The sequence below is a fragment of the Phocoena sinus genome, chromosome 10 (assembly GCF_008692025.1).
Source record: "Phocoena sinus isolate mPhoSin1 chromosome 10, mPhoSin1.pri, whole genome shotgun sequence".
NCBI lineage: Eukaryota > Metazoa > Chordata > Mammalia > Artiodactyla > Phocoenidae > Phocoena > Phocoena sinus.
In genome coordinates this window covers 60,259,698-60,320,645 of record NC_045772.1, presented here as the reverse complement: position 1 = coordinate 60,320,645, position 60,948 = coordinate 60,259,698, and the positions used below count along the sequence as shown (strand labels likewise).

The 60,948-nt window shown below is 55.9% G+C and overlaps 3 protein-coding genes across 13 annotated transcripts; all 3 read right to left on the bottom strand.

The window, feature by feature from the left end:
* Window positions 1–1,099: 1,099 nt before the first annotated feature.
* On the bottom strand, window positions 1,100–4,219 carry GPR84 (G protein-coupled receptor 84). 2 transcript variants are annotated; one of them, XM_032647222.1, is made up of 2 exons: window positions 3,814–3,868; window positions 1,100–3,167 (listed from the first exon to the last, which is right to left on the bottom strand). In XM_032647222.1, the coding sequence occupies exon 2, from the start codon at window positions 3,157–3,159 to the stop codon at window positions 1,969–1,971; it is 1,191 nt and encodes a 396-aa protein (XP_032503113.1). In that variant the 5' UTR covers window positions 3,160–3,167; window positions 3,814–3,868; the 3' UTR covers window positions 1,100–1,968. The 2 variants fall into 2 exon arrangements, with proteins under 2 accessions (XP_032503113.1, XP_032503112.1); XM_032647221.1 differs by lacking the exon at window positions 3,814–3,868 and adding an exon at window positions 4,072–4,219 and having other exon boundaries at window positions 1,763–3,167.
* A 3,432-nt stretch (window positions 4,220–7,651) lies between these two features.
* ZNF385A (zinc finger protein 385A) lies at window positions 7,652–31,104 on the bottom strand. Of its 6 annotated transcripts, XM_032644258.1 has the most exons (9): window positions 27,817–31,104; window positions 26,046–26,239; window positions 21,304–21,440; window positions 13,901–14,011; window positions 12,112–12,274; window positions 9,975–10,223; window positions 9,438–9,607; window positions 9,134–9,253; window positions 7,652–8,991 (listed from the first exon to the last, which is right to left on the bottom strand). In XM_032644258.1, the coding sequence occupies exons 3-9, from the start codon at window positions 21,388–21,390 to the stop codon at window positions 8,761–8,763; spliced, it is 1,131 nt and encodes a 376-aa protein (XP_032500149.1). In that variant the 5' UTR covers window positions 21,391–21,440; window positions 26,046–26,239; window positions 27,817–31,104; the 3' UTR covers window positions 7,652–8,760. The 6 variants fall into 6 exon arrangements, with proteins under 6 accessions (XP_032500149.1, XP_032500147.1, XP_032500146.1 ...); XM_032644256.1 differs by lacking the exon at window positions 26,046–26,239; XM_032644255.1 differs by lacking the exons at window positions 26,046–26,239; window positions 27,817–31,104 and adding an exon at window positions 21,837–22,455.
* Window positions 31,105–31,521: 417 nt separating this feature from the next.
* Window positions 31,522–52,557, bottom strand: ITGA5 (integrin subunit alpha 5). 5 transcript variants are annotated; one of them, XM_032644252.1, is made up of 30 exons: window positions 52,077–52,553; window positions 45,512–45,642; window positions 44,056–44,171; window positions 43,800–43,920; window positions 43,531–43,592; window positions 43,396–43,441; window positions 43,008–43,133; window positions 42,724–42,768; window positions 42,538–42,581; window positions 40,769–40,825; window positions 40,540–40,592; window positions 40,054–40,262; window positions 39,581–39,772; window positions 39,314–39,359; window positions 39,041–39,142; window positions 38,789–38,844; window positions 38,499–38,653; window positions 38,059–38,196; window positions 37,860–37,927; window positions 37,361–37,511; window positions 37,186–37,278; window positions 36,961–37,040; window positions 36,742–36,822; window positions 36,525–36,630; window positions 35,836–35,988; window positions 34,841–34,927; window positions 34,617–34,730; window positions 33,919–34,020; window positions 33,243–33,365; window positions 31,522–32,615 (listed from the first exon to the last, which is right to left on the bottom strand). In XM_032644252.1, the coding sequence occupies exons 1-30, from the start codon at window positions 52,442–52,444 to the stop codon at window positions 32,532–32,534; spliced, it is 3,309 nt and encodes a 1,102-aa protein (XP_032500143.1). In that variant the 5' UTR covers window positions 52,445–52,553; the 3' UTR covers window positions 31,522–32,531. The 5 variants fall into 5 exon arrangements, with proteins under 5 accessions (XP_032500143.1, XP_032500141.1, XP_032500142.1 ...); XM_032644250.1 differs by having other exon boundaries at window positions 31,527–32,012; window positions 33,203–33,365; window positions 52,077–52,557; XM_032644251.1 differs by having other exon boundaries at window positions 31,527–32,615; window positions 34,617–34,748; window positions 52,077–52,556.
* Between the last annotated feature and the right edge of the window lie 8,391 nt (window positions 52,558–60,948).

Genomic DNA, 60,948 nt, shown 5'->3' with positions numbered 1-60,948 from the left:
AATATATTTATAGGATTTAGGACAGCACAAAGCACATGATAAGGGTGCACCCCACCCCCATCTTTGTACAGATTATAAAACCTGAGGTCCAGAATGATCCAGGGTCCTGCTCAGGTTCACAGAACTAATTATCAGAGAGCCTTGTTTGGAGCCCTGGTCCCTACACTCCCAGGCTGATGTTCTTTATCGGTTCTGCTGTTCACCCCACCTGTCTGGACCCCTGCCTTAGTCACCTGAATTTGACTCAGTATAGGCTGCTGTGATTTTTGCGGGAGGAGGACACTCCGAAGCACACGTTCCTCATTAGGAGGCAGGATTCCTGGGCCCTGGAAGTGTGTTGAATGTGAGGGTATCAATCTGTCCATCCTGACTATGGTTCTTTCTGCCCTTGTCTTAATCTCTCTGGACTTTGTTCGCTCAAACCATGGACCTGGGGGCAGGGAAGGGACGGCACGCAGCAGTGTCAACCGGCAACATGACCCTCACATTCTATCCCCAGTGCCCACCCTGCTCCCCCCAGCCCAACCAGGTAGACAATAAATATCTCATGAAAAATAAGTGTCTAATTCTTCACTTTTCTTCCTAAGCTTTGGGGAAAAGGGAGGGGTGCGGATTCCTGGGTCTCCACCCCTGCTGGCCATGAGGGTGGTGATATCTCTGGACTCCCAGTCTTGCTGACACCTTCTGTCCTCAACAGGGAAGCCAGAAAGGAAACACAGAGAACCAGCGTCACCTGGTGGCCACAGGTGCTTTAAATTCGTGCGTGTGCATTCGCGAGCACATGGGTGACAGGATGTCAGTTACACTGGAGGAAGGGAATGGAGGAAGCTTGGCTCCTGAGCTTTCTTTTTTTTTAAAAAAATTATTTATTATTTATTTTTGGCTGCATTGGGTCTTCGTTGCTGCACGCAGCTTTCTCTAGTTGCAGTGAGCGGGGGCTATTCTTTGTTGCGGTGAACGGGCTTCTTATTGAGGTGGCTTCTCTTGCTGTGGAGCATGAGCTCTAGACGTACGAGCTTCAGTAGTTGTGGCACACGGGCTCAGTAGTTGTGGCTCGCGGGCTCTAGAGCGCAGGCTCAGTAGTTGTGGCACACGGGCTTAGTTGCTCCGCAGCATGTGGGATCTTCCCGGACCAGGGCTCAAACCCATGTCCCCTGCACTGGAAGGTGGATTCTTAACCACTGCACCATCAGGGAAGCCCCCTGAGCCCTCTTAACTAGAGTCTCTGTTCGGCTTTCGTAATCCAGGATGACAAGAGCAAGTCTGGGGGAAGGGAGGGGCCAGGACCCAGGTGAATTAGCTCCAACAAGCGTGACCTTGCTAGGGCAGCTAGAACACCCTTCTGCCATTGCCTCAGCTAAGCTCAGCTCCATTTCCACAGAGCGAGTAGTTCTTCCCCGTGATCATTCTCTTTGGATAGGGCAAGGGCCAGGAGGCTGGACTCACTGGAGGGGCTATCAAAGCTGGATTTCAAAACATTTTTGAGCTGAAAAAACCTGTTTGCAGTGATGGGGGATCCTGGCAGCAGCAGTTAGAGGCGGGGGCCATTTCTGGGAAGTTAAGCGAAAGGCAGGTTAATCCTCTTAAACCAACTCACATGTTTTATACCTGCAAACCCCTCAGCTGAAGGCTGTGTCCCAGGTCTTCTGCTTCCTGCCCCTCCCTGCTCTGACCTAGGTCCCCCCAAACCCTTAACTATTAAGTTCCAGCTGCAAACCAACCCTGGCCTATTTCCTTCTTCCCCAAAGATCACACCTGAATGTGAAAAGGACAGATTTTGTTTATTAATAATGCACCTTGAGCAGCCTAGGGCTGAAATGTTGAGCGAGGGATGGAGAGGCCTGGTTTGGGGCTTGGGGAGAGGTTGTCTGTGGAAATTCCCAAAGGCCTTTCATCTCCTCTCATACCAGCTGACCACCTTAGTTCTGGAGGAGACATCTCCAGATTCTGGTGACCGGGGACATAGTTCTAATGGAACCTACGAAAATTCTGGGGCCCTCGTTTTAGGAGGGAGCCATAGGCTTGGCGGAATTGGCGGTTCATGGCTGCATAGAGCACAGGGTTGATACAACCATTGAGCCAGGTGAGGTTGGCAGCAAGCATGTGGACAACCCGGGGAGCCCGGACCTTGGCATCCAGGATGTTGAGCAGCAGGAAAGGGATGTAGCTCAGGGAGAAGCAGAGGAACACAGCAAAACACATCCGAGTCACCTTCCCAAACTCTGATGGAGAGTCCTGAGCTCTCTGGGCTCTTTTAGTTGTCCTGGCTTTGGCAGGCTCTCCTGGAGGACTTTTCTCTGCCATTTGCTTAGCTGCCTTGCTGTTGCTCTTGTCCCCCACTGTTGATGAGTCCCCTTCCAGGGTCTGGGTGGTGGCAGCACTGACTGGCTCAGATGAAATCCCCTCGCTGTGCCCTCCTGATGCCAGCCCACTGTCCAGCTCCTGGAAACGACCAGGCATGGCCTCATCTGTCCCAGCCACGTTGTTGGAGTGGGTGCTCGCCTGGCGCAGCTTGTACTGATCCAGCGCCTGTGCTGCTCGCTTCACCTGGCGGTGGATGAGGCAATAGAAGACGCCGACACTGCTGAGCCCAACCACAAAGTAGATGCCCATGAGGATGGTGGTATAGGGCCGGCCTCGAATGCGATCAAAGCTGCAGGTGCAGACTACGGGCACCAAGACATAGATTGGCCAGAGGGGAGCAAAGCTGGCCACACCCACCACCCAGGTGCTCACCAGGGCTAGCACGATGCCCTTGGCACTGAAAATATGGGGAAAGAGCTTCGGGTGGGCAATGAGGAGGTAGCGTCCCAGGGCGATGAGGCAGAGGGTGAGGATGGAGACAGAGTTGGACGCAAAAAGGAGGAGCCCAAAGACCCTGCAGAAGGTGGCACCAGTGCGCCAGTGCAGGTGGAGGTAGGTGTCCACAGAGAAGGGCTGGAGAAGGGTGCAGTAGAGCAGATCGGCTGCTGTGAGGTTGGCGATGAGCAGGTTGAAGCGGGTACGGAGCCTGGGCTGGATGGCCAAGGCCAGCAGGGTGAGCACGTTGCCCACAGTGCCTGTCACGGCCACCACCACGCCCCAGCTAACTGCCACATAACGATAGCCCAGCACCGACTCATGGTAGCAGGAGAAGTTGGCATCAGAGGTGTTCCACATGATGGAGGCTGAAAGGGGTGGGGTGGGGGGAAGAGGACGAGGGAGTCAGAACCTGACCTTGAACTTAGATCTTTCTCTTTTTGGAAAGAAAATTTATTTATTTATTTATTTGGCTGCTCTGGGTCTTAGTTGCAGCACGCAGGAAACCTTGTTGTGGCGTGTGGGATCTTTAGTTGCGGCATGCGAAATCTTAAGTCTCAGCATGTGGGATCTAGTTCCTTGACCAGGGATCGAACCCGGGCCCGCTGCATTGGGAGCGTTGAGTCTTAGCCACTGGACCACCAGGGAAGTCCCTAGATCTCTTGAATAACTCTGGGCTCCTGAACATCTGAACCACTCCAGGATCTCACCAGCCTCCTGAGCCATTCACAGGCCTCTTCATCCCAAGATCCCCAACCCCTTCCTTTCCCATTTTCAAAGATTTTCCCAAAGTTTTATCTAACTTTAATTCCTGTCCACTCCGAACTCCCAGCCTTTTCAATATCCATCCAGATACTCCCAGTAACCCCAGCACCCTCTGACCGTTCTAACTCTTTCCCTGTCCCTTAAGACCACCCAGGAGTCCCCTCTCCTCTGTATCCAGGAGAATAGTCCCCTCTGTCTGTAGTCCCAGGCCTCAGGTTTTTTTTTTTTTGCAGTACGCGGGGCTCTCACCGTTGCGGCCTCTCCCACCGCGGAGCACAGGATCCGGACGCGCAGGCCCAGCGGCCACCGCTCACGGGCCCAGCCGCTCCGCGGCATGCGGGATTCCTCTGGACCGGGGCACGAACCCGCGTCCCCCGCATCAGCAGGCGGACTCCCAACCACTGCGCCACCGGGGAAGCCCCCAGGCCTCAGTTTTTTTCTGTTTTTACCACCTGGGAGATGAGGAGACAGAGAACGTAAAAGTACACCCACCACCAAAGTACTCACCTGAGTCTCCCAGCCTTCAAACCTCTCTCCGGTGGAAGATGTCCAACTCATTCAAAGAGCAGTCCTTTCTGGTGGGCAGTCAGGCTTCAGACAGGAGGTGCTCTGCTCTCCTGTCTCCTATTATACTAGACGGAAAGAACAAGTAACTCCCCAGTTACACAACCTCAGCCACTTCCTCCCTTGCTTCCTTCCTTGCCTCTCTGGTCCTACTCACTTTGTTAGCTAGTGAAATCTGGGCTTCTCTGTTGAAATTTCCCTGTTACTCACCCCAAAGCCTTATCACTCCTTCAGTTCTCCTTCCTGAAACCCAAGCTCTGTTTCCTTCCTCTCTTTGCACGGCAGGACACCTATAAGATCATTGCTGAGAATTGCTGGGACAGGGAGACAGAGCATCAGAGTATCTGGGCCACTTCTCAAGGGGCCAAAGGACAAGACCAAGTTCTAGGAGCAACTCTAGGCACCCCAGAAGCCTTGAGTTTGTTTTGGGAGAACACTGCCTTCCCTCTCTCCAGAACTTGGAGATGGTTCACATCTGAAAAAGGATTCAGACGAAGAAAGGTGGGAAATGAAGCATCTAGGATTATGGCTTCCCGCCCCACAGGGCCTCAGGCTCCCAAACATTAGTTCATTCATCCATTCACTCACCAAAAACGTATTGAGCGTCTACTATGCATTGGACTCTGAGCTGGACCCTGGGGATGGTGCATGGCCTTGTGAGTAGTCTAGGGGAGGAGACAGATATGTAAATATATAAAGGCCTAACTGGTCCTCTGAAGCAGCTGTCAGCAAAGTTTGGCCTTTGGGCTAAATCTGGCCCACTATCTATTTTCATATGGGCCATGGGCCAAGAATGTTTTCTTTCATTTTAAAATGGTTACCCGGGGCTTCCCTGGTGGCGCAGTGGTTGGGAGTCCGCCTGCCGATGCAGGGGACAAGGGTTCGTGCCCTGGACCGGGAAGATCCCACATGCCGCCGAGCAGCTGGGCCCGTGAGCCATGGCCGCTGAGCCTGCGCGTCTGGAGCCTGTGCTCCGCAACGGGAGAGGCCACAACAGTGAGAGGCCTGCGTACTGCAAAAAAAAAAAAGGTTACCTATGTAGGTACCTACATAATACCCTCAATTTTACCTCTTGGCCAATACAACCTGAAATATTTGCTATCTGGCCCTTTAAGAAAAAGTTTGCCGACCCTCTGTGAAGTACATCAGAGACTTGGAGAAAAGGAGCAAATTGCCAAGGAGGGGATCAGGAAAGGGTTCACAGAGAGACACCTGAACTGGATTGTGAGTGATGAACAGGAGTTTTTTGGGCGGATAAGTAGAAGGACATTCTAGATAAAGGGAACAGGATGCACAGAGTCACGGAGGTTTAGGTAGAGGCGAACAAAGGATGTGAAGGAGGGGCCAAGAGGGAAGATCCTGGAGAGGTGAGTGGGGTCAGAATCAAGGAAGGCCTTGTGCGCCATGCTGAGGAGCTGGGGTTATATCCTGGAGGAGATTTACACTTGGAGAGCCGTGAGTAAGGAGTGAAAGCCTGCAGGCCAAAGGGAGAGAGACCAGTAAAGAGGCGCCCGTTCAGACAAGGGGTGGGCAGGCCTGAGTTAGGGCCAGGGCTGGTTTGGTGGGCATGCTACCTGCGCGTGTAATCGCACAGGGCCTTGTGCTGAGAAGGGTCCAGTGCTTGAGTTAATGCTCTGCAGTCAGCCTTGAGATCCTTTTTGAACATTTTGCTTTTTCATTTTACACTGGCCCCCACAAACGATGTAGCCGGTCCTGGTTAGAGCGGCGGTTGTGGGAATAGAGAACAATGATCGGGATCCATAGGTCCTTAAGAGGTCAAATAGGATTTATTATTTTTATTTATTTTTTTTGCGGTACGTGGGCCTCTCACTGTCGTGGCCTCTCCCGTTACGGAGCACAGGCTCCAGACGCGCAGGCTCAGCGGCCATGGCTCACGGGCCCAGCCGCTCCGCGGCATGTGGGATCCTCCCGAACCGGGGCACGAACCCGTGTCCCCTGCATCGGCAGGCGGACTCTCAACCACTGCGCCACCAGGGAAGCCCAAATAGGATTTATTTAATGACTCATTAGATAAAGGGTTAGGAAGAGGGAAGGCTAGGAAGACTCCCAGTTTTCCAGGTGGATGGTGGTTCTCTTAATCAATGAGATATGGAATGTGGGAAGCATAGCAGGCTTGGGGAAGGAGGTAAATTATGAATTCAGTTTTATACCAGATTTGAAGTACCTGTGAGACATGCTAATATCTCAGCCCCTCTAACCCCGATTTCTTCCAGCCCCCCCCACCTCGCCACATGTGATCGAGCCCCGGCTTTTCTCATTCCACTCTCCTATTCAGCCACTCCTGCCCCTCAGACTTCTAGATCTCCAGTCTCTTTTTTTGAGCTAGATCAACCTGAAACAAAACAAAACAAAACACACACACACAAAAACCCCCCAAACTCCTTGTTGGGTTCCATTTCTGAGCCTACAGCAAACTTCCCCCAACAACTTCATAATTGACTAGCTCAGGAGGCCCCTCTTCCCCCTCTCCTTCCTCTTTGACAGTCGTCATGTCATCCCATCTTCCCTCCCCCTTTCTTCAGCAAGACTGGGAAGTGGGTAGAGAGGTGGAAGTGAGCAAAGAGAATGCAACTCAGGATGGGCCCATGTAGAGACTGGGTTCTGGTCTGGCCTTTCTTGTTGACCTTCTGCTGCCCAGCTGGACTAGAGCAAGGGGGGGGTGTCACAGAATCACTGGCTGCTCTTGTGAGTGTGTGGTCGAGTCGAATTCTGAAGACAGAGAAGAGACCCCTTCCCCCAGCATCACGTGGGAGGCAGTGAGCGATGTGTGCTCTCTTGTCCCATAGACCATTTAGGGAACCAGTTGAGAAGGCACTCCAGCATATCTGTAAATGGCACGGTCCCAACACTTTAGTCATGGATCCATGAAGTCTCAATGAACTTTTAAGAGACCCAAACCTGCTTATTTTGCAGATGGGGAAGTTGAGGTCTCGAGAGGGTAAGGACTAACCCTAAGGTCACTGTTTACATTGGGGCCGAGTAGAGCCTACAGCTCAGATTCCCAAGTCCCTGCCCCTACTTATTCCCATGCCTTGAGTGTTGCTGGCGTGCGTTTCCCACCAGAGGTACAAAAACCTGGATTCTTCCTTTGTCTGAGACCGGGTCTAGACCTGTCTGCCTAGAATCTAGAGACACGCACTGGAGCCTAGCGGTCTCCTTTTCCATGTCGTTGGCGCCGCCTGGTGGAGTTGCGGCGAATTCTCAACAGCCGTGGCTGCAATCCGAGACCTGGACTCGAAATGATTCCCCAGGGCCAAGTTGACACTTGAGCTGGGCCGGAGTAGGCGTGAGTGGGATGGGGAGCTCTGCTCACTTTGCGCAAGCCTCGGATCTTGCCTCCTCCCAGCCCCGTTTTCCCGTCCCCCTCCTTCTTCTGGCCCTCTTTCCTGTGTGCCGCCCCGCCCCCCCCCCCCCCCCCCCCCCCCCGTCACCATACACATACACTTCCTGATGGAATTGCTCCCAAGTCAGCGGGCAAAGATAGAGAGTCTGAGTCTGGGGACGGAGGGCAACGAATCCAGATTTTATTGTCAGGGAGGGGGAAAAGGGAAAGACGTGGGCTGGGGGCCGGGGTTGCTACATCGTCAAGCAGAAAGAGTTGATGGGGAGGGGAAGGCCAGTGGGGGCCTGTCCCCCTCCCGGGTCTGTGCTGGAAGGACTGACGATACGGAAACCACAAGGTGGGGTGGGGAGGTCACGACCCCGCCCGAGTTGTGCAGTGGAGGTGTCTGGTGGGAGGGGACAGCCATGAGGTCTAGGAGCTGGGATGGGGTAGGCTACAGACTGCAAATCCTGCGGAAAGGGGCGGGGCGGGGCGGGGGCGAGGCTTCTATTGCTTTTTGCTCACAGTTTTGCGGAAGGCGAGGCGGGGGTGGGCTTGGACTGGACACCCCTTGCCCCCCTTGGTACCCCTTGGGCGATGGGTGCTGGTGAAAAGAATGGAATCCGGACTGGGAAGGAAGAAGGTGAGGGAAGGGTCTATAGGGGCATCTACTTGGTCCCACCCAAGTGCCAGAGATGCCACCAAGTGCTGCCCATGGGCCCGGCTAGACCTGGGCTGGGGCGTGATGCGGGGCGGGCACAGTGAGGTTGCAGGCGGTAAAACCAAAGTGCTTATGAGGGACCCAGGATCCCGCCTGCTCCCCTCCCCCTGCGGAGGACGGGGGTGTTCACGGAAGCGCTTCAGTTTGGGGGTAGGGGGCCGGAGTCCCAGAGTCCGCTTATTGCCAAGAAAATCCATTTCTGCCCCCTGGACCCCGATCATGGCTTGTGAACCCCGTTTTGTGCTAGGTTTGGGGGGGAAGGGCTGGATGCACATGGCTTTTGGGAGGGGGTGTCTCCAAGGGGGCCCGGGGGTAAGACAGCCCCCCCTTTTCTAGGGGAGAGGGAAGGGCAGGGGGCGGGGTTCCCTGAGATCTGGGGTGTTCCCCCCCTTCTGAAGCCCCCCTCCCCCGCTACCCCTCCCCTTTCCTGGAACCCCGTACCTCGGGGTGGGGGGGAAGGAGAGAGATCATTCAGGGAGTGCCGGGAGGAGGGACGGACTGGGAGCCCGGAGGCCTGGGTCCCGGCTGGAGGTGGGGGGTTTGAATAGGAGGGGGTTCAGGGTTCAGGTCAGTAGGGGGAGAAGAGGATGGGTCCGTGCGCAGTTCGGATGGGCCCGGGGGCCGGGTGGAGCAGGGGGTGGGTGATCGGCGGTCCCTGGAGAAGAGGTGCGGCGGGAGCCGGGCGCAGAGACAGCGGGGAGCCTGCTGCCGCTGCCATCACCGCAGCCACCGCGAGGGGGCTGGGGAGCAGGCCTCCGGCCAAGGACTTGGGCAGCTCCTTGGAGAAAGTCAGAGTGCCCTGCAGGGGGGAGAGGGGCGGGGAGAGGGAAGTCATTCTGTGGCCCCGCAAACTCCACCTCTCCCAGGGCCGGCCGGCATCCCCTCTCCTCCCCGCTCCGGTCCCCGCCCCTAGGACGAATTCTCCATCGCCCGGGCCTCACCGCCAGCTCCCCGGCGCCCCTGGGCTTCTTGTGACGGCTCAGTAGGGGGTTGGGCTTCCCGGCCACGCCATCTCGGTGCCGCCGGCTGGAAATGTGCTGCAGGGACCAGTGGGTGGGGGGCTGTGAACCACGGGGAAAGGAGCAACCGCCAGGGAGCGGAGTGATCGCACCTCAGCACCTGGCCCCGCCCCTTCTGTGGCACCAAAGGACGAGCCTGAAGAGTCGTCTCACCCAAGCTCCCTGTCCCCCCTCCTCCCTCAGCAGGTGCGCTCTCCAGAGTCCTCGGAAAGGGCCTTGGACCCACCTGTTTCAGTTGGACCTCCGAGTTGACCTTGACATTGCAGATCTCACAGTGGAAGGTTCGGTCCTGGGCAGGGGCCTCTGGTTCCCCGGGAGTGGGAGGCCCCAGCCGAGGGTAAGCTTTGATGGGGCCCAGTCCACTTCGGGCCTCCAGAATCGTCTTGTGCTTAGTACCTGGAGCCCCCAGAGGGCGGGAGGTAAGAGGTGGAAAAAAATTCTCCAGGCTTACTACGCCTCAAATACCCACATTTCCAATTACTATATTGGGGGGGGGGCATCAAGTGTGGGGGCTTTCCAAGGCCCTTGGGACCCTTCCAGACACAAGGTGGGTCAGAGGAGAGTCACAGTTACCAGAAATAGGGCGGGGGCGGGGAGGGAACTGAGAAGGTCAGGGGCTAAGGAATGAGGGAGATGATTAGGGAGGGAGATAGGCTGGTGAGTCTTCGAGGGTCCAGGGATGCTGGAAGCCAGGAGGGTTAGGACATAGCGAGCAGGAGGGGATGGGGACAGGGGAGTGGGCGTGGTGGAGGGGAGCCCATACCTTTGTTATGTGCCTCAAGCTGGGACAGGGAGTTCACTGCCACCTTGCACAGAGCACAGTAGAGCAGCCGCTTGGCCTTCTCCTCCTCTTCCTTGCTTCCCCCAGGCAGGGAAGCTGGGGCTGGAGTCCCCCCTTCACCCTTGGTCACACCCTGACCAGTCTCCGGAACACTGGGAGGGGATGGGGAGCCAGGCTGTTTCTCTGGGGATCCTGGGGCTGGACCCAGTCCATTTTCCATGGAAACTGTCACTGGGGGAGAAACATAGGGATCATCCCAGATGGCTTTCGGAGAAGATTCTTTATGTGGAGGAGACCTAGCCCTGTTTCCCGGAGGGCAAGGGCCCAGGAGTCCCCACCCTGTGACAACATGCATGCTCTCATGCCCTGGACCAGAGCCAGATGTGGTCCAGCTGCCGCAGGCTGGGTGTGAGACTCCAGTGCCTGGCTCATTCTCCATAAGCTGGGAATGGCTGAGGGGTCCAGCCCCACCAGCCTCCCCTTCAGCCAGGGTGAAGCTGGCAGCCAGCCTGGTGAGGGGGAGAGGGGCATGGAACAAGGAACCTCCCCTCCGAGGCCTGCCAGCCAGCCTGGGCTTCCCGCCCGGCCAGCCCCTTCTCAAGAGGCCTGCCCTGTCCCCAGGGAGGCATGCCAAAGAACTCTAGGAAGGGGCAGAAGCGAGGTGAGGAGAGGTTGGGAGAGACAGGCACAGACATGGCAAAAGGGAAACAGAAACAACAGAACCAGAGAGGGAAGAAACAGGGATGTGGGCTGCTCTATAATTCATGGCTTGATTAAAGATGCACAGGCCCCAGGCCTCAGCGCTGGGTTCTGGCCTCTGCACAGGGGAAACTCTAGCGCTCCCATTCTTGCTCCAGCAGCTGATCCAGTTTCCGGGTCAGGGGGAGGCCGGGGGTGGGGCTGGGGAGCTGGTGGGAGGGGACCTCCTGAGCCCTGCCAGTGTCCATTTTGCTGGTCCATCCTGTGATCTTTCCTTTTCTTTTCTCTTCCTCATTCCTGACATCATTTATCTCCATCCCAATCCAGACAGCACACTCACATCTCTATCTGGACAGAAGCTCCTGGCTTTCAAAAGCAGGGCAGGTCTCCTTACCTCCTTAGGGAGATACCCTAGGAACTAAGTGAGGTAATATGCAGCGAGCACCTAGAACAGGGCTAGACAGAAAACGCTAGCTACACCGCCACCATCATCATCCCCCTTCGACAGAGACATTACCAAGTCAACCTGAGATGTTCAGGCTAAGAAGCGGCCAGAACACAGTTAGAACGCAGCTCACCCACTCACCCTATCTGTGCATCCCTGAGGGACGGTGTGTGTTTGTGTGTGTATGTGTGGTGAGAGTGGGGCCTGCTTCCCAAGCTGGTGGTGCAGCTCCTTGGTTTTCATTCTCCTTAGGGTAGGGCAGGAAGGACAGGCAAGGACAAGGAGGACATGGGGATGTCAGGTCTCTCTGGAGTTGCCATGACTGACATCTGATGTAATCCCAGGATGGGGGTGGGAGTTAAGGTTGTTTGGCTGGGTTTCTTGGCTGTGAGTTAAGGTTGAGGATGGCCACCAGCCACGAGGGAGAAAGAATCTCAGAGTTGCTTTTTGTAAACCCGGAAAAGACCTCACGGATCTTCAAGTCTCACTCCCTCATTTCCGCGGGACAAAAAACTCTGGCCCAGAGAGGTCGAAAGATCTACCCAAGATCACCCAGGGAGTTGCCGGGGTTTCCTGGGCTCAGTCCTCCCTGGGGGGAGCCCCCATGGGCAGACCCTCAGATATCCTGATTCTCTCCCCTGCCCCTCTCCCCAAGATGAAATGGTCTCTCCCTGGATTTGGTGGTTCCCTTTTTCTTGAGGAAGTTTGCCAGGTAGCCTCACCCTAGCCCCTGTCTGAGTCACTGGGAGGTGGGGAGGACAGACAGCGGGGACTCTGCTGAGAGGAGCTGGGGCAGCAGTGGGGGTGACAGGATGGAAATTTCGCGTCACTGGGTTTGGCTGGGACTCACCTTGGGTGGGGCTGGGGTGGGAGCTGAGGAAGAGAGAGATGAAAGCAGAGGGGAGTTCTGGGAACTGGGGACAGAATGGAGGAGACAAGTTCAGTTGAAGGATGCTGGGGGGGAGTCAGACATACCTGGACGGGGGGCTACACCCTCTCCATTTGGGGGCGTGCCGCCTGGGGGAGCTGGATCTCCTGTTTCCCGGACGCTGGGCTCCCTGCCTCGAGTCTTGGCAGCCTCGATGCCTTTGACTCTTCGGGCATGGCGATTACCCTTGTAGTGTGCCTCAGCCTGGCTCTATAGGGATGGAGGAAGAAAAGGGAATCTGAGATCGTCTTTCATCTGAACATTCTCCCCATGGAGCTCCTTCAGGTGCTGGGGCGGCCTCAGCAGCCTGCACTTAACCTCTCCCTACACCAGGGAGAGGCAAAGCCCCATGTCGAGGACCCTGGTTACTCAGTCGCTGGGAACCTGGGTCCCCACCTAGCCCAGGCTCTACCCCACCACCACACCCAGGGCCTGCCTGCTGACTCAGGCTTCCCACCTTGTCCAGGGGTGAGGGAAGGGGACCCCACAACTACAGGAGAACCCTAAATGGGAGGGGCCGAGCAATCTAGCCAGTCCGCATCCTCTTCGACCCCCGGCCTTCTCTGCCTGTGTCCCCTGGCCCCAGGATCCAGCCTTTGCTGCTCCTGGGATTCCCACCCTCACGCTGGGAGTCCCAGGAGCTCTGCAGCCTGGGCTGTACCCTGACTACTCCCCTCTGGGTCTCATTTTCCCTGAAGCCTCTGCGGACACCCTGGAGGACCCTGGCCCCAAGCCCAGCTCTGGAGACGGAGAGAGCAGCAGAGACAGCTGTCAAAACAGAGGCGCTTGGTGGGGGAGGGGAGGGGAGGGCAAAAAGAGGAGAGGGCTGTTTACTATTGGCCCCTGGCCCCTCCAGTCTCCCACCCTCCAGCAGTGAGCAGAGCCAGGGTTGGGAAAGGGGATGCCTGGGGTCGAGGTCAAGGGGAGGTCTAAATCTGGGTTGGTCCTGGAGCCACCCCACACTGTGTGCACCCCCTGCTAAGAACACACAATCCTGGAACCACAAGGTCACCCAGACAGGCGTAAAGTAGAAATAAAAGGTGTGGAGTGGGCCAGGGGTGTGCAGAGCCTGGAGGCATGGTGTGGCACGCGCGCGCACGTGTGTGTGTGTGTGTGTGTGTGTGTGTACTGGGTAGAGAAACAGAACATGCTTTCTTTTTCCTACTCAGCAGAATGAGGCTCTGCTGTTTTTCTCCAAAACTTCTCAGAACCTGCACGCCACAAAGGCCCCTCTAGACCCACACAAAAGTCCCAAGGGAGCCTCCGAGGGAGAAAATCTGGGAGGCCAGACACCAAGGTTCTGAGTTTGGGGTGGCTTCTCCCATGCGAGAGGCTTTCCGTTGGGAGAGCAGTGGAGGGCCAGGCCTTGTGTGTAATTTGGAGGGAGGATGGTGGAGAGAGGAGGAAGCCAGGAGGTTAGAGGGAAATGGGTGAGCCGGGGAGGAGTTTAGCAGAGGCCAAGGAGGGCACAGGCTCTGCGGGGAGCCAATGACGTAACTCAGCCCTGCACCCAAGACCAGAGGGCCAGAGGCCACACTCCCACCCAGACACAGATGGCCACCTGTGTTCCAAGAAGTTCTGAGCCAGGGATGCCTTAGTCCCCAAGGGAGGGAGGGGTCAGCCTTAGAGGACTGGGCTATATACTTCAGGTCAAAATATACAGCCATCTCTTGTCCCTCCTGAGTGCTTTCCATCAGCCCTGCCTCTCCTGCAGTATCCCCTCATATCCCCCTAATCCCTGCCCCTTACCCAGAGCTCCCAGACCCTGCCCTCCCCTAAGATCCCCTGGTCATCCCTGCCCCAGCCAGTGGATGGGTGAGCAGCTGGGTTTCTTACCTGAGAATTGAAGCGGATCTGACAGACATTACAGGAAATGATGGGCCGCTTGGTCTTGAGTAAGGGTCCCCCAAAAGTGTGGGACAGTACAGCCTTCTGCACAGGGTCCATCTGTGGAGGCAGGCTGGGGTGAGCCAGGAACCCCAGCACAAGCTCATGTCCATCACAACCCCACTGGCAGCAGCTGGGTTGAACCAAAGTCCCCAGAGCCTCCTCCCAATCCCCCAGCATGCCAGAGGGCTCTGAGCCTCAGCTCCCTGACTCCCTCCCAGCCCAATCTTCATAGCACTGGAAGGGACCTGAGAGATCCCCCGGCCCAGTGCTGCCATTTGACAGAAAGTAGAAGTGGTTTGCCCAAGGTCAGAGCATGACTTAATAGCAGAGCTGGGACTTGAACCTGGACTCGTCTCCATCCGTTATACCATGAAGATCAAGCTCTGTCACCTTGACCTTCCTCCTGGGCTGATCCACCAGAGGCCCACTCAGGAAGTCTCAAAGCATCCCAGACCCTAGGGCTCTCAGCTGCAGCCTTTTTCGGCCTCCTCTCTGGGGCAAGACCATCAACCAAGCCAAGCTTCTGGTCCCAGGAGACAGATGTTCCTAGCTTCCCATCTCTGCGCCCCAGGTTGCCCTAACACACTCATTCCCTGGACCTCATAAAGCAGTAGCTTCTAGAGGGAGCAAAAGAACTCAGGAGAGAGTAGGTGGCTCCAGCGGGAATAAGCCGGAGAACGTAAGAAGCTGGGCTGGCCTGAGGCAGCCTGGGGATCTTCTGAACTCCCTCCCCTTGGTCACAGGGCTATGGGGCTGGGCTATGGGGTTGGGAGGGATCAGGAACGGCCTCTGCCCCCACCCTGGGTCAGCAGATGTCTTTGCAGTCTCCTGCCAAGAGTTCACATGAGGCGGGAAGAGGATGGGAGTTTCTGTCTGAGGCTTTCTGCTATGAGGATAAAGCCAGGGGCCTAGAGGCATGAAAACTGCCTCCCTGCCCTGTCCTCCTCCCTTCTGGCCCCCAGGCGGCCAGGGAGAGGCAAGCCTGGAATGCAGCTGAGGCTGAGTAGAACTGGGTGGTGGCTGGGATCTCTCATAAGCATGGAACCAGATTAGAGCTGAAACCTTATCTTCTAGGTGGAAGGATCAAGTGAAAAAAAAGTTGCTGGGGGTACCCAGCTCCTCAGCTGAGGCCCTCCCTGCACCCAGGTCTTCATGATTCCCCATGAGACACTGGTGAGAGACAGGAACACGGAGCAGGGGGAAGAAGGTGGTCTGGAAAGGGGCTTTAGCATCCCTGTGAAATGCGCCATCCCATTTGGCAGTGGCAGAGGCAGGAGCCAGGTTCAGATAACCAGTCTGACAGACCAGTGTCAATTTCCTGGCCTGCCGTTGGCTGGAAGCAGCCCCTCTCAGTGGCTTACTCTTCACCTCCTGGAAGCCCAGGTCCTTTTCAGGGAAAAGCCAAACAGGGGAAGACTGGGTATGTCTGTGTGTGTCTAGGCAGTCTATGATCAATCTGTGCAGGGGTGGAGTGCGAAGGCGTGTCACGTGCTGTGTGTACATCATTTCTGTATCAACAGTTCTGTGTCAGGGGCTCTGCCGAAGCCATGAATGGTCAGGTTGTGCAATCTTCAGCTGTGTGTTTATCGGTGTGAATGTATGATGTGTCTGGCAGGAAGACAGACCGAGTTGGAGACAGGCTTTAATCAGAAAGGGGAGACAGATGTTGCACTCAGCTCCCAGCCTCCGGGCGACAGTCCTCCCTAACCAGGGACCCCCCCAACTCTGCCCCAGGGTTCTCCATAGCCCCTGGATGTCCTCACATGCTGGGTGGGGAATGGAATTCAGCCCAAACAGAAACCCAATCTGGGCCAGGAAACCTAAGTCGATGAAAATGGTAGGGAGAGAGGAGTGGGATGGAGAGGGGAAGGCAGAGGTCCCTGGCTCTGTCTGTGCCCCACCCCAGGACCCCAGCCTGCTCCCCAGAGTGGCTGAGGACCCAGTGCCCTGAGGATGACCTGTGAGCTGACTGTCCCAACATCCATTCCCTGCAAATTGGTCCCTGTCCCACTTGGGTCCTTCCTCCAGGTGAGAGCCTTTTCCTTTGCACAGCCCTCTCCTCAGGCTTAAGTCCATAAACACCAACTAGGAGTGGGAGGTGGGCAGAGAGGAGGGCCGCAACCCAGTCAGGTAGGTCCTTCCCACCCTCTCCTCCGGGAACCGAGGAGACACCAGGCTGAAGGTGAGGGTTCCTGGGCCCAATCCCTGCGCAGGTGGAATATGAGCCACTGAAGTGCAGCTCCAGGCCAAGGTCAAGAGGCCCTGGTGACCTAGATGAGGGCTCTCTGGGGAGGGGTGAAGGCCAGCATCTCCCAGAGCCCTCTCACTCCAGAGCCCCTTCCCTAGGATTTTGGCCTAGACACTGTCTGGAAAGGTCCACAAAACAGTCTCCTCCCACCTGCCCTCCAATAGCAGACATGAAAGGGAATCGCTCTCCTAAGCTGGGGCAAAATGAATCAGGAAGGGCAAGGGGGAGGGAAGGGGGAAACCAGATCAGGAACACCAGGAGGGGCTATGATTATATTTCCTTCCATTGCCCTTTATCTGATGGCACCGCTGCCCCTGTCTGACCACCACACCACCTCCCCGCCCCAAATAAAGGCAAAAAGGGAAGGGGGATGGAATCTCAGGGATGGGAAGACCTGAGGGACAGGAAGGATTGAAACAGGAAAGAGAGGGAGCTAGAGGGTGTCTAAAGAGCAGGTGGAAGCTGGTGGGGGAGGGATGCTAGGAAGGGGACTAAGGCTGAGATGGGGTCAGGGCTGCATAAGGGATCTGACCGGCGGCGTGGCAATTTGAGGGTAGGTGCAGGACCTGATGGGAAGTCTGAAAATTTGGGGGACTTCAAGGATCTGAGAAACAGAGGCCGGGGTATCCAGTATGGTGGCAGCAGTCTGGGGGGCGCCAGATGGGATCCGGAGATTGGTTGGGGCCGCGCCGGTCGTGGGGGATGGGCCGGATAACCCGAGGACCAGGCGAAGGGAGAGGTAGGGAGCCGGGCAGGGGCGGGCGGGGATGGGGTGGGGGGGGCGCTGCGGCAGCGGCGGGAGCCAGGGAGAGAGGAGGGGCCGGGTGGCTTACCCTGCGGGACCCCGGGGGACGCGGCTCCATGGCCCGGGGTGGCGGACCCGGGAGGGGAGGCCGAGCCTGGCCGGGCCGGGCAGGCCGGGGACGCGGCGTTCGTTGCCCGGGTGGCTCGGGGCTGTGCGGCCGGGCCGGCCCGGAGAAGGGGAGGCGGCGCCGGCCCGGCCCGGAGCCCGCCCCAGAGGCGGGGCCGAGGACGGGGGCGGGGATAGGGAGCTCGGGAGGCTTGAAGGGGCGCTAGGGCGAAAAGAAGAGAGGACGGGGCGTTCATGTACAGACACTCGTTCCAGAAAGACCTGGTCCTGGCGAAGGGCCCCTCGGCCTGGCGACGGGGCATTGACCAGATGCTCCACTGGGCTTCCTCCAATGGGGACCCTTGCTGGGTCCAGTATCCCTACCAATGGCCGACCCTGTTTCTCTAGCTTGGACCTTTCTCCTTTCTTTCACCCCTTCCACCCTCGCTCTTCTGCTGACAGCTTCTCTTTCGAGTCCGCAGACGACCCTTTCCCTGCTCCCTCTGCACACGACCCCTGTGCCCCTTACACATGTCACTTCCCCTACTAGGAATGCAAGACCGAGCCCAGGTACCCAGGTGTCAGGCACTGCTCTCTTAGTGACTCCTCTGAACGGTGGAGCTGGGGTCGCCCAGGGCAGAAGCGACCTCAAACTGGGGACATCATCCCTAACCTCTTCCCACCTCCTCCTCTCGCCCGCCACCTGCTGGAGAACCAGGTTCCCGAAGGGCTTATGCTTCGTGCACTTGCTGCCCTCTGGCGGTAGAGTGGGGGCAGCACTGGGGGACGAGGGACAGGAGGGCAGAACAGCCCACTGCCCCAGACACTTCCTTATCCTCTCTGGATAGGTCCTGGGATTCCGGCTCTCTCATCTCCGGATCTCATCCCCTCCGTTCCACCTAGGGCCGAGAGATGAGCGAAGCAGGGGCCTGGATGTAGAGAGAGGCTGTCTTTGGGAGACAGTGAGGGATGTCCAAGGGCAGAGGGACGCATAGTTCAAGGAGGGGTCTAAGGGGTAGGAATTACCCGAGTAGGAGACATCTGGAAGTATTAGTGCAGGGAAGGAGAGACTCTTCCGTGAATAATAATACCATCATCACCACCTAATGTTGACTGAGCCCTTGGGATGTGCCAGCGTCTGGACTGAGCTCTTTGCGTGGATTATCTAATTTAATCTTTACAACCACTATTATAATAGTAAATACTATTATTATCTTCATTTTATAGATGAGGGAACTGAGGTTTAGAGAAGCTAAATAATTTGTCCAAGGTCATAAGCTAGTAAGTGGCTGAACTGGGATCTGAATTTAAACCCGGGCGTTCTGACTCCAAAGCCCTGTACTTAACTGCTGCATAGTACTGCCAAGGCATGTCTGCAGCTTTTCTGCAGTCCTCATTCCCCTGCAGAATTTGGCACTATTGATGCAGCCTGCTACACTCTCTCCCTTGGCTTCTCCAACTCTATAGGCACCTGGTTCTGTCCCCACCCCCTCCTGTGGCTCCTTCATTTCCTTTGCAGGGGCCTGCCTCCTCCTGTTCCTACTGCCTAATCCTGCTTATTCCCCAAGGCTTGGGCCTTGGAAACTACCTTTCTCTCTCTGATCCTCTATTAAATAAAAACAATGAAATAACGTAATAATCACAGCAGCTTACACTGATTGAAAACTTACTTTGTGCTAGGTGCTAGGCATTATGATTATGTAATACGATTCTCACAACAACCTTGCGAGTTGGTACTATTACTGTCTTCTTTTACAGCTGATAAAATTGAGGTTCAGAGTGGTTAAGTAATTTGCCTAAAGTCACACAGTCAGTACTTTTGGAAAATCAATTCAAATCCTGCCAGTCTGATGCCAAAGCTGGTATCACTCAACACCTGGCCACACTCTCTCCAAGCTTATCCACTCTCATGGCTTTAAATAGCTCCTCCCCACTAGAGGCCGTGGAGCCACGAACCTGGGGAGTCAGAAACTTGGGATTATCCACGTGAATCAACTAAGTAGCTTTGTGATCTTGGGAAAGTCACTTAACCTCTCTGGGTCAGTGTTTCCTCATCTATAAAATGGGGACAAAGATAGGAGACCCAAGGTTAAGTGTAAATCAGGTATGTAGACTGGGGGGAAACTATTCCCAGCACCTTCTGCTCCAGTCACACCCAGTCAACTGCAGTTTCTCAAGTGCTCTTTTTTAGCCCTTGTTTCAGTCTGGAGTGTTCTCTGAAATCCCTTTTAAAATCCTACTAATAGTTCTTCAAAGCCCAAATCATAATGTCATCTGCTCCAGCTTCAATCCCTTTTTCCTCTGCTGTTTCTTTTTTTTTTTCCTGCTCAGCTCTGGTTGGTCCCTCACCACATCCAACAAGTCTTTCCTGACACCCCCTTGGGCTCCCCTACAAGCTACCTGCCTCCAGCACAGCTCTTCTCACACTATAGGGTAAATGTTAACTTGCTGTCTTTCCTACTACACCGTGAGCTCTCCAAGCACAGACTGAGTCCTGTGTCCCTGATACCAGTGCCTTGCACATAGTAGGTGCTCAAAATTATTTTTTGTTCAATTGAATTTTTGTTAGTGTCTCTGTCACAAAATTTATAACCCTCCCTCTGTTTTGCATTGTAGATCACTGCATACACATCTATACTTCTTTCCTGAATATAGCGCCTTTAGCATGGGAGCATGTCATATTTACCCTCATGTCTCCATTTTATCTAGGACAGCGCCTTCCTGATCGTCATTACTCAATTTTCTCGTCTGTAAAATGAGGATAAAACGACAGCTACCCCATAGAGTTGCTATAAAAACTGACATATGAAAAATGCTTTGTAAACCTCAAAGCGCATTGCAAATGTTGGTTTGGATTCTCTGGGAGGAGTTTGGAGGAAGCAGCAGGTATAAAGAACTGTATTTGGAGTCAGATGCTCTGGGTTCAAATCACACCTTAGGCACGTACTGCGTCAACTTAGATAAATTCCTAAACCCTTCTGGGCTTTAGTTTCTGTCTTCCAGTACGTCAAACTGGAATAATAATGTCTACTTTGTTGGGTTGTGGTGAGGATTAAATGAGATCAAGTATAGAAACATCTACTGCAGGGAATTCCCTGGCAGTCCAGTGATTGGGACTCCACATTTTCACTGCTGAGGGCCTAGGTTCAATTTCCTGGTTGGGGAACTAAGATCCCACAAGTCGCACAGTGTAGGCAAACAAACAAAAACCACACGCACACACAAAAACACATCTACTGCAGTGCCTGGTGCATAGTTGATGCTCAGTACGTGTTTGTAACTGAGTATGGTTTGATGGTGGGTTACTTGAATTGAATAAAGCTGACTTCCCCCAAGCCTTTAGCTCCAGCCCACTCTCCGGGACCCAGATTCCGACTGTCTGCTGGACATTTTTGGCTCAACGTCCCGCTGGTCCACCAACTCGCCATGTCCTAAAGTGCGTTCAGCAGCCTCACCCCAGGCCAGCCTCCTCCTCTAACTCCCTGCCCCTGGCAAGGTGATTTCTTTCTCCCGGTCACAGAGGCCTGAACCCTGGAGTCATCCTTGACTCATCTTCTCTCCCCCACCCCCAAACCCTGGTTGGTCACCGTGGCCTGTCAAGATTTCCTTGGAAAAACCTCACCCACCCCCCTTCCTTCACGCACTCTGCCGATGCCACGGGCCCAGTCTGGCTCTCCAGGTTCCCCTGCAGGCCCTTATTGCTGGGACAGCCTCCTAACTGGCCACCATCCTCCAGTCTCTGCTCCCTTCCATCCAGCTGCCCCACTCACCTGCCTCAAACACTGCCCCTTCCCACTCACTCTCCTGCTCAAGAATGGATAATGCCTCCCTATTTCATAGTGATTAAATCGAGACGACTTTGCCAGCCCTCCAAGCCCTACCCCACTGACCCTACCCTACCCACCCAACGGTGGGCTCCAGAGAGCTGGAGCTTACAAACAGGCTGCTTGTGCCCTTGAAGAGTCTCTCTTTCCACCTCCCTGTACTCACTACCCCCAGTCTAGGTCTTGTGACTTCTCTCGATGGTGGACACTAGCACAGTGTCTGGCCCGTAGCCGGATTTCAGCGAACATTAGTTGTTATTGTTGTCACTAGTATACCAGAGAGCCAATGACACTTGTAACTGACTAGAAGTAAAGGAGATGGGGCCCTAAGAAGACATAAGGAATTGGATACAAGAGGAGAAGAGGGCAGGGAGGGAAGCAGCTGGGGTGGCAGAAGGGTGGGGAAGGCAGGCAGGCTGCTACTCACAGTGCTGTAGTTGCTAAAGAGGCCCAGGGTGGGTGCCGGCTCCAGTGGGAAGGGCAGGATCTGCTTGAGGTCCAGTGGGGGCTGCATGATGGGGGGCTGCCGTAGCAGAGGGAGGGGCCCTGCCCGGCTCAAGCTGCCTAAAGACCAGAGAAAACATTATGTGGGGCAGGAAGGCTGAAGCTCGGGAGCCCAACCCAAGCCTGGCAGTCCCACTTCCCAGCTGGGGGCCCACACTCAGAAGTGTGACCCCCATCACACACACTTCCCCTGCCGGTTGGCTCCGGAGCAATGGAGCACGGTGCCCTGTGGGCCTGGGGGAGGGCGCAGACCTGTTGTTCTTCCCTTCTGGGTGATTTTCACTTCCCCCTTCTCCAGCCTCCCTCCCCCAAGACCTTTAGGCATTTTACAGACCCAGGAAAATCACAGGCCTTCTCTGCAGGCCGCCTGCTGGACCACAAGGAGTCCCATGCCCCTGGCTATTCCCTTCTTCTGGTTTTGCTTTCCCCCAGGGAATCCCAACGGCTAAGTCTTACCCCAGGGAGAACTGTCAGGTGAGTGATTCATCCCACTGCTTAGAGAGGAATATTGAGGCCTGTATTTGGAGGAGGGCTGCTGGATCTTTCAGGGTCCCCAAAGTTATGATTTTGTCCCAGTCGTAATTCTTAATTAACTGTCGATGTCTCGGGGTAGGAAAGTGGCATTCGATCTGGGAGGTGGACTGCCTGTGGTCATTCTCAGAGCCCCTTCTCCCCACCTTCCTGTCCTCCCCAGGTTCCTCTGTCAGCCGCGGGAATGTTCAGCTCAGGCTCTGCGGGAGGAACTGCGACCAGTCCCTGGGAGGGGAATGCCTGGGTCTGACCCCAAGGGGAACTGAAACTCCACTACCGTCCCGGAAAGCTTCTCCTCCTGCCCCAGAGCCATGGGAGGAGCCCTGCCAGGCTCCACAAGGCTGGCCCCTCTGGGCTTCTGCTGGCCCAGCTCCCTTCTGCGACTTCTCTGTCAACCAGTCAGGGAACTCTGGCTGCCCTTCATGGCTCTGGCAACCCCCGGCCAGCAACAGGGGTCCCCAGGAACAAAGGCAAACCCAGGAGGCTGCAAGCTTAGCCCCGTCCTCCCATGACCTTACTGGGGCAGAGGGTCCCCCTGGGATCCTTTCCTACTCCCTCCAGAGACGGCCCCTTTTCATACCTTCAGTGTCTGGTGCCTGCTGCCCCCAGGCAGTGGCCTGGCCCTGGCCCCCCAGGGGCCTGGGCCTGACAGCGTCCCCTTCCCTTGGTTCTGCCCCCTGCCCCCTCCCTTGCCAGCCTCCCCCCCAGTCCAGTCAGTAGAATCAGCCAATCAGAGTCCTGGAAAAGTGGGGCAGAGGGGAGGGCGGGGGAGCAGGGATTAGGGGAATCGGATGCGAGAGGGTGGGGGTGGGGAGGGCTCAGGCACAGCTGGGGGCAGGGAGCTGGTCCAGGAAGGTCTGGAGGGGTCTGTCTTTTCCACCCACTGCTCCGACTGGGCAGCTAGGGTGCCTGAGGCAGAGAGGGGTCAAGGCTGCTGGGAGCTTGGGCTGCAGACATCTAAGGGTTGAAGGAGAAGGGCAGGATGCTTGGCTTTGGCCCTTGGACAGCTGGGGGTCTGTATGTCATGTCCGTTCCCTCCTCTGCCACCTCGGGGTTGAGATGGGGTGGGGGAGAGGAGAGAGAGAGACAGACAGACAAAAGTGAGTGAGATAGAATGGGAAAGACTGACAGAAGCAGCAATAGGCGACTGAGAAAAGGGACATAGACACTGAGAGAGAAGAGGACAGGGGACAGTGGAGAGATGAAGAGAGTGAAATGAGAGAGAAACAGGGACACCGCTGAGAAGCTGGGCACAGAGCTAGAGACGAGGGCAGAAAGACCAGAGGACAGAGAACAGAGAGAACGAGAGAGGGAGAGAGGAGACAGAGGGACCGACAGACTGACGGGGCAGGGCGACCATCTCCCCTTCCCCTCTGTCCGCCCATGGCTTCTCCCCTCTGTGCCCGCCTCCTCCTGTCTGGCACACAAGGCCAGGGCAGCCTTAACGAGCCCCAGGCGGCATCAGGAATGGTGAGAGAAACCTGAGCACTCCCAGAGTCCCAGGCACCCAGCACCCACCCCAGGCAGCTGGTCCGGGGCTGGTACTTGCTCCGGCCCCAGAGAGGGAGGCAGCTCAGCTCCTTGACCCTTTCCTGGCTCTGAACTCTCCAGTCCCCCGCCCCTCAAACAACCACCTCAGAGGAGAGAGGTGAGTTCCACAAAAGGCAACAGAAGAAAAGAATGTTTTCAGGTAAAGCACTCTGAGTAGTAGCACATTTAATCTCTGAGGTGACTGTTCTATGGCGTAGCTGATACTAGTTTTTAACCATCTGACACTTGAAGAAACTGAGGCTCAGAGAATTGATAAAGGCTCGGCTGACGTTACACAGCCTGTAAGTATCAGAGCCGGGATTTCCGTCGAGATCTGCCACCCTCTTTCTCTGCTACGCAACCCCAAAGGGCTCCCATTTAACCCTGAATTCAGCAGAGATCTGAGAAAGGCTTCCATCTTGTCCAAGGAGAGGAAGGGGAGAACAAGTTCCATGTACTTCCTGGGGTTGGAGGAAAACAGGTAGCAGCCAGTCAGTTCCCTCTAGCCAGCAACTCATCTTTTCCACTGACAGGAGCCCTGGGGTCCGGGGAGGGAAGGGGAAGTGGGAGGAAGGAAGGAAGGATGCAGTGAGGCAGGGAAGCAAAGTGGGCAACTGGAGATTCATGTGTCTCTTTCCCAGATTCCTGGGTCCACTCCACTGAGATCAGAGGTGGGAGGGGGCAGATGGCAACTTACAGACCACGTGGGGAGAAACTGGGCCCTTGGTGTCAGGTAGCCCACGCCTCAGTCCCCTCTCGGCCATCCTGAGAATAATATGTATGCCTGGCGCTTTACATATATGCCCCCCTGCGGATGGCTCTACTGCTCACTAGCTGGGTGACTAGCTCGTTTCCGAAGCCTCTCTGTCTCATTTCTCCTTTGTCAAATGAGAGCAACGGTACCTGCGTTGTGGAGTTGTTGAAAGGATTGAACAAATCCATGTAAAGTGCTGGCCTGCCACAAAGAAAGCTCAATAAATGTTTGCTAAATGAACAAATCCTCATCTTATAGATGACTGTCAGCTCAGAGAGGGGGAGTTAATTGAGCAAAGTCACACAGCTAGTGAGGGATTTGAACCTGTCTGGCTGGCTCCAGACAGGGCTTTCAGGCACCGCACTTTCCTAGGGATGGAGGGGGGAAAAGGCAGGAATATAATAAGGGCTGTGAAGGAGGAAATCCAGGGCTTCATATAGCTGGTTAGGTGAGGGCTTCAGGTGGGTTTGGAGGAGGAGGTGGAGAGCAAACCGGAGTGTGTGTGTGTGTGCGCGCGCACGTGTGTGGGTCTGCACACCATGTCAGGCATGGCAGGGAGGAGCTGAGGCCTGGCTGGGACAGGCCACTCCAGAGGGAAGCTCATTAGCTCCAGCAGATAGAGCCCCACCCAGCTCCATGGGGAGCTGCCAAATGCTTTATTAAAGACAGTTCCCAACCACTTTGGGGGGTGGGGGTGAAGTCTCAGTCCCTTGGATGGATGGCCATCTGTCCATTTCTGCACCCCACCTGGACCTAGGCACTTTGATCCTGCTCCAGTATCCCCCCAGCACCAGGCCACAACCAAGCCAGGTCTGACTCCTTACTCCTTCCATCCCACTCAGAGCTGGTCTTTTCCTTCCTCTCTTCCCCAGAAATTCTGGCCAGGTGGGAGTCCCAGTGCCTTGGCTGTCTCTGGTCGGGCCTAGGGCCTGAAGCCCCTGTGGCAAAGAATGGGAGTGTCTGCCAGTGAGCTGGCTCTGGGAGCGGCAGCGTGCGGGTAGGAACAGGAGCCAGGAAGGATGTGAGGGTAAGGCTGCAGGTTAGCGTTTGTCTGGAGATTGGGCCACAATGAGATTCAGATCTCAGAGAGGTATTGGGGATAAGGTTGCACGTAGCGTTAGGGCCCAAGGTGGTGAAAAACATGGGGTCAGCACTGGGTTAAAACGGGCATTACGCTCTGGGGCCAAAGGAGAAATGAGATTTGCGTCTGGACTGGAATCTCATCTCTAATCGATCCCCTTTTCACTTTAGGCCTTTTGGCCTCTTCTAACCCCAGAAATGCCTAAAACTGGGGGATTAAGGGGAGAGCCTGGAACCCCTAGATCTTGCCTTCTCGACCAAGTCTCAGGTATTTGAGGTATTTGTCCCCTTCTGCTGCAATTTCCCCTTCTTGGCAGGAGGCCGGCTGAGTGCTGGAAAGGCTTTGAAGTCAAAGATGAAAGCAACAAGGGGATGATTATGAACAACCGCTCAAAACATCATCCCTAATAACCCCGGGGGAGACGTGGGCGGGGGCAGGGCCTAAAGGGGGGAGGTGGCCAGGAAAGGCAGAAGGAAGACCCCTGGGGAATTTTCCTCGGCCTGATGGGAAAAGCCTCCCTCAATGCCCCCGTCCCACACACCATACCAAGGGCCCAGTTGGAGAGGAGGGTAAGCAGAGTTCAGAATGGTGAACCTGAGCCCAGAGCCACCAGCTTAAACCTGGGCCCACAGTCTAGCTCTTGAGCAGGCAGGCTGGGCCTCACCTGCCGGGCAGAGCACCTGCACACAGATTCAGTGGACCTCAGCGTTCAGAACCTGAAAACCTTAGAATGGGCCTCAGGCCTGGCCGGCAGCTGCCTCCCTCTCACCTTCCTTCGTCAAAGAGGGTTAAGGTATGTGGCCCGCCAGGCTTCCCACCCCTCTGTGGGCTGGGCACAAGGAAGGAGTTAATCGCAGTATCCTCAGGGAGGTGTGGTGGGCGTCCAGTTGGTGGCCCCTGGCATTCCTCCTGTGGTGGGATCTTGGGCTGGTTCGAGCGGGTTCCCGAGGTCTTCTCCAAGGCCTACTGACCAGGAGAAGCACGGCTCAGACTGGCCTGTCCTGGACAAGCGTGATGTTGCCTCTGGGGCCCGTGCCCAGGCTGGGGCCAGGGTGCAGGGACTGCACAGGTTGGAGGAATGGGGAGCCTGTGCTCTGGGAACCTGAGTCCAAGTGTGCTGGTGGGGGTCACGCCAGGGTCGGGACAGTCTTCATAGATGGGCCTGGAGTCTCTTTCCAGCTAGAGACACTCTTGGGAAGAAGGCAGGCAACCAGTCATTCGTGCCTCTGTTGGCTCATTCATTTAATGGATTTGATGGGGTGCCAGGTGGAGAGGGGCAGATGTAGAGTGGTGAGAGCAAGGAGCTACAGGAGTGGGGGGGCGAGAAAGAGGTGGAGGAAGGAGGGCAGAAGGGAAGAGAGCCACCTAGTGGGAGGCAATAGGGGTCAAAGGAAAGAAGAAAAGCAAGAGTCAAGGGGGCCCCGGCAGAGGGCTGATGTGGGAGCCAGGCGAGCCCTGGGGTGCCAGCATGCAGCCAGGTGTCCCCGGTGGGGGGGGCAGGGAGACCACAGGTGTCTGGGCCCGGTGGGGGGGTCTCCCACCACAAACAAGGCCCAGGAACTGGCCTAGCCAGGACAGAGGGCAGAGGTCAGAGGGCAGAGGACAGAGCAGGCCTGTGGACTATCGTGGAGGCAGGGGCCTGGAGCCCGACGGATGACGAGTCCTTTCCTCCCCCTCCCGGGGCTCCCTTCCCATGTAGGTCATGAGGCTGGGGTGGCTGTGGCTGAAGGGATGTCAGAGCCCCACGGGAGTCTCCCTCTGTCATCCTTGTACTCCCCAGGGCCCCTTCCTCTGCTGGTGCCCCCGGCCCAAGGCAGGGGTGGGGGTGGGGTGGGGGAGGAAGGAAGAAGAAGGCAGCCGGGAAGGAAGGGCCCAGGCAGCCAGAGCAGGGAGACAGAGGGGCAGGTCCCGGCGTGTTGGGGCAGGATGGCTGCGGAGACAGGATCCGAGCCGCAGGGGCCCTGGGATGGACAGTTTCCCACCCCTTTTTCTCCCCAGACCCCTTATCTTCAGCCCTCAGGTTCCCACCTCCCACCACACACCTCGAAGCTACACCCACCATCTTCTCCCCCCGCCCGCCCCTCACTTCCTCCTTTCCCTCTTATCCTGGGCCCAGAAGGATGTCGGAGTGTTTGAGCTAAGGGTGGGGGAAGGCCCCGGGGCGGGCGGGGGGTGGGGGAGGGGGGAACGGGTCAGAACCTTTCGCTCAACTCCGCCAGGCCAGGACCAGCCCCTCCCCCAGCCTCTCGTAGACTGTCATATAATATTCATGAGCCTCATGAATACGCAATGTTCTCATTACGGGGCGGGGGTCTCACTCGGCTCTGTCTCCCCCTTTACCACTCCCTGGATCACCGGGAGAAGAAGCGGCAGTTTGGGGAAGAGGGAAAGAGAGGGCCCCAGATGTGGAGCCAGAAGAAGGGGGAGGGGGAACCGGTGGCTGACGGGCGGCCGCAGTCACCGCGGTGCGGGAGGTTGGGGGGTGACCTACTGAGAGGGACCCAGGAGCCTGGAGCCGCGAAGCCGCAGAGCCCACTCACCGAGGATCATGCTGGGGACCCAGGCGTCCGCGGTTCCGCGTCGCTCTGTCCCGGGGGCCGTTCTGGCCGGGCTGGGGGTACGGGGGGTGGAGTCGGGGGAGGAGCAGAGGCCGGCCGAGGCGGAGCGGGGGCGGAGCCCGCAGCAGGTGAAGACGGGAGGAGGGGGGACCCGGGCACCCAGGGCTCCAGGAGAGGGCGTCCTGGCGGCTCCTTGTTTCCTCCCGCTTTCTCTTCTACTTGCTGCCCTGGGTCTTCTGGATTTACGGTGTCACTGCAGCCAGGGCTGGGGGAACAAGACATCTAGAGGACGGTGTGTGTTGATACAGGAAGCTGGAAACGAAGATGCCTGGGATCCCGGGAAGGGCTGAGTCTGAGGGCGGGAAGTCTGGTCACAGGCTGATATGGGGTGGGGAATGCCTAAGTACTCTGGCGAGGGATGGGGCCTGGCTGGATGGGACACCTGAGTCCTCTCCAGAGTGATGGGCTGGGCAGGAGCAGAGGGTGGGGCAGAGAACGTTTAGGTACTAGTTTGTTTCCCTGGCTCTGGAGCAGAATGCCTGGGGGCTGGGTCTCAGACGTGAAACGTGGGGTTGAAGATGGACCCCGGCTTGATCTCTGGCTGGGGTCCGAATGTCTAGGTCCTTAGGGAAGGTCTGAGGGAAGAGATTGCAATCAGTGGGCCCAAAGAGGTGGAAATAGAAGCTTGCAACTGAGATCATTAGGGCAACCAGAGATGACAGAAGATCAAGAACTGAGGCTCAGCCTTGTAGAGATGACCTGGATTGGTGGGGATGGGAGCATCTATCCAGGGCATTCCCCATTAAGGTGAACTTGGACTGAAGAGGCCTGGTAGGGGGTCTTTGATGAGGCGGAGGGGAGGATGGAGGATAGGACAGAATGTATGGGCTGGGGAGAACGTCAGGGGAGAGGCAGAGTACAGGACACCGGATGTATTCTAAGGACCAACAGGATGTATTCCAAGGCAAGCAACTGGGACCGCAGCGTGAGGCTGGAGTCTGGGAGTCTACGAGGTGTCTGGGGAAGATGCAGCTGCTGCAGCCTGGACCTGCCTGTACCTGCCCCAAGAGGGAGGGCAGCAGGAGGATTTCCCAGAATGCCAAGCAGCCAGCTTCAGGCCAACCCCAGCCAGAGGGAAAGGAGGTGTGAGTAGGAACTAGAACACTTGGGATTTAGGGACAGTGGAGGCAGGGAGGAAGAGGTCGGTAGAAGGGCAGGGGGACTGGAGTCTTGGAACAGTCTAGGAAAGAGCAAGGGGACTGAAGACTGGCATTCCTGGGTTCTGCAGGGAATTTAGGACCATACGGCTAATTAAGGTACAGGAAGTTCAAGTTCCTGTTTCTGGGCCTCAGCAGTCTCTTGTCCTCACTCCACTGATCTGGTTTGAAAAAAAGATCTGTTTCTGCACCTGCCAAGATGCTCCAGCTCAAGGGCAAGTGAATTCTGGGGGTGCTATCGCCTTGGCATTGTTCTGATCCAGAGACCCAGAGATCTCAGGGGACTGTGGCCTTGCTGCCCGAATCTGGCCTTGGGGGGAGAAGGTAGGGTCTCCGAGCCCATCAGAGGAGGTCCTCTTGCTCCAGAACCGACCTACCACCATGCTGTTCAAGCCTAGTATCACAAAGCCTGCTTCTCCCAGACCTTGTTATCTACCCCCGCTTGCCTCTTCCCATTCTTTCTCCTGGGTGGACTCAGAACAAACCAGAGTCAGCATCAGGTGTGGCTGATCAGTGATAGAGACCCCTTTGCCCTCATCCTCGTCCATCCTCCCACTCTACCCCCAGGGACCCTGTGTTAGGGAGGTCTTAGAAGAGGGGTTCCTTAGCTCACCAAGGGGAGGCAGCTGGCTGGAGGGCGGGGTGACCTTGCAGGCAGCTGGAGGGGGACAATGTGTGGGATGAATTCATTATTGATGAGCCCTGCACCCTGGGCTACTAATGAGCCCAGGCCGGCTGCTCTAATTGATGTCAAGAAACTTGAGACCCCCAGATCAGCTTCCCGCCTGCCAGCTGCCTCTCCTGAGCCCCCTCCCCCTTCTGTGCCCCCAGCTGCTCTGTTCCCTTCCCAGGGCCTCCTTTCCATCTCCACTGACACAGACGAGGCTAGGACTCAGGACTTCCCCTTCCCCTCTTGTCCCTTTGCATCACTCAAGTCTCAAGATGGGAGGCAGACAGGCTCTGGAGGGGCTGGGAGATTGGGAAGGGGGAAACAGACCAGAGCCTGAGAATTACAGTTCAGGGACAGAGAGGCTGGTGCTGGGTTACATCTGCAGCATTGCTGAGCCCAAGGAATTCTCATCTTGTTTTGTGCATCCTCGGGAGAGACCTTGTCACTCTCTGAGACTCAGAGGTACAGGCACTATACAGACACACCCATGATACTAGCCCAGTACTCACAGCCCACTTCCCCTCCTCATTTCCTCCTCATAATCGTATAAGAAATCTCAGATTTGGCCCCTGGAGTTCGGCTGATGCCATTCCCACCCATCCCCTGAGAGGCCGAGTATGGGATTTCCTTCCTGGAGAATTCCCAGTGCTTTGTTATGCCACAGCTGTCACCCTTGGAAATACTGCGTGTCTCTTTGCCTTGTCAGGTCTCACCCTGCCTGTCAGTCCCTCTTCATTTATGGGTTCTGGGAAGAAGTTCCCAAGTTACAGAATTATCAAGAAGTCACAGATTGGAGTGTGGAGCGGGCTTGGCCTCCTAGGAGAGATGTTTTTGAGATCACGTGGGTACTGATAGGCAGGAGCCTAAGTTAATAAGAATAGCCCTGCTGATGGGGGAAGAAAGGTGAGGAGGACCTCATTTCCTCCCCTCTCCAAATTCCCATGAATTTGTGGCTATGCTGCCCTCTGGTGGCTGAACTCTGGTTTAGCAGGACATGAACATCTTTGCCTCTAAAAATCCCGCTAGCATTTCAGCACCCCTCTCTGTCCTCTTCCTGGATATTAGGACAGTCCTAGAGGAGACAGAGGATCCTGAGGGGTTCCCTCACTCTGGTTTCTCTTCAAAGACCTCAAGGTCATGTTGGTTAAGCATGAGGGCTTTCACAGTCAGGCAAGGCTGAATTTGAGTCTGTGACCTTGGGCAAGTTACATAACTTCTCGGGACCTCAATTTCCCCTTGTGTAAATGGGGTTAATTGTACCTACTTCACACATGTAATTTCTATCAAATTAAATGAGATACTGTATGTAAACTATTTAACACTCCCTCTATGCACCAGAATACAATGGGCAATGAAAACAAAACAAAAACCCAACTGGCTTTCTTCTGATTTAGTTCTACGGCCTTTTCTCGCAACCCATTTCATTATTCTGATTTAGGAAAGCCCAGGTGAGTCTCTGGACCATGTTCCCCCACCTTCAACTTGGACCTCCCCCTTTGTATTCTTCCCTAACCCTCAAACCCAAAGAGAAGGGATTCTGCTCCCTTCTCTCCTGGAGGTGTGGGGGCCGGATCTGGCGGGGCTGGGTGATGAGCAGAAGAGTCAAGCCTTTCTTTCACCCCTTCCATCATCTCTTTCACTTAAGAAAAGGGAACCCCCAAACTAGTTCCACAGTTGCTGGGGGTCATACTCTTGTCTCCCAGTGGAAAGAAGCTGCAAGAAACACAAACATTTCCTACCCACCAAGTGGTCTGTTTCCAGGAAAGTTCTGGAAAGAGTGGGGATAGGACAGATTCCAGCTCTGGTCAGTGGGGGCACCGGGCCGGGTTTATTGCACTTGCAACAGAGTTTAAATAAGTCCCGGGTGTCCGGAGCCAAGGTGAAGGGAGGGTTGGGCAGGGAGAGGAGGGGCAGCGTCAGTGCAGCTGGCGGGCAGAACCCAGATCCTGCAGGCCGGGGGGCAGCGGGCTCCCCCTTTCTCCAGGGGACTAGTAGGGCCTGTGTCCGGCCAGTGTTAAGGTTCCAGATCTGTTGCCATCGTGGCCCCTTCAGGGTCCTGGGCAATTCCTGACTTCTCCTGAGTCAGAGGTGGATTGGGCCTCCAGGCTCAGGTCTGGAGCAGGCTCAAATGTAGTCCTGGATCTGCCTAGTTAGGTCACCAATGTCTGAGTCTGGGTCCCAGATCAACCCCAGGCCCCAGGTTCGATCTGGCCCTGTTAGAGTTCTGATTCCCCTTGCAGCTGGTTCTGGGCCAGCGTGGATCCTGGTGTGGGATCTGTCCTGAGCGGGGCCTGGGGCACCATCCACGGTTATTGTTCCTTGTTGGCCCACCGGGGTGGGGGCTGTCCAGAGCTGCCATGTCTCGCTCCCCAGGTTCCAGGTTCTTAGCTGGGGGCTTCTGGCAGGGCTGAGGACAGATCCTTGCAGGCTGGAGCTGGACAGGAAGTCCTGGTGGCACGTCTGAGCCGGAGAACTGGGATTAGATCCCCCAGTTCTGGTTCCAAGTTGTTTTCAGGAAACTCTCCAAAATGCAAAGGCTGCAGGGAGTCTGGGGCCTCTGTCCCTGGATCTGAGTTCCCCCATCCATGAGGAGGGCATGTGTAAACGAGGGTCCTTCACAGTGCATGGGGGGAGGGGATCCCCAGCTCCGCACCTCCCGGCTCTGGCCCTTCAAGTATGTCTCTGGGCTGGGGAGAGGAGCTTCTCCCTGGCCCTCAGCACCTTCAGGAAGCACCCAGCCCCCTCCCTGTCAGTAGACTGAGGGTGGGGGGACTGGACCTTCAGGATTGGGAGTCTGGGATCGGGAGAAGTCAGGCATCAGAGGTGGCTGGAGGCTTGAGCTGAGCTTTTTCCATGGCGGTGCCGTATGGGAGGGAGCGTTTGAAGAATCCGAGCTAATGAGGGGAAAAGGAGGGAGAGTTGAGTTACTCTGGTTCCCATTTCTCCGCAGATCTTATCCCAAGGCGGGATGAAGGTGACTCTAGTGCTTCCAATCTCCCCATCTTGCAAAAGTGGCCCAAATTCAGGCTGTTAAGACCACCTCTCCAAGAGGTCCAGTGGGTTAAGAGGGCTAAGGTTGGGGGTGCTTTGGTGCCATAAAAATGCCCCCAGTTTAGCCAGAGATGGCACATAGGTTTGAAGTCAAGTTCTAAGTCTCATTGCCTAGTAGTGGCTGCCTCTTGAGAAGGATTCTGAGGCTACTTCTAGGGTATGAACAATTAGTGATGGCTGCCATGGGTTTCTGGAGGAAGTGACAGCACAAATGCCACACACTGGCCACTTGTGAGTAACACTGATTTTGAAAGTATAAATAAACTTATCAGCTTGAGTCAAGAGAACTTTTTCTAAGCTAGGGGCTGTAGAATGAAGGAAAGGATCCTATAGGCAGTGTCCAGATGGGATGCCCGTGGCCAGGGAGAGGTGGGGACATGTGGCTGGAGAACTGGTCTGGAGGCAGATGCTTGGGACTGTAGGGCAGAACCTGGTGAGAGAGAGGCCAGGTCAGGTAGGATGTGGCTGACCTTGTAGAGGATATAGATGAGCAGACCTAGGAGCAGGAGGCCAATGAGGACGGCTAGGATAATGATCCACAGTGGGACGCTGTGGCTGCCTTCTGCCTTGATCCACTGCACGGCTGTGGCCACCTGGGGAGCAGGTCAGGAGAGGTCACTGAAAAGCCGTTAGTTCCTCCCACCCTACGCTTGGCTCCCACTTGCCACTGGACCTAGACCCACCTTTCGCCTTCCGTCTTGGGCTAACAGAATTCTGATCTTCAAAATTCAAATTCCTAAAATGTGCATTATTGTCTCTGACTTTTGGGCTTTCACACCTGCTAGTTCCCTCTCCCCAGAGAATATTCCTTTCCTGACTGGTTAGCCTGGTAGATCCTATTTATCCTTCAGGTTTTGCTTAAACACCACTTCTTCCAGGAAGGCTTTCCTGACTCTGCAAGCCTGTGTTCAAGTGTCCCTATGATGTGTTCCCATAAACATGCTGGCGCTTGTCACACTGTCTTCTCACTGCCCTGTCCATCTTGCTTATCACCGTATTCCCAGGACCTAGCACAGTGCCTGGCACACCGTAGATGCTCAATCAATATTTGTCACCATAATCAGGCCAGCCCCCGTCGCATCCCAGTGCTAGCGCCAGGCCCAGCACTCTATCTTCCTTGGCCCAGACCTCTGGCCCGGGACTCACCTGCAGTTCCTTTCGGGGAAGCTGCCGAGGCAGGATTCGGTAGGGCATCTTCAGGGCTTCATACACAGCTTCACACTGCAGACTAAATGGCTGGTGTTCCCGCTGTGGGTGGTGGAAAGGTGTTCAGGGTGGCCTCTTATGGTATCTAGGAGGTCACTGGGCTCCCCATGGTCTGGCTCTGGTTATGATCTTTCCCTATTTTGGACTCATTCTCTTCTGAATCTCTCTCTGTGTTCCTTATATGAGATAATAAATGTGTAACTGAAGAGTTACAATTAGATGACAGCATGTTCAGTAGAAAAAGCATGGTTTTGGAAACATGAATACGGGTGAAGCACCCAGGATGATGCCTGGCCTATAGGATGCACTCAATAAATGACTGCTCTCTACTGTTCCTACATCTGCTTGCCTCTCTGTGATGGATATGTCTTCCGTCTCTGTTTTCTATCATTCTCTGCCACCGGTCTCCCTCCCGCCCTCCCTCCTCCGAATGGGCCAGGAAAGGGAAGCTGTCGGTCCCAATGTGGCCACTAGGTGGCGCCAAGGACACACAGCCCTGTCCAAACAAGGGTGAGGGAGGGGAGCGCGGCTGCCTGGGTCCCAGTCACCAAAGCGGGTGGCTAGGGCAGTGGGGAAAGGAGCGTCAGTCCAGGCAGGCCCGAAGGTCGGGGATCAGGACTGAGGTGAGGCTCCCTCACCTGGAGGAAGGTCTTGGCCCAGACGCGGAAATGCAGTAGCAGACTTTGGCTCTCTTGCCGGTGCAGTGGCCCCAGCTCGCAGCGCAGCCTGAAACACTCGGCCTCCGGGCATTTCTGGGAAGAAAGCGGAGGCTTGAATGCGGCGTGCCGCCCTGCTGGTGGCTCTGAGGATGCAAACAGATTCTCAACGCTTCGACCCAGACCTCATTCCCAGGAGGACTTACCAGAATCTGAGGCCCCGAGGAGGCAGGGCTCCGGCCTGGAGCATCCCGTCTTTGCAGCCGGTGGTGCTGGGAACCCTCGGGATCCAACTGGAAGAGGAAAGGGACCATTAGCTGCCTCTCTCACCTCATTACAGCCTCTAAGTCAGCCTGCCTCTGGGGTCCAGAGCAGCTTCGACCTGGTCTTCCACCCATACAACTGACCACCTCCTGTGGCAAGGCACCGACCTCAGCACTGAAATACCGAAACGGGTGAGACTTGATCCTTGGAGTTTACAAGGAGGAGATGTCAATAGATAATTAGGGCCCCGTGCCTGCCTTGGGGCCTTTGCCCTGGCTGTCCCCTCTGCTTGGAATGCTTTCTCGAGTCTTCACACACAGGTTCACCCTTGCCTTTCATGCCTCAATTCACCTGTTCTCTCCTCAAGAGGTTTTCCCTGATGACCCAAACAGGCTCCCAGCCGGGCCCTGCCCCGCCCCAGCGTTTTAGCACTGCACTCTCAACACTTCTCAATACCTGTTTCTCTCTCTCTCTCTCTTTTTAATTTTTATTGTCTCTTACCCTCCACTAAAACATAAACTCCATGAGAGTGGGGGCCTTGTGAGTTTTGTTTGGTGCGATCTCTCCTGAGCCTGTAACATGGCTCAGTGCATTGTTGTTTATGTGTAAACGAGCTTTAAAACAGGCACTGGGGCCCAGGCGAGCGGCTCTGAGGAAGGCTTTCCGGAGGTGGTGGTGCCGAGCTGGGCCCTAGGAGTACGCCAGGGCAAGACGTCAGGGAAGGATACTTCAGGCAGAGAGACAGAAGGGCAGTGCATAAAACAGTCTTTTCCTCTCCCAGGGTCTCAAGGTATCTGTGGGCCTTCGGACCCCCTTCCAGTGGCCTAAGTCCTAGCTCCAGGCACACCCCACTTGGCTCTTCCAGTTTCCCGGCGACCTTCCCCAACCACCCTCGGCTTGGTCCCCTCACCCCCAGGCCAGTCCCCAGGCCCCTCACCTCTAGGCCCTGTGGGTTGGGGGGGTGACTGGTGGTGCAGTTGCTGAGTCCTGTGACCCTGGTCACGTAGAGGAGCTGCTGACCTTCCAGAGCCTGGGGACAGCTGAGCTCCAGCACGCCCCGGCTAATGGAGCTGGGGCCCAGGTTGATGAGCTGAGGAGAGGAGGGCACAGTGATCATGCGAAGGGAGGGAGTGATTCTGCCCTGTTGAAACCCAGGTCCTGGTGGCCCGCTCATGCCTGCTGCCAGTCTCCCATCTCAGGAGCGAGGGAGGAAATCAACGGGCAGAGGCGAAATCCTCTCCAGCCAACCCTCCTGGAGGAGGTGGCTCCATCCTTCCCCCCCACACTTTTTTTTTTTTTCTTTTTTTGCAGGAACTTAGCTCCCCAACGAGGGATTGAACCTGTGCCCCCTGCAGTGGAAGCGCGGAGTCCTAATCACTGGACCACCAGGTAAGTCCCCATCCTTCCCTTCTAAGTTGCTCAACTGGCCAGCCTCTCACACTGATCCTGCCCAGGACTTTACCTCTCACTCCCCACTCCCCCTCTCTTGCTCTCAATCCCTCAGGCTGGTCCCAGCCATCTGTCACTCATACAGCTCCTCCTTCCCTGTCATTCATTCTAGTCCGGCCCTCCACTCCCAGTAGCCCACCTGGGGACCAGGGCCTCCCCGCCTCTGTCCCTCCTCACCTCATACACATGGTGGACAGCAGGGCCCACGTCCCCCTCCTCCTGCGGCTGGTCTCGGGGATGCCAGTCGGTCACTGGGAATAGCACTGCCTCGGGCTTGGAGACACTAAAGAGGAGGGTGATTTAGAGGACAGTGGAAGGTACCCCATCCCATATGCATCCTTTCCTAGAAGTCCATCTTGCCTCCCAGAGAGCCCCATTTTGTCGGGGAACTGACCCGTTAAGGGAGACCTGGGCCTGAGCTTCCACAGAGAGCTGGAAGGAAACCACTTCGCTTTGAGAATTGTTGAGATTCTTGCTGTGGGATGGAGGAGAGACTCAGGTGGTGCTGGAGCCCAGCCAGGAAGAATTTCACCTGCACCAGACTCCGCCCCTGCCCCACCCTCCTCGGCCCCGCCCCCAACTCAGCCTCAGCCTGGCCCCACCCACTCCCTACCTGAGGATCTGGAAGTCAAACTGGATGGTTTTCTTCGTGTCCCTGAGGTGCGGGACTGTGAACCGAAGGCCACCCCAGAGCTGGAGGACAGGGAGGGAGGACAAGGGGGCTGTTAGATTGGGCGTCTGCCAAATCCCACTTGCAGCGCTCCTTCCCTATCCCACAGCTCTGCTCAGGATGAGCCGGTCACTTTCCCTTGGGTCCTCTCTCCTGCCTCAGACTTACACTGGCTCCCGCCTTCATGGGGTTGCCCAGGTCACACACCAGCAGGCGGCTCTGGTTCACAGCAAAGTAGTCACAGCTCAGGCTGGAGAAGTTCTGGAGGTGGGGTGGGTGCAGGTAAGGCTCTGGTGTCCCTGTGGCAGGATCTCCCAAGCCCTGCCTAAGAGTCCCCTCTCACCCCTGGGTGTCTGACGAGTCCTGAGTACTCAGCCTCCGGAGGGGCCGTGACGCGAAGCTCTGCCTCGTAGGCGCCGCCCTCACCCACATTCTGGGCATGGAAAGTGAGGTTCAGAGAGTTCTTGTCGCCCAGGTACACGTGGTTCTGCTCCCTGGAGGGGACACACAGGGTCAGGGACACTGGGGAATTAATCCGCAAACCAAGACAATGGGCCATAACAATAACAGACACCGTTTACTGAGTTCCAACTCTATGGCAGGCACTAGGCTAGATGCTTTATGTAGATTATTTCATTTAATCCTTCCCCAAAGCCAGAGAAATAGATGCTCTTATTCTCACTGTACAGATGAGGAAGTTGCATAATTTCCCAGGGTCACACAGCCAGCTAATACGTTCCCTATTCTACTTTTTCACATGCCAGGTGCTTCCAAGCTCCATGTGTTCTGCTAGGAGACATTGGCATCTGGAACCCCCCAGCTTGACGTCAGCCTTCACTTACCCAAACACTTCCAGCTGTAGGTCTGGCACACAGATATTGTCTTCTCCACAGTCCAGCAAGATCTGAGCCTGGGGAGCAGGGCAGCCTTGAGAGGGGGAGTTGCGACCTCCTCCTAAGCTGTCGGCTCCCCCCTCCAGGGCCCCACCCCTAGTGGCCGAGGCCCCTCTCCTCCCGGCCCGTCTCCCCACCCTGCCCTCACCTTGTCCTCTATGCGGCTCTTGCTCTGGTAGTGTAGGACTGGCCGAAGGCCGTGGCTGTCCACAGGGGCTTGGGGGTCCAGGGAGAAGTTGAGGGCAATGTGAATCGGGGAGAGTTTGTCTCGAAACTCTGACTCGTTCTGGGGCCGGGGGAGAGGGTTCACAGATTCAGGGGACACAGGGGACTTGGTCCTCATGCTCTCACATCTCCCTCTGTCCACTCAGGACCCTCAAGAATTCAGGTGTCCAAACTTGACCATGCTCATTGCTTCAGAGGCAGCCTGGTTCCCAGCTCCTCCAACAGAAGGGCCCCCTTCCCCAGCCTCCCAAAGTCCCAGGCCCTTCACTGGAATCTCCCTGTCTCTTTCCCTTCATGAGGGGCACCCAGTTCTACGTGGCCACTCTTCCCAGGCCAGTCCCTACCCTGCCCTCGGGCCCATACCCTGAGGTAGATCTTCATCTCTCTGCAATCCTCCCGAGCCCCGTTCTGGATGAGCAGGGTCTGGGTCAGGGTGGCCTGTCGGGAGGCCAGGAACAGTGCCCGCCGCGCTCCACCCTTCTGCTTCTGCCAGTCCAACTGGAGCTCCACCGTGAAGCCTGCAGCCGGGCACATATGTTAATGAGCATCTGCCCCTCCCTTCTAATCTATCCAGAGAGATAAGAGGTCCCCGAGTCCCCAGCCCCTCCATCCCCATCCCAGCGCCTGAAAGGTTCGGGCAGTCTCTCCCTCACCGATGGAGTCAGGAACGTGTTTTCCAGAAGCATTGAGGCAGAAGCTGAGATTGATGCTGGAGGAAGACCAAAGGGAAAGCTGGTATATCCCACTGGAACACGCATCCTATTCCCTACCTGCCTCCCAGACAGACCCAGACTGGGACAGTCCCATTTGTCCACTTTCAAAGACCTGGTCTCCCTCCCCACTTCCAGGCACAGATGAGGCACCCCCAGACTCCATCCCCGCAGTCTCCTGGGCACCCCACTCACCAAGCCGCAGGGTTCCCCCCCAAGCTGCAGCTATGCTCCTCTGGGTTGAACATGGTGGGAAAGATGGTGAGGGAGGCACTGGCAGACACGATGGGGCGACCCCTGCCAAGAGTGGGTGTGGGGTCAAAGAACTAAGACTCCTCAGGAACCTAAGCACAGGAAGCTGACGCCCAAGCCCCAGGATCCCAGTTTGTACACTTCCCCAAACTCGGCCCTGTTGAGAAATCCCCCAGTTCCCACGTCTCCCAGGCTGCCCCCTGCCCAAGTTCATACCTGTACACCACAGCCTTGTCTACACCAAAGGACCCCACAATCAGATCTGCAAGAAGTCAAGAAACTACCCCTTACAGCAAGCCCCAAATCAGAATCCTTCCCAACCCCTTCCAGTTGCATTGTTCAAGGAGGCCGAAGTGAGGGGACACCGCCATCTGGTGGCATCATCCGAGAACTGCACCCAGGAGCTTAGGAAAGTGCATTAGAGGGGCCGGGGTTCTGAGACCAGGGAATTCTCAGGTGAAAGGGGCCGCTGGCACAACTCACCAGGGTATCCGTTGCCATCCAGATCTCGGCCTCCTCGAAGGGCAGAGCCAAAGAAGTCCGGCGCGTGGCCAGCTGCCCACAGGGGCAGCAGGACCTGGGAAGGCTTAGAGGCCAGGCCCCCTGGGCCCCCAGGGAATACAAACACCACTCCCTGCTGGTTCTCCCCACCAAAGGCAGCCCCAACGGCTACATCTGCAAGACACACAACACACAGCAGTCAGCAGGCCAGGAATCCAGGAGTTCAAATCTCTACCATCAGACCCCAGGACCCGGGATCCTATTTTCCCCATCTGTCATTCCCAGTATTCTAACCTCTTCAAGCCCCAAGATCCAGACATTGGGATTAAAATCTACACACCTCCTGGAGGAGCCACTGGGGGTCTTGGGTATCTTATCTGACAGCCATCTCTCCCCAGATCCCTTCTGACTCAGGCCCCCACTCCTCCTCAGCAACTTGAGCCCACGGTGCTTACCATTGTAGCCATCCTGGTCCAGGTCCCCCAGGGGGGTCAGGGAACTGCCGAATCGACCAAACTCATCATGGCCAGTGAGGGTAAGGGTCGGCACGGGCTCCATGCCGGCCGGCCGCTGCAGGTAGATGTAGACCCTGCCCACCTCCTGCGGCCGCCCGTCGGCTGTCCGCTCCATGAGCAGGGGCGCCCCTACCAGCAAGTCGTCCAGCCTGAGGGTACGGGAAACCCAGTCATCCTGAGACCCTGCCTTGCCATGTCCCCTCCTCAGTCCCAGAGCCAGGAAATCCCAGGCATCTTGGATCCGGGCTCCTTCCCACCCAAGTGAGAGACCTGAGGTCTTCTGGTCTTTGGTTCTCAGCTCTCTCTTTGCCCCTGAGCCTAGGGAATGCAGGCAGGAGGAGGAGAATGCAGAGAAAAACTCTCCTTGCATTTTTCTGTCCCATCCCTACTCCTCGTCCTGTGCTGTGCCCCTTTCCCACTACTCACCCGTCCCCATTGATGTCTGTGGCAGCCACTGCATAGCCAAAGTAGGAGGCCATCTGGGAGGGACAGAAGGGCAGCAGTGGGTCAGAACTAGGGGGTCAATCAACAAGGGCTATGAGGGGAAATCCGGGAGCCTGAGAAGCTGGGCTGAGCTTATGGGCTCAGGGCGGGGGCTTGGTTGGCAGAGGGCCAAGCTGGGTTGTGTGTGTGTTGGGGGGGAAGGTGTCCTCACCTGTTCCCCTGAGAAGTTGTAGAGGGACCGGATGTCTGAGCCATTAAGGATGGTGACCTGGGGACAAGGAGATATGCTCATTGGTCCCAGACCCCCAGACCATCCCATGGGTACAGGATACCCAGGGGCAGGCATTCCTTGGAGACATAGACCACTTGTCTCCTAGTTCCCTCCTTTGCTTTGCCTCACATTCCCATCTCTATATTGGGTAGCTCCATCTCAGGGAGGCTTCATTATGTTCCTCCATATCACTTACCAACTACTACTGACAGATTTTGTACTTATCTGTCTGTTGTGCCTCTCTACCTACTAGAGTGTCAGATAAGTGAGGGCAGGAGCCTTGTTTTGTGTTTTGCTTTCTCCCCAGAGCCTAAAGGGGGAGCAGCTGACACTCAATACTTATTAGCTGAAGGACATCCACCAGCCCTCCCGAGTCACAAACACTCATGGCTCCCCCAACGTGCCCCCTTAGTGATGGGCCCTTCCGGTCCCCTGAGGCTCTCGACTCCCTGTTCTCTTCCCCAGTCTTGCAGCTGTTCCTCTGGTGTGAGCCCTCCCCCAGGACCGCTGGAGAGCCCCCTGGCCTCCCCCTGCCTCGGGCTCTCCCTTCCCCTCAGCACCCTTCCTCCATGGCAGCGGGAGCCTGTCTAGGAGGGATACGGCTGGCTTGGAAATCCGTGGTGGTTCCCTGAAGCCATGGCCCAGTCTCAGCTTCTTGGCTGGTCCTCTGACGCCCTGGAGAATCTGGCCCCAACCTATCTGTTTTTGCCCAACCTCTCTTTAGTCTCCTCATGCCCAATCAGCCCATGCTGAACTGGCCTGAATTTTTTTCCTTTCCTTCCCTGCCTTTTCTCATGCTCCCGCCCAGGATGCTCTCTTTCCTCATCTCCACTGATCTTTCATAGGACATTTTCTGATCCATCCCTGCCCTAGAAAAGAGGTTATTCTTCCCTCTAAACTGCTATATCATCTTGACCACTTTTCTGAAATTTATCCTAGTGCAGAAAGAATGCTGACTTTGGAATAAGACAGGTCTGGTTTTAAATCTCTATCCAGCCACTTACTAACTGGGTGATCTTAAACAACTTACTTGGTCTCTTTGAGCCTCAGCTTTCTCACGTGTAAAATGTGAATGGTAATATCTCCCCTGACAAGCTTGTTGCGAAGAATAGAAATCATGAGCGGACAGTGCCTGATGCACTGAGGGGCTCGTGAATGGGAGCTGCACCTTCGATTGCAATCACTTGTGTGTCTTATCTTACGTACTTGATTAGAAGCGCCTTACAAGATGGGGTATGATGTCTTATTCATCTTCTTATCTCTTACCTTGCCCTAATAACTGTTGGTAATTGAATGGACTCCTATAGCGTTCTTATCTATATGCTTTTTAAAGCACTCGCCATGGTCTAATAATAACAGCTACAGTTGTACACTGCCTCACAGTTTGCTAAGTACTTTCACGTGCATTATCTCACTTCATCCTTACAAGAGCCTTGTGAGGTCAGAACTATTATTATACCATTATAAAGAGAAGAATGAGGCTCAGAGAGGTTAAGCAGACTCAAGGTTTTTATGGAGTGAAGTGGGGTAGGAATAAATCACAGATTGATTCATCCAGAGTGAGTACCAGAACTCAAACACTGGTCTGACCCAAGAGCCCGTGTTCTGATCCACTTTTTTCACCCTCCCAAACTGCCATGCATGGTTCTTTGTGATTAGCCAGGGGACGGGAGAGCAGAGGAGGGAGGGAGAGTCAGGCTGGGCCTTACGTAACCATAGGTGAGGTTCCCTTTGGGCACGCCAGCAATGAAGTCTGTAGAGGGAAGAGAAAGTTGTAGGCTAAGGGCAGGGAAAGGGGAGTCAGACAAAAATGGTAAGTGTCTCAGTCCCTGTGGCTCCAGGTCCTGGGTCTCCATCTGCCCCCTCCCTTGGCCCCAGCCTGGGGACACACTCACCTTCTGTGTCATCACCACTGAATTCACCTACAGCCACAGAGTATCCTAGGAGACAGGGTGGGCGGATATTAGGATTTCTGCTTTGGGGACCCCTCTGTCCTGGCCCATCCTCAATCCCTTCCCCACCCCTACTGGGCCTTTGTAGTCAGCCTCCACATGACACATAGGGCAGGAGGCTGGGGATGCCTGGGTGGGAGAAGGGAGGCGGGGTGGGGGGGGGGTGAGCGAGGACAGGGGCCCCTGAGGTACTCCCCCTGCAGCTCCCACCCCGTTTGCTCCCTCACCCAGGTAGCTGTCATCGTAAATGGAACTGGCCTGGCGAGTCTGCAGCTGCCCCCGAACTGGGTTGATCAGGTACCCGGGGTAATAGGATTCTGCAATCTGCTCTTGGGTGGCGGACAGGATCTGGCCTGGGGAAGGGGATAAGGAGGGGATGGCTGGAGGAGGAGGTGGCAGGGATGGGGGCACTGGGGGCTGACTGGGTAGGATTTCAGAAGTCTGGTACAAGGAGGGGAAGCTTGTGGAGGGTGGTGGGAGAGGATGGGTAAGTCTCAGGAAACGGAGAGGAGAATTGGGACGGGGGCAGAGGAGGGAAGGATGGTGATCTCGGGCTGGGAGAGGGATAAGAGGCCAGGTGCAGGAGACAGACGCAGGGATAGAGGAAGGGCTTACCTTGCCAGAAATAGCTCCCTGGTCCGCCCAGGACCACACGCCCAGTCTGTGGGGGGAAGGAGGTGAGTCCACATCTGGTCCTGATTCCCCTGCATCCAGCACCCACAGCCACTCCCCTCCCAAATCCCTCCTCACCTTGGTGAACTCGGCACTGAAGCCCCCTTGGCAGTAACCCTGCCCTGCTGCCCGGCTGAAATCTGCAAGGGGAGAAGGTGGTGGGAAGGAGCTCCACACAGATGGGTCAGGCAGGAAAGAGCAGGAAGCTTGGGGAAGGAGAGGGGAGAGGGGGCCAGAGAAAGGACCTCTCTGGACCAGACAGTGAGCATCAAGGCTGATGGGGGGTGGGGGACCGTGGGGATTCACGGAGAAGGCAGACTCAGGGCTCGTGCCCCCTCTTGCCCTACCTGAGCGGCACGGCGCATACTCCAGAATCCGGGTGAAGTTGTCTGTGGAGAGGTAGCAGGTGCCCACGGGATCGCTCAGCGGCTCCTTCTCAGTGCGCCAGCTGTAGAGGGGAGCACAGGCCTGGGAGGGCCCAGGAGGAGGGGGGTCCAGGTTTAGTCCAACAGGACCTCTCTTCCCCGCCTCCCCCACTGTGCTCCGCTAACCGCAACCATTGCCCCTCCTGCCCACCACGCCACTCAGCCTGCTGGCCCTCACCAAGATGGAGGAGCCATGGGCTCGCACCGTCGCTCCGAACCACTGCAGGGACTTGTACTCCACAGGCTCCTCTCCCTCGAGGCTAGACGGCGGCGAGGACTCCAGGATCCGAGAGCCTTGGGGGAGTGAGAAAGGGGAGTCATGCCAGCTGCGGGCAGCTGAGCCCTAGAGCAGCCCGTGCCCTCAGCCTGGGGGCACCCAAGCACTTGCAAGCCCTGAGCCCATGACTCGTGGGAGGGGGAGTGGGGAAGGTCCTTACAGTCTGCCTGTTGTAGCCTGACTCAGCTTCCCCTGCACACGTGCACACAAGCCCATGTGCACATGCAAACACACAGAACCTGGGGTTTCTAGAGGTGCATTCATTCCCCTGGTCCGCCTGCCTCCTCACCCAGCTGGGAGAAGGATGCTTGTGGTGAGGTGAGGAAGAACGGCTAGTTCCTGAGAGGGCTACCCTCTGGCTGCACTTCTCTGTCTGTACCTGGGCCTGTGTCTCTAGCAGCACGTGTTCTATGTCCTTGACCTTTCTCACGTCACTGAATCTCTGCCCCTTGTGTCTGCGTGTGTGCGTGCGTGCATCTCTCTGTCTGCCTGTCTCTCTCCTTCCAAACCCTCTCTGCCTCTATGGGGCAGCCTTTTTTATTCCTCCGCTTCTCATCTGTCTTCCAGGTTTTAAAAAGAAATCGGTCGGTTTTGTGCTCTTACACCACCCCTCCCCCACTGTCTCCATCTTTTGACGCTCTCCTCTTTTGTCCCCTCACCCCAGTTTATCTCTGGAGCCACACTGCTCAAGTTCATGTCCTCGCTCCACCTTCTACTAGCCGTGTGACCTTAGTCAAGTTACTTAACCCGTTTCCTCACCTATAAAAAAGGGATAATAACACCTCGCGCCATCGTTGAAAGGATTAAGTGCGTTAATATATGTAAAGTGCTTACAACAGTGCCCAGCATATAGCAAGTGCTCTTGAAGGGTTGGCTGCCGTTATTATTCTTTCTCAGCCTGTCTCCTTCCATCCCTCTCTGCATCTACTCCGGACCTTAAGCTCCTTGAGGGCGGGGCCTTAATCATGTTTCAATCCCCTGCAGTACCAGCACAGAGCCTGGCACGCATTATCACTTAGTCAGTGCTTAGTTAAATGAATCGAATAGGCTCTGTGACTCTCCCTCTCTTTGTCTGTGTTACTGCCCTGGTCTCCCTGAGTTGTGGGTGATTCAAGGAAAATGAGAGCCACATGTTTCTGAATCATGCCCGCCCTCCTTGGGCTGGGCTGGATTGGGAACGTGGTGTGAGTGCCACGGGGAGCCGCTGCACCGCTGCACGGAGCTGGAGCCCCAGAGCCTCAGAGCACGTGGCGCTGGAACTGGTCAGGCTCCGCCCCTCGCTCCAGACCCCGCCCCCTAGCCTCAGTCCCACCCCTTAGTCCCTCCCTGAACCTCCCCGACCAACGAAGGGGGTTACCTTTGCTGTCAAATTCAATGGGGGTGCACTGTGCTGGGCTGGTGCCCCAGGGGCAGAGGTAGACGGCACCGCCCTGCAGCACTCCCGGCTGGCTGGTGTTAGCCTTGGGCGCTCCCACCAGCACGCTGACCCTGCGGAGGGGAAAGGGGAGGCAGCTCAGGGGGGCTCCTAGCTCTTCTCCAGTCTCCCCAGGCGGGAAGGACCCAGGCCTCTGGGCCAGGGTCTGGGTGGGCGTGGCAAGATGCCCCCCGGGTTGTATTTATATCTCAGAAGATGCCACAGATACCAGAGGCCCAGGCCGGAGTCAGGCGGTCCCCATGTGCCGCTGTCACTAACACAGCGTCTCCCGCCTCCCCCACTCTCTCCCCTCCTACCTTCCCCTGTCATTAGAAGGAGGAACCAGAGTCAGTTCTGGCAAGAGGCCGGGGCCAGAGCTTCTCTATCTCCTCTATGGACCTGCCAAGACTGGAGGCGCAGCCCCTAGAACCCCAGGGTCCTCTTAGCTAGCCTATACCCTCTCCTCCCAAGCCAAAGCCCTTCTCTGGGCAAAACCCAGGCGTCCAGCTGCCCAGCCCTGGGGCACGTCGGAGGAAAATGTGAGTCTTGGAAACCAGGCAGTAGAAGTGGAGAGAGGAACTGGAGAATGGTGAAGGCAGATTGTTCCCCTGGGCCTGGGTGTGGACCTGCCCTCACCCTGGGCTCTGGTGGGACCTCCCCATCCTAGCTGGGTCTCTGTCTCAGCCTCTGAACCCCTTTCCCATACACCATTGCTCAGAGTCTGAATTCAGATCCGGGTGGTCTACTGGGGTCTTAGTTTTGGACACAGTGCCTCATTCCCTCTGAGACGACGAGGAGAAGGTCGCCTTTGCTGGGGGTCCTATGTAATGGGGTGGTGACAGCTAAGGTCCTGGATAATTTTGCTGCCTCTGGCTCTGCCTCTATCATTCCTGGGTCCATGGCCTCCAAGACCTCTGTGCAGTCGTCAGCCTTCTGGGCTTTCTCCTCCAGCGTCTCCCGTGAGGATGCATCTGGCAGCCGGGGCAGCTGAACCAGTGTCCCTGCCAGCCGCCAGCCTTGGCCTCTGCTCTCCTCCCATAACTGACTCCGGCACTGCTTCTCCATCTGTCCCTCTGCCCCTAGGACTGCTTGCTCTCTTGGTTTTGGTTTTAGGGACCCCCCCCCAGTCTCATCTCAGATCTTGGGCTTCTCCAACTCTGTTGGTTTCTGGCCCCTTTCAGCTTTCAGCACTCCCAACACCCACCCTTTTCCCGATATTTGGATCCCTTCATTAGCCTTTCTTACCAGGAGTCCCCAAGTCGGGGATTACCGTAGAGGTCACAAAAGCGGGTGTGTGTGTGATGGGATGGGAGACAAGAGATACATCGAGTAGGGGAGGGGTGGGGTAGGGGTTCCAAGAGGAATAGGAATGGGAACACCAGAGAGAGCATCTCCAAGGGGCTGAAGCAGAGTGAGGGTGGTCTAGCAGGGCCAGAGGGTGAGGATGGGAGAAGAAAGGGTCCAGAGGGATAGGAGGGGAGGCCTGGAGTGAGAGTTCCTGGAGTGGTGGGGGGTGGGGTGCCAGCCTCGGTTACCCTGGGGACAGGAAATGTTTACTGCCTGCGGCTTCCTGTCTGTTTCCAACCTCTCACTTCGCCGTTTGTCTCCCACCCGCTCGCCTGCTGGGCCCCACCCCTCTCACTCAGGCAGTACATTCAGTAGGGGGGTGGGAGCTGGCTACTCCGAGGCACAGTGACCTGGTTGGCTGCCAGGCCTAGTAGGTGAGGTTGGTGGTGGGGAGAGATTGCATTGCCCCAGGGCTGGGGGAGGAGAGAGGGGCGCAAGCCTCTGTAGCAGAGGCAGCCGCAGAAAACAGCAGTGGTGCAGGGGTTCTGGGTCAGGCACTAGCTCAGTATGGACTTGGGAATACACTCTCCCTCTTCCTCTGGGTGAAGAGGTTGAACAGGTTATATCAAAGTCTTCCAGAGCTCCCATACTCTTCCAGGAGAGCATAGGGGCTTGGCCAAGGGACCCTGCTCCCACCCCCAATTTTCCCACCACTCCGTGGAGGGGAGCTGAGCCTGGGTGCTCCTGGGATGGCCTGAGGAAGAAGCTTGGAGTTTGGCAGGGCGGGCAGGTGAGAGAGAGGCCTTACAAGGCTTAGAAAGCCCACAGACTTGTGGGCCAGGGGCATATGCCAAGGCTGCGTGAAGGTTCAGGAGATCTGGGGTACAGGCAAGGGACACAGATCCCAACCCAGACTTGCCCCATGCCGCCCATGGCTTATACCTGAGGATGCAGTGGCCCTTCTTTCCCAGCTCCTCCAAGTCAGTGCAGTAACTAGTGCCCTCCCCTATGTGCCAAGAGAGGCGCCCAGTGTCAGGGGTGGCACGTCACATACCTTATCCTTATTCTCCCACTCCTGGTTCCTGCCTCCTAAATCCTGCAGCAGTTGGGTCCTACTAGGGGTCCAAGAAGGTAACAATGGAGGGTCCTTGGGCTCTTTTCAGTATTTCAGAGAGCCTAACGGAAATCATGCATTTACCTGATAAGGAAGCCCAGGCTAATTAAAACCTCAAGTGTATTTGCTTTGGGCCGGAATTATATCAACTCCTGTGGGGAACCTAGTTATCTCATATTGGTCAGAAGCTCTGATTGGCAGCTATAGACGTCTTCTTGTTCTAATTTTTGGTGGATAAAAAAAAAAACAGGAAAAAGGAATGAATTATTCCTTCCTAAATGCAGCTTGGCAGATAAACTCTTCCAAAATATAGAGACCAAGGGAAGAAATAAATTGCTGTAATTTATTTTGAAGCCTCGGAACTCTGATGTTCTAGAGCTGCTTCTTGGAGACACAGGCTGCCTCAGCACCATGGTTTGAAGACTTTCTTGTAGACGCCTCAGGGCTGCCACATGGAGTGAGCGGAGGCCAGTTTGGTCCTGACACTCCTCTCCATCTTCTTTCAGAGCAACCTCTTTTCTCTGTTTTTTTTTTTTTTTTTTCTTTTTTGCTGTATGCGGGCCTCTCACTGTTGTGGCCTCTCCCGTTGCGGAGCACAGGCTCCAGACGCGCAGGCTCAGCAGCCATGGCTCACGGGCCCAGCCACTCCGCGGCACGTGGGATCTTCCCCGACCGGGGCACGAACCCGTGTCCCCTGCATCGGCAGGCAGACTCTCAACCACTGCGCCACCAGGGAAGCCCGGTGCTCTGTTTTATATAGAATGCCCTGATAAGATATCATTTGAATTGAAAGAAAGAAAGGAAGGAAGGAAGGAAGGAAGAAGGAAAGGAAGAAGGGAAGGAAGAAAATAAAAAACTGTAACAAAAAATACTGCTGACCTAGTCCCATGTCCTCATTGTACAGATGGGGAAACTAAGTCCCAGAGAAATTAAGTCACATGTCCTGGGGTCACTCAGAATCCTTCTCAACCTAAGAACAGAAGCCAGGAATCCTGATACCTAGGCCACTGTTCTGGTCTACCCCGTTGCCAATTTGTTCCCTCCTCTCCTCGCCACTATCTCCCCAGCCAGGCTTCTGATTAACCAAGTTCCTGTTCAATACATGGTTACTGTTTGACTCTATTGGCCTGACAAGGTCGGGGGTGGAGAGTAGCAAGTGGACCGGACCCAGCTCCTGCAGGTCCTACGGCAGCCCTGGCCGGGCCAGAGGAGACACCTGGTTCTGGGTCGCCCAGTGTAGTCTCAAGGGAAATGCCTGGCTGGCTGGGAAGGAAGAGTTGCCTCCACTTGTGGCAGCTCCACATGGGGAAGGAGCTGGGCTAAGGCTGGTGCAGCTTTCAAGCGCATGTCTTGGGTCAAGTCACTTCCCCTCTCCAAGACTTGAATTCTCTACCCATGAAATGATGGGTTGCCCTTGAATGGTCCCTAAACAAACTTCTAGTCCTAAACTTCTATGATTCCTGAGGCTTCAGTTCATATACACGCATAAAATGGGAGCAGTAATGCTTCGTCTGTCTAAGGCAAGGATTTTTGTAATGATCCAACAGAAAAATTAATATGAAAGTGCTAAGGAATGTGAGGCACTATTATTACTATCACTACCATAAGCAAGTATTAAAAGTGAGTAAGAAATAGTGAAAATCTTAGACAAAGAACTAGGTGATGTCCAGGGAAGAGAGAACCAGAAACAGAAAATAGCTACCTCATAAAGGTCATACCTCCACGCACTGACCACCCTCCATGGACCAGGTGCTTTTTATATATATTGTCTCGTTTAGTCCTCAGAACAGCCTCATAAGTGAGGTGTCTAATTTTCATGAGAAGACCAGGCTCCAGTATTTAAGTCTTAAGTAACTCAGCCCAGGTCCCACAAAGAACAAGTAAGTGGTGAGGCCTGCATGCACACCCAGCTTGGCCTGACTTAAAGCCTGCCCCTTTCCTACTGTGTAACCTCGCTAGTGCTTACCCTGCCCTCTGATGCTGTTTCGGTTTCCACAGTGAGAGGTGATAAAGGGGGCCAAGAACACTGAGGCCCTCCCTCTCCAGAAAAGGCCCCAGGTGAGGGGCTACATTTGTCCCCCGCAGGTAGGAGGGGTTGAAGTCCCAGATGTGGTGGGGAGGGAGGTCACTGGGGAGGTGGAATGTTCCGAGTCCTATTCTGAGAGTGCTTTGTAGAGAGAAAATGAGAGGGGGAGGTGCACAAGCTGGACACCTGGGTTCTCTTGGGAGAAGAGATGAGCAGAGGGGAGGGGGAGGGGAAGAGACTGCTGGGTCCTGCTTTAGAAAAGGGCTTTTGGGACTTTAGGATCAGGCCAGGGGCCAGACAGACACCTAGGGAACCAACTGGGAGTGTGTGAAAGTCCAGATGTTTCAGAGGAGTGTTTTAAAAGGGAGATGACACTCTTGTTAGGTGGGAGTGGGGGTGGGATAAGAGGAAGGTTAAGATACAGATAACTGGACACCCTATTGTGGGGGAGGATCCCTTCCCCTCCCTCCCTCCCCCTTCTCTACCCCGTTAGGTTTGTGGTAAGGAGTTGCAAGGGGCCTGGGGGAGGCTGGGCCTGGCAGAAGCTCCAGGCCAGGGTGATGCAATGGGGTTTGGGCAGGAGGCCAGGGGGGTGGGGTGGGGGCTGGGTGGGGACCTTGAATAGCCCAGAACCAACAGCTGGGGCCTAACCATCCTCCAGACAAAGGAGAAATATGCCCCATACCCCAAGTGAATTACCTAGATTAACCCCTTTTCTCCAAAAATTAAAGGAAATGAGTAGAGCTCAGTTAACTGTATCATGTGTAGGAACAGCTCACCTCTGACAGAGGTCCTATCAAAGCTGGATACCAGGGGTTGTTGTGCTGGTGGCGATGGTGGGGAGCAGTGACAATCTCAGAGCCCAGAGATGCGGAAAGAGGATTATTCCAGACATCGTGCAGGATCAGGCATCTGGCACCTGGGAGTCCCCGTCCCACCCCAGGAGCAGCTTCCTTCCCCTCTTACTCCCCCCCCCACATTTAAACAAACACCCTTGTTCTAATGTTGCCTAGCTCGTTTCCCCAAGCCCGTGGGCTCCCCATTTTCCTGGCACACAGGGTCCGCTCTGCTTGTCACCCTGCTGAGCTGGGAATGGGGAGCCTCCTTTGAGACTTCCCCGGTCTCTGAGATCCTGTGTTCTGACGCTCTTGGGCCCTGCAAGCCCGCGTCTCCCCAGCTTCCGACCCCAACCCCAGAAGTCCCGGTCTCAGCTCAGCTCCAGCCGACAAGCTACAGGAAATCAGTTTTTCTCTTCCTCCCAAGAGCTAGAAGAAGAGGGAAACCGCCCACCCCCCTTCACGGGCGCACATCCCTACCGACACATCCGAGCCCCCGCCCTTGGCTGAGCCAGCCCCCAACCCCGGCGCCCCCCAGGACCAGGGTCCCGGGACTCTCCCCAACTTCCCGGATCCCCTCTTCTGAACAGAGATTGGGGGTGGCGGGCGGAGTAGGAGACCGAGGAGAAAGGGGAGGGAGCCGCGTCCCCCTCCCGAGTCTTTCCCAGCCTGAGTTGAGGGGGGAGGGGAGGGTAAGGCTGGCCCCCATTTAACCTCCGGACCCCTTCAGCCTCCGACTCCCTTCTTACTACACACAGCTCATTCTGCTTCGACCCGTTCTCTCTCCGCACAATGGCCCTCAGGGGTCCCGGGGTTCCCCAGTGCTCCAAAATGCCCGCCCTGGCCTCCGCGCCCCCTCTCCGTCCCCATCCGCCTCCGGTCCCGGCAGCTCTCGGATCTCAGCCAGAGACCCTCTGCTCTCCATTCCCGCGCCCTCCTCTCTCTTGGCCCCAAGACCCCGGCCCAGACTCCTCCAGCTTGCAGCTTCGTGTCCTCTCCCCACCCCACACGTCTCCCTGCTGATCGCTCTCAAACTCCTGGCCACCCTCCACGCCGGCCACTGTCCCCTCCCTACTCCAGCGCGGGCCCCCAACTCCGGCGAGGGCCCCCAACTCCAACCCTAGTCCTTCCAAACTCCGCCTCCCAAACTCAAGCCTTGGTCCCCTCCAGACTCCAGCCGCGCCCCCTGTCTCCAGGCGCGCACCCCCGACCCCGCCAGCCCGCCGCCAACCCTCCTCAACTCACCCGTCTGTCCCCGGCCGGTAAAACTCCACCGAGAAGCCGAAGAAAGAGCCCGGGGGCCCAGAGAGCACTGCTGGGGCCTCCGCGTCTAAGTTGAAGCCCCCAACCCTGGGCGGCGGCGGCAGCAGCAGCAGCAGCAGCAGCGGCAGCAGCCGGGATCGGCGCCGGGGGCCCCAGCGCAGCTGCACGGCGAGGAGAGGGGACCCTGGCGTCCGGCTCCCCATAGCACCCGCTCTTCCCTGTCCTGGGGCCACCGACCCGGAGCCGCTTCCTAAACCTCCCAGAGGCGAATGACTCAACGCGGGGAGGAGTTTGCCAAACTCCCGGCTGAGCCCTCCCCCCGCCTGCCGGGGGGGCGGGCGGGGGGGCATTCCTGGGTCCCTGGAACGCTGAGCCCGCGCCCCCCACCCCGAAGGGGCGTGGGGGGGGGACGCACCTCTCCACTTCCCTCGCCCCAGCCCCAGCTGGAGGCCGGTTGTCTGGACTGGGTCAGACTGGGCTGCTTTGGGCTCTTCCCCCTCCTTCTCGCTGCTTCCCCCTACTTCCTCCCGCCTCCTTTCCAGATGTACAACGTAAACGCTCGGAAAAGGAGTCGGAAAAAGGGAGCGGAGAATTTCCTAATGAGGAAAGGAATCACCTCCGGAGGGCGGAGGGAGTCTGAATATGTGTGTGGGGTCTCCCTCACCAATTCAGGGAGGAGGCTTTGGGGTCTAAAGGCAGAGGAGACACCTCTGGCATCTGGCCAACTGGGATTCCCCCTTTGCCTTCCGGGGCCATGGGGTGCCTGGGTTCCAGCCAGCTGGATTTGGGACTCGGAAGTTGAGGTACAGGGTGCTCCCAGTCAGGCCGATCCGATGGAGGACCTACACCGGCTCTCCGCTCCCTGCCCCCCCCCAAATTGCTAGAATTGAAAACCCAGGAGTCCAGAAATTTGGGGTTACTTCACCAGGAGGATTCCGGTCCAGGCCTCCCCCTTTCTTGGTTGTAGGATATGGAAACCTCTGCTGAGTCCCTTCCTAGAACCTGGCAGTTGACCAAGGGCCTGGTAGTGGGAGGGGGAAAGGGTTGCTTTGGCCCTTCAGTGTCTTCTTGATCAAACTGGCCTGATTCCTACAGACCTGGAGAATTGTAGGATGGGGGGGGTGGTGTCTTGCAAAGGGGCCCAACCTTTAGCTTCTGTTGTCTTTAGGCTCTGGGAGCTGGAACCCAGCACCCCATTCTCCCAAGATGCCCTGTGGATGTAGAGGAAGGGACTGTAGCAGGAGAAGGCAGTGACCCCCTGCCCATCCCTTCCCCCAGCCCTGGCTCTGTGTGATGAGATCACCTTTCAGGATTCTAGTCTTTATCTTAGTCTGGGGGAGGGGGACCAAGGGGCCTAGATTCTCTCCTAACCTCTCCTTTCCAGCCCTCCTCCTGTCTTTTTCCTCCAGGACTCCTCCCCTTCCAGAATAATAATCCCCCCGAATCAGAACCCTGCCCCTTCTCTTCTCCAGTCCCCTGCCACTCTGGCTTGGGGGACTCAGAATCAATGCTTTTTCCTTCACCACGAGTCTCCTCCTCATTCTACTACTCTACTTCCTGTCCCAAATCACCCAGCTGTTTTTTTAAAAGCCCCTCTCCAGAGCCAGCTGCAGCCCAAGGGAGAAGGCAGCTGGTCAGACCGTGGAGTGATGCTGGCTCCCATCCCACTCTCACATCTGCAGGTCCTGACCCCCTCTTAGGCGAGGAACCCAAAGAATCTCTGGGTCAGGATCTTAAGCACAGCACTGCCGTGAAGGTAACCTCTAGGTGAAAACTACTCAAGCCAAGGGCTGAGACCCTCTCTGGGAGGAAAGAGGTTGAGGGCTGACTGCTGTATAACCCAGCAGAGCATGTGTGTGTGAACCCAAATCTCTCCTGTTTCAGCCCAGGCACAAGCTCTTTAGATTTTCCCAGGATTTGGGAGCTTGGGGTGGGGGTGGGGAGGGATACAGGGAGGGAGGTGTGTGATTCAGCTCCTCCCAGGAGCCTTGGTGAGGGACAAGGGACATAGTGTCCTGCCCCAGTTCTCCTCCCCACTCCACCCCCCTGCTTGGCCAAGTCAAACAGGCCCCCTCCCTGTCCATTCCCTGCTCCTGTTTACACCGGGAGCCCCTTAGTCATTCTCTGGCTGGCTTTTCTACTCTCCCCAATATCCCTCCTCTCTTGGCTCTCTCTGCCCTTATAAGTCCTCTCCCAGTGGCCCCAACACCTCCTGCCTTCCATCTCACCATGCCTGCCTCTGCCTGGCCCTCCCTTCCTCTGCTCCGGGTCAGGCCTGCACTTGGGGTTCCCTCCCAGTTGGAGCTGCTTCAGGCAGCCCTCCAGGTCTGGAAGCTGGCCTAGAAAGGTCAGCCAGGAGGGGGTTCCTAGGGATCATCAGCCCAACCCTCTCCTTCAGAAGAGGAAACGGGTGTAGAGAAGTGAATTGACTTGTCCAAGGTCACATGGCTGCTAGTTAGTGGTGAGTCTGGAACCTAAGTGTTTTGACTCTAAACCCAATACCCTCTCCTCTCAGCCCACTGCCCACTAAATGCTCTGTCTCCTGTCAGCTTTTTCTCAGTGTATCTCTCAGCTTGTCTCTGGCCAGTCTGTGTGTCTCTGTTTTCTCTCTCGGCTCTGACCTCTCTGCTACCCTCTGTCCCTTCATTGCTCAGTAAGAATTATTTGCTGTGATGACTGATTATTATTAATCACGGTCTGCTTGACAGAGGGGCAGAAGGGGTGAAGGGCAAGGGCAGGACACTCACCAGACTCCTGCTGTCACCAGCCTGCCCGCCCTGAAGGCTGGAGCTTAGAACTAGGAGACGGAATTTCCACAGAGGAGTTCAGGGTAGAGGTGCAAGTTTTAAAGCCAGGAGCCACGCTGAGTGTCAGTGGCATGGGAGAGGGGTGAGGAATATTAATAATAGTTTATTTAGCACATGCTATATGCCTGGCCTTGGGCTTGACCATTAACCTGCCTTTATCGCATTTCATCTTCCGAATATCTCCAGCACTGCAGGTATTGTGATTCTCATTTTACTGTCAGGAAACTGAGGCCCAGAGAGTGAAGTGACTAAGACAGGATCAGCAGAAAGAAAGGGGCAGAGGTAGAATCCAAATTTCATCCCAACTGATCCCAAAGTCCTTGCTTTTCCCACTGCACTGTTAGTTTAGTCCTCTAAACTGGGCTGGGTTTCTACAGGGGGAAGATTCTGGAGCAGAGATATTTAACATAGGACCATTGTTCCTAGGGTGGGGGTGGGGAAGATTGGGTGCACAATTCATTAATCCTCGGAAACAGGATGGAAGTGTGTGTGTGTGTGTGTGTGTGTGTGTGTTTTCTCTGGGGTTGCTTCTTCCAGATTCTCAAATGCCTGGAAACTCTGAGAGCACTGAGGCTGGATATCCTGATTTCGGGGTATAGACTTGAGCCTTGTGGGGCCTGTAAGAAGCCTGGTGGGGTGGCATAGGCTGGGTGAGGTCTTCCTGAAATAACACTTCCCAACTGGTGTGTGTTCACACACACAGATGGGCTGTGGGTGTGCTGAAGCAGGTATCAATCCCCTCAACCTTCGCAGCCTGGTAAGACCTGGGAGCACCAGAGACCCCAGGCTAGTGGCTTCTGGCCAGAGCGACTTCTCTCACTACCTCTGGGGATGGTCCAAATCTAATGTTCTCAATGTGATATGATGCAAAAAAGAGTGGGAAGATTTCGCTGGACAAAGGGATCAGAGGAGCTTATTGGTTTGCGGCTCCTGGGACCCCCTCCTCCTGCCCTGTGGTGGGGTGATGAGTGGGAGTGTGGTCTCCCAGAGGGAAGGACGGAGGGATAGGTATACAGATTATGGAGCTGCAAGGGTTGGGGGGGAGGATTCTGGAAGTAGAGTAGGATCCTGGTTATCCCAGGAGTCTGGGTCTGGAGCCTGCTAAAGTTGGAGCATTGAAATGTATGTGTGTCCAAGAGAGAGAAATCGGAAAGTACAGGAGTGGGCCATATGAACCCTAAAGCTCTTTCGCCACCCTGACTCAGGTCTCTGCTTAGGGGAACTGATGGCTCCATCATCTGTGACTCACCCACCACCATCCCCACTCCCTGTCTGACGGGGCGGGGGGGGGGGGCAGACCCCTCCCCCATGTCCTGACCTAAAATAAATGCAGACTCCCCTCCCCTTTCTACCCCCACTTTGCTCACAGCACAGGAGGGGTGGATGAAGGATGTTTGCTAGACATCATGGGGACAAGACCAGTCCTGGGAGATGAGATGCTTTTGTTCTCTTGTTCTAGGGCTCTGAACCTAAGGCTTGAGACTGTGCTCAGGTATCTCTGTAGGGAAGAAACTGGGACTTTTTCCAGGCTGGACTAGGTTTGGGAGGGGCAGAGGGACAGGAATTAGGGGAAGGGCCCTGGTGGGAGAGGGGCAGGGCTAAGGGAACACTGGGGTAAAAAAATACAAGGCCCAGGGGTCCAGAGCAATCAGATTAATGGGAAGGAATTTCCACCATCCAAGCTAGTGTCTTCTTTTCCAAACCCTCTTCAGTTTTCCTATTCTACTTTTTGGCATTTTTTTGAGGCAACAGAATTCTGCAGGAAAATGTAACAACTTCACATAGGAAGTTAAAAGGGAAATAAGATTCTCTGGGGTGTCCTAAGCATTGACCTCATTTTATTTGCTCACCCACCCCACCCCCATTGCTTTCCATCCTTTTTCTCTCCTTTGTTGCCTTGTACCTACCTCTAGAGAAGAAAGGAGTGCCTGAAGCTTCTGGGCTCAAGGGCCTGGAAGCTGAAGGAGAGATCCATCCGGGGTGGGAGCTGTGGGCGGGAGCGTCGTTTCCTGGGATGGCCTTCCCAGATGTAAGCACATCTGGAGCCCATCAGGGAGGGACCTGAAGCACCAGGATTCCCAGTGCACACCCAGCTGGGGCTGTGAGGAGCTGAGGATGAGCCAGGCGTTCCCTCCCACCCCCACGACGCTTGCCATTTCTAGCCTGCTCTTGGGAAAAGATTACCAATGCCAGACAGAAAGTTAGGGCATTGGAAGGGGCCGGGAGGAGGGCAAGAGGGCCAGAGATTGCACCCAAAACACAGACATACTATTTCACTAGCTTCAGCTTTTTCTGGCTCTATAAAGAGGACAGTGGGAATTCCCTGGTGGTCCAGTGGTTAGGACTCCTCGCTTTCACAGCTGAGGGCCCGGGTTGGGGAGCTAAGATCCCACAGGCCATGTGGTGCAGCCAAAAAATAAAAATAAATAAAAATAAAGACAGCATCTCTGATCAGTTTGGAATCAGGATGTGCGTGTGCACACATGCGTGTACACGTGTGTGTGTACAGCATAGGTATGCTATTTGCCCTTAAACACACAATAAATTGGCTTTGGCATCAGGTTGGGGATGGGGGCTAGCATGTTCCCCTTCTTGCTTTTCATGAAAAGGTATAAGTCTTCCCATGAGCTCTCTGGACTTCTGGCACTTCTTACCCCTCCACCCCCAAACAAACACACACTCCTTCCTTGGCTGCCAATTCCTTCCTGTCCATCGTCACCTCGTAATGAGCACACTTGTTTGCCAGGCATCACGTACAGGGCTAAGAATAGGTCCCTCCCCTTGCCCTTCCCTTCAGGGAGATATAAGATGTTGGGGTAATGAATTAGTGGGTAAATGGGGGTATACAGTGATCCCTGCAAAGGATCCAGGTGTTCCCAGCACCCAACCCCCAAGGGTAAAATGAGAAGTCTCTGGGGCTGAGATTCAGGAGCGCAGTGAGAGGGAGAGCTCCTCTGCACAGCCCTCTCTTCCATAGCTATAGCTGGAGGGGGAACCAAGCCCTAAAAGATTTTTAAACAACCTCTGGGCTTCAAGATTGTGGCTTTACTGAGTTGAGATATTAATATAATAGAAGGTAGTGGTGGATACAATTTACAAGTCTGATGTATAAAAATATATTGGGCTCCCTGTCTTACCTGCAGCAAAGGTCGAATGGACTACTCCCTTTCAGCCTCCATCTCTTCTCACCTCTGGCCTCAACCCTAGATTGGACTTCAAAGCCCCAGGGGAGAAGCCAAGGAGAGGAGCTCCCTGACCTTTTGGCTTAGATCCCTTTCAATAGCTGTCCAGCAGTTCAGAGGCTGGGCACTGGGACACCTCTCTGATCTAGGTTTGACTAGAGCGTTCCAGATGACGGAATTGTGGGGTTAGGGGCAGGGCTAGGGCCTTCAGGTCTCAAAGATAGAGGAGGGGTGTGTGGTAGAGATTGATAGGGGAAGAAGGAAAGTTTGGGGTTTGGGTAGAGAGCTGAGTGGCTGGGGGAGGGGAAGGTGGGATGGAGCTCTAAGTTTTCACCTCCTGGAGATCAGCCCTTCCTTTAGGCCACACCCTCCACAGCTGGCTGGGAAGAGCTCTCAACCCTACCCCCCCTCCACAAGCCGATTGCTTACAGATGTTCTAGGAAAGGGGGGGTTGAGAGAAGGGAGGGTGGAAAGGGGGTGCAGAGAAGGAAAACTGAAGGAAGGAGAGGGAGATCCATGGAAGGGAGAGAGGGAGAAGCTGTGGTCAGGTGGGGAAGCCTGTGAGGATGAGGAAGAGCCAGAGGGAAACAGCTGGAGGGGGAGAGAAAGGACATGAAAAAGGGTCTCGTCTCCCAGCAACTCGCCCTACTCACTGCAGGCAGACAAATCAATCTTCTTCACCAAGGCTCTAAGGATGTTCCTTGTCAGCTCAAAACCTTCCCTGGCTTCAACTTTTTAATCAGTAAAGATCTGTCTACTCTAAAGTGTCTAGAACTGGGACTTCCCTGGTGGCACAGTGGTTGAGAATCCGCCTGCCAATGCAGGGAACACGGGTTCGAGCCCTGGTCCGCGAAGACCCCACATGCTGCGGAGCAACTAAGCCCGTGTGCCACAACTACTGAGCCTGTGCTCTAGAGCCCACAGGCCACAACCACTGAGCCTGTGAGCCACAACTACTGAGCCCGCACGCCTAGAGCCCGTGCTCCACAACAAGAAAAGCCACTGCAATGAGAAGGCTGCGCACCACAACAAAGTAGCCCCCGCTCGCTGCAACTAGAGAAAGCCAGCGTGCAGCAACAAAGACCCAACGCAGCCAAAAATAAATAAATAAATTTATAAAAAAGAAAATAAAGTGTCTAGAACTGTGCAAGTCACATAGTAAGTGTAGTCATCCAACTCAATATACATCTTTGGGTGCTAATTATGTACAAAGCTCAGGGGGACATGCTGGGAGGCATAAAGAGGGAGAAGAAGAGGGGGAATTGGGCTGAGGTGGAGACACAAATAAGAGCAAAGAGGTAGAGAGAGGCTTCCAAAGAGACAAAAGGCAGAGTGACCAAGGAGGGTGAGCCACGAGTGATGAGTGGGGAGTGAAATGAAGGTGGTGGAGGAAGTAGGAAGGAGGGCCCCCAAAAGATGGTAGGAGGGAGGGAAGGGGAAAGGAAAGAAGAGGGAGGGGAATGGAGGGAGAGGACCGGCAGAGAGAGAGAGGCCGGTGCAGAGCCATGGGGAGTGGGAGATGGGTAGAAAAGGGGAACACTCCCCTCTGGCCTCTTGTCGGCAGTTTCGACGGTCAGACAGCCGGCAGGCCATCTGTCTGCTCCCCACCCCCTTCCCATTTAGGACTTTCTATGTCCTTTGTCATTTGGGGGTCCTTGAATTGACTCTTCCTCCTCTGGTTCCCTTCCCTCCCCACCCTCATCTCTTGGGCACAGATTTCTGAAGTCAGTGTCCTTCCCGCTCGTCACATTGCGGGGCAGTCTCCCGTGGCCCTCTTTTCTGGGTTTCTGTCTTTGAAGTGGGTGGGCAGGGATGAAACAGACCAGAGGTGCATCCAGGTCTGGTCTAGTCCGCACTCAGTGGTCCCCCTCCTTCTCCAAACCAGTGCAGGGCTGAGAATGTGTATCAGAAGTCCCTCTGGCCCCCCTTCCTGCTCCAGAGCCCCTGGGGTGGTATTTGCGGGTGGGGGGAGGGGAAACGTCTGAGGTGGAAAGTCTGACGCTGAGTCCAGGCCCCCAGCCCCACTCAGACTGGCTGAGCTCATCTCTCCAAGCAACCACAGCTGGACATTTTCCATGTGATCACCTCAGGGAGGGGGGCTGGGTTCCAGAAACCCAGACAGTGCTGACCGAGTCTCACAAGCGGGCTTGGGGATGGGGCACCCTCAGGTGGCCCCAACCCACCTCTGCTGTGCTCAGCGGGGAAAGCCCTGGGGGAGGAGGAAGGAGAAACTGGCCTTGAGAAGCGCCAAGTCTAAGATAGATTTTGGGCCACGTTGGCCCAGTTTTTTTTATCCCTACACGTGAATGTTGACCATTTGCACTGGCAGGACTGGGAAGATGTGTGTGATGTGAATGTTTATGTGAGGTGAAAACCTGTGTGTGCGTGCGTGCGTGTGTGCGTGCGCGCGCGCGCGCGCGTGTGTGTGTGTGTGTGTGTGTGTGTGTGTGTGAGACCACCCTGCTCCCTTCCCAGTGCAGTGCGAGGTGAGGCAGCTGCCTGCCCTCCCCGTCACCCCATCCCTTCCCTAACCCAGGGCCTTCTCTTTCAACCACAGACAATAGGAAGGCTAGAGAAAGTAAGCCAGGGAACAGAGAGAGGAATGGGTCACTCTTGTCCCCAAGTGGAAGAAACTGGGGCAAGGGGTTTCCGAGCTGGCTGGGGGACGGATGATCACCCAGCAGCGGGTGCAGGGGCTGCTGTGAGAGTAGCCCCTGGCACCCTGCCGTGAAGGCTTCGGAGCTGGAAGCATTACTGGGTGTCCGGTGTGGGTCTCTGCACCCCTCTTCTCCCTCTCCCCAGCCCCAAGATGCTGGGATAGGCTGAAGGAGGTTGGTGGGGCGTGTGAGGGGGAGGCAGGGATGG

Excerpts from the sequence above, each read along its gene's own strand:
- GPR84 (XM_032647221.1), bottom strand. The coding sequence starts at position 3,159 with ATGTGGAACACCTCTGATGCCAACTTCTCCTGCTACCATGAGTCGGTG.
- ZNF385A (XM_032644255.1), bottom strand. The coding sequence starts at position 21,867 with ATGAATCACTCACCTGACAGTTCTCCCTGGG. Across the intron at positions 9,608-9,974 it reads GCTTGAGGCACATAACAAAG|GTACTAAGCACAAGACGATT; the intron begins GTATGGGCTCCC and ends TGGGGGCTCCAG. Across the intron at positions 8,992-9,133 it reads GGGGCGCCGGGGAGCTGGCG|GGCACTCTGACTTTCTCCAA; the intron begins GTGAGGCCCGGG and ends TCCCCCCTGCAG.
- ITGA5 (XM_032644250.1), bottom strand. The coding sequence starts at position 52,444 with ATGCCCCCCCGCCCGCCCCCCCGGCAGGCGGGGGGAGGGCTCAGCCGG. Across the intron at positions 35,989-36,524 it reads CTGTCCACCATGTGTATGAG|CTCATCAACCTGGGCCCCAG; the intron begins GTGAGGAGGGAC and ends TCCTCTCCTCAG. Across the intron at positions 34,731-34,840 it reads CCTCGGGGCCTCAGATTCTG|AAATGCCCGGAGGCCGAGTG; the intron begins GTAAGTCCTCCT and ends CTTTCTTCCCAG.